Raw genomic sequence first — 70,020 nt, forward strand, 5'->3', positions numbered from 1 at the left:
AGGACTAATTTAGCCAGCTAGCCCTGGTGATCATCTAATGTTTATTGCATGGATTTCCCCCCTAAATTGATTTTTGAATTCTGAATTTATTGTTATTCACATTTTATACTGTATTTTATGCTGTTTTTTTGTTGCATCAATTAAGTGTTTTAAATTTGTTGCTAGCCGCCCTGAGCCCGGTTTTCTGAACCGGGAAGGGCGGGGTATAAATAAAAAATATTTATTTATTCTCGGTTTTGCTTTTTTATCTTTTGCAAACCACTTTGAGCTTTCTTCTTTTTTAAAAAAAGACATAAAGCAGTGTAGGTATACACTTCATGAAATAAAGAAATAAGGAAATAAGCGGTTCGGGGCATTGCATAACTGGTCCTGCGATTCAACCTGGACGCTAACTGCTGCGATTTCTGGGGGTTGCCATCTTTTTTAAAGAGCCTCCCCCAAAAGAGGACGCTGCGTCGGCCATCCAAAGCAAACAGATGCGCTTTGTCTTTGATTTCACCCCTCGGAAAAAGAGGGCGCATCCTGGGAAAAGAGGACACATGGCAACCCTCGTCCCCCTCTCTCTCCTCGGCTTCTTTCAGCTGCGCAAGGAGGAGCCAAGAGGGCGCGGCGCCGAGAGGCAGGATCCGCCTGTTTCCTCCTCCGCCGCGCGCCCTCCGCGCCCCTCCTCTCCTCGGAGCCGTGCGCGCATCGTGCGCGCGCTTGGAGGAAGCTGCCCGGATTTGCAGCTGCCTGGCGTCTCGCGAGAGAAGGAGGAGGCTGCCCGACGCCCCCCCCCCTCCGCCCGGATAAATTGCCGGCGAGGCTGGGGCGCGGCTGCGGAACCGACGGGGCGAGAGGACTGGGCTGGGCGCGCTTGACGCACACGAGGCAGCCGCTACCTCTCCTCCGACAGGTGAGTCGCCTTTGCCCTTGGCCGAGAGGAGCCTAACCTGCGCGTCTTTGCAATCGGGGGTGGGGATGATGATGATGATGATGGGGGACGCGGACGCGCCTGGAGAGGCTGCGGGAGCCCAGGGCGCAAAGGAGCAAGCGGGTCTGCGCGCACCCTCGCCTTGCAAAGGGACCTCGAGGGGTCATCCTGTCCAACCCCGGGCTCTCTCGCCCGACGCGGGTCTCGAACCCACGACCCTGAGAGCAAAGAGTCCCACACTGCGAGCGGGTGGGTAGGTGTCCCTTTGCGCTTCCTTGCTCTGCGTCTTCCTTCCTCTCCATCTTCCGTTTGGAAAGCCCCGGGAATGATGCGCAGGGGCCGTAGACAAGGCAGGGCACACCCTGTGTATGCTTACTCCGAGGTAAGCCACACACACACACACACACGCGAGTTGATTGGGGCTTACTCCCAGGTAAGTGCAGTTGGCATCCTCTTTGCCCGAGGGGGGCGGGACTACAGGGCATCTTCTTAAACCCCTTTTTTCCCCGTGAGGAAAGATCTCTCTTGAGGATGCAGGAGTGAGTGGAGAGGCTCTCTGGGACGGCAGCAAGGAAATGCAGGCGCTCCCCAAACGCCTCCGTCCCGATGCTTGGGGAGGTCTATAAATGTACTTTCACTTCTTGCTGGCGGATGCTGTGCCGTCACTGAAGTGGAGCCATAATTGGGTGGGAAACATTTCTGTCGGATAGGTCATCATCTTGGCAATGTAGGTGGGGGCAAAGGACAATCGGGAACAGAGCTGTGTGATAAATACAATGCAACGTAAGCAAACAGAACCGAGATAGAATCTGCTGCTTAAATAGGTTTGGTCCCATTGTTTGGAGGAGACCAAGCCTGTTTGTTTTCTCTCCCCCTCTGCTAAAACTGCGTTCATCTGTGTAACATGCAAGCTGCCTCAAAGCCTCTAAATTATCCCATACTTGAAGGGGCCGAGAGGCAAAATTTGCAGCTGTTTCACAGGGTTCTCTGTAGGAGAGGTTTAGTTTGGTTGCTTTTATTTACACTGCCTGAAATATTGTAGTTGGGTTACAAAAAACTGTTGTGGGTGAGTGAGCATTTTTTAATTTGAAAAAGCTCCCTGTGATTTTTGGAATTCATTGTCTGTTGTCTGTAATAACTGTTTAACCAATGCATCACCTGTACTGTACTATATCTTTAAAAAAAACCTGGGTTTTGAGTGCTTGGTGGTCCTTCAAGTATTGCACTGAGACTTAAAATGAGAAGCTTGAATGCCCCTAGCATGGTGTGCTCTTTCCCTTTTGCCACCTTTCGTATGAAAATGAATCCTGCCTGATCTTGATCAACTTAAGGGAGGCATTAAGGTTTTTTGTTTTTAAGTTGCTTTGTAATCATTTCTGCAGCAGGATAAAGTTTCACGAGAACTGAAATGGAAACACATCCTCTTTAATAGTGCATACACAAACTTTTCAAACACACCCATTCAACCCCCCCTCCTAGAACTGTAGGTTATGCCTGTGTTTCCGGCACCCTTAAATTATAGTTCAAAGGATTCCTTTCCGGGAGAGGAGAGAGAATGTGCTTTAAATGTACAATGTGTACTCTGCCAAGAACAGATTTCTGAATCCTGTTTGGTTTTGACCACAGCCTGCACCAGCCATAGCTCATAATCATGGGATGATAAGAGTCACGGTCAAAATATCTGGAGGGCACAAACTCAAGGATGGCTGAGCGAGAGGAATATTCCAGAGCAACTCTCTGTCCTTAATAGACTAATGATGTGGTTTCATAATTCAGATGGCAGTTTTGTTTGCAGAGGGAGAGTCTCACAACCAGCAGCGGAAGAAGGGGCAATTGCAACGTGTTAAGCACTTTATTGCTACAGAGGGAACAAACAGTCTCCCTTGTTCCATTTAACACAACTTTGAAAGTGGATCCACATTTGGTAACTGTGGATTCAGCTTGGCTTTTCTTCACTCATTCTTGTAACCGGAGTTTGATGCAGAGCTTTCCAAACTCTGTTGGCGGGACACTTTTTAGACATGCATCATTTTGCGACACAGTAATTCAGTTTTAGTAGCAAACCGGAGGTTAAATGAACCCCTTTTCACACACCAACACACTGCAGCGGATGCACTAACATGGCGTGGCACACACAGTCTGGAAAGCTCTGGTTTAATGTCTACTCTGAAGGCACTGTTGTTTGTTTAGTAACTTAGTAAAGAATACTAGAATACAATGCTCGGCTTCCACTTTTCAAACCCCAATTAAAATTTTTATTTTCCTAACCTAAGTTGTTGCTACTACGTTTTGGCTTGGAAAGTGAGGCAAATTTTTGGACACAAGAAAAGCCAAGTGTTCCCAAGGTTATATACAAATTGGCTTTGTCAAAGCAACCCAGAACATGTCTCTGCTCAGTTCAAGTTATGCAAGCATTACTGAATAAATTAGTGAAGTATAATTTAGAAATAACGGAAGATATCCAAAATAGTGGTGCTTTGAATACGCCCATTGAAATTGATATTTAGTACATCAAGTTACTTAAGCCTATTGATTTTACCAGGTCTGCTCATGAGTATGACTCACTGGATATTGCCCACAAATTTTATTGGCTAGTCATATTTGTCCGGAAAGAAAATTATTTCAGATTTGAAGTTTCAACCTTCCATATTGCATAAATGGAAAGCGTTTTAATAACGGAACAAGCTGAGCATATCTTAGCAGCTGCAACTTGTCAAAAGGTTATGTTTTGTTTCAAGCCTTGCATTTAACTTGTGCTTTCTATCCCCTCCCGCAGACTCTATAAAGCATTCAAGGCCCAAACATGGCGGAAGAGCGGACTGATTCACAGCAGGTATGTTTGCACGCACCAAAAATGTTCCTGACGATTTATTCCAGAAGAAATGTAGGCTAACTGTCCTGTCTTCTGCATACACAGAATGTGGTCGCCAGGGTTGCCAACCTTCCCCTGGTGAGCTCCACCTACGACATGGTCTCCTCAGCTTACGTCACCACGAAGGACAACCATCCCTACCTGAAGTCTGTATGCGAGATGGCAGAGAAGGGCGTAAAGACCATTACTGCAGTAGCCATGACTGGCGCTATGCCTATCATCCAAAAGCTGGAGCCACAAAGTAAGCCGCAGCTCTTGGAAACACTTTTCAGCTTGCAAAATTCTTCCAGAGGAAAAAAAGATCAGGTTTATTAGCAACAATTAACAGGTTCCCAAGCAGAAATGACAGTCTGGGCATACAAGTTGGTATTCGTTTGGAAATGGCTGTCGTTTCGTAGGCTGCACATTCAGATGTGTAGACAGCATAGTAAGATCCAAAGTCATCTGTGATCCCTCTAGTGGAGTTTGATGGGAACAGTCAGGATCCAGTGATCCTCAGGCATGCACCTCCAAGTGGTGGAGCTGTCAGGGCTCCATCCTGGCTCCCAGGCACCTTCAGGTGGTTGCAAGGGACCAATAGCCAGGTGCCAAATGAGCCTGGCATCAGGCGAATTTTAAACACTGCCACCGAGCATAATAATCTCACGCAGTGTTCGAAACTCCCATTTTTCTTGGTGCATTTTGCGTCAGGGAATTTCATTAGTGTGAAGAAGAAGAAGAAGAGGAGTTTGGATTTGATATCCCGCTTTATCACTACCCTAAGGAGTCTCAAAGCGGCTAACATTCTCCTTTCCCTTCCTCCCCCACAACAAACACTCTGTGAGGTGAGTGGGGCTGAGAGACTTCAAAGAAGTGTGACTAGCCCAGGGTCACCCGCAGCTGCATGTGGAGGAGCGGAGACGCGAACCCGGTTCACCAGATTACGAGACTAGCGCTCTTAACCACTTTTCTGGGCGCAGTGCAGTGGTACCTTGAGTTACAAACGCCTCAGGTTACAAACGCTTCAGGTTACAATCTCAGCTAACCTGGAAGGGTTACCTCGAGTTGAGAACTTTGCCCCAGGATGAGAACGGAAATCATGTGCCGGCATTGCAGCGGCAGCAAGAGGCCCCATTAGCAAAAGCACGCCTCTAGTTAGGAACAGTTTCAGGTTAAGAACGGACCTCTGGAACAAATTAAGTTCAGAACTAGAGGTACCGCTGTACTGTGCCTAAATTATCAGATTAAAACTGCAGAGCGGAAGGAAAGGAGGACCTCTTTCTGCCTCGCCACTTCTAGCTACTCTCTGAAGACTGGAGAAGAGACCCTCTTAAGAACATTAGGGGGTTGGCAAGGGAAGGAGTAGACCATATGAAAAATGAACATAATATTTTAGCTGCAGTTCATTCATTTTCAGCTTTGTATTCTTGTTATAAAAAAGCTCACCTAGACATTCTGTTCTTGTGCCCATATCCTAAGTTTAAGGTGCCATTTAGCTCCTAGTTTTCATATCTTAGCTTCTAACGCTGATCTCAGGATGGTTATTCAACTACTTGTGTGCTGATTAATTGCTCCAGTGGTCAGGGATGATGGAAATTGCAGCCCAGTGACATATTCAGTTGTCAGCTTGCAAAATGCTCTGCTCAGAAGCCTCGTTGCTTTTGTAGAATGCCTAAAATGTTTTCACCACGGGCAGAGTATGTTGTTTGGCTTAGTGGAAGCACACTCCCTGCAAAGAACTGTAAAGGCCTGCCTTAAATAACAGCTCATTGCGAGGCTACTAATACCTTTGCATAACGTTTATGGGCCGCCGTAGCTATAAAGAAGCTTTCTGGACGAATTGGGTGCGAAGTCAAATAAGATTGTGACTTGTAAGATGCACAATGAGTCAAAAAAATCCTCCTGGCTCCAGTTTCTCACCCTTCACCCACTTCTAAGTTCTGTCTCAACTTCCCCTTTCACCTACTTTCTCAATGTCTCACAGTTTAGAAACTTGGCACTTTGCGTTTTGCACTCCCCTGCTTGAGTGTGTCAGCTTGTTCGCGGAAACCTATTCTTGTGAAGTGGCAGAGGGCCAGAAGACCCTCTTTTATCGCTTTCTGAAGGAGCTCTGAACTTGCTAATGAGTCATTAATGATGAACTTCGTCCTTAACGTGATACGTCAGAATGCTTCCTGTTTCCCAGCAGTTCAAAGAAATAAACAGCTTCTGATGAACTTCTTAAAATTGCAAAAGCTGGCCTAACGGTCCTTTAATGTTTCCAGTTGCAGTTGCCAACAGCTACGCTTGCATAGGACTTGACAAAGTCGAGGAGAGGCTGCCAATACTTTATCAACCAACTGATAAGGTAAACTATTTAGAAAGATTTTAATGTGGCTTTTTCTCTCTCGTTGGTTCGAAGCGGAGTTCCACATGAACTGGAAAAAAAGGTGCCAACTATAGCTGGGTGCAATGGGGAGGGGGGGACTTCAGTGCAGGAAACGAAGTAGCCCCGAGGCACGCAGGATGGTACGACTTACTTGGGATACCTGCCCAGTGTTTAATCTACAAACGCAAAAGTCCCTGTTTTATGTATCTGTTGAGTTCAAAGCCCTCTCCTGCAGGGCTTTCTCATTCACCTCTTCTTTGAAGGAAAAGGTCTCGCATACCTATAGGCTGCTGACTGGACACTTAGGGTGGTATCCAGTGCTAGTCCTACACAGAGAAGACTCACTGAAATGAAGGGGCTTAAGTTAGTCATTGCCATTAATTTTAGTGGGTCTACATAGTAGGACTGACCAGTGGTGTTGCGTCCTTTGCTGGTGCCCGGGGCACTGCTCTGCTTGCCCATCCAAATCATTCGCTTGGGGCTATGCCCCCCCCGGCCCTCTCCTCACTATGACCTTGGGACTACCAATATTATTACTTATTGCTTATTGCTTATTTATTGAATTTATATACCGCCCTATACCTGGAGGTATCGGGGCGATTCACAGAACAAAACCAAAATATAAAACCACAAAATATATCATCAAAATAAAAACAATACCCCCCCGTGCAAAAAAAGCCACACCAAATATTTTAAAAGGGCATCAGGTGTCAATCAAATCAACCAAAGGCCTGGTTAAAAAGGAACATTTTCGCCTGACACTTAAAGGTGTGTCATGAAGGCACCAGCAAAGTTCCCTGGGGGAGAGCATTTCACAGACAGGGAGCCACTGCAGAGAAGGCCCCGCTCTTGTGTTGCCACCCTCCAGACCTCTCAAGGAGGAGGTGCGCGAAGGAGGTCCTCACCCATGTGGCATTCTGTTTTGTCAAGTAAGAGCCCAGTGTTACAGCTCCTTTGAAGACTCTAGGCATTGGGGACACATTCCTCCAAAGTCTGCATGGCGTACACAAAGCGATCCAGAATCTAAGCTGGTTGCATTGTCGGAACTCAGGTTTATGTTTGTTCTCCCCCCCCCTCCAAAAAAATCCCCCAGCAAGCAGGAAGCAAGCTTTTTTATTGGCTTACCAATCTTGTTTTTTTTGGTAACCATCAGGTTATGCAATGGGCAAGATTCTGTCTTGTTTTATGCTTGGTGGGGGAGTATGGAAACTCATGATGAATTTGCAAGTGTGTGCCAGCACGGCGCTCGTTCGTAATAAAACCATATTTTTAAACTCGGACTTAATGTGATGGGCAAACTGGGCCCATGTGCTTTATACTGAATGAGTTGTGTCACTCCTTGCGTCTTGCATTCAGCTAGCAGTGAAGAATCTGCAACCACTTTTTCTAGGTTGTCGCTAATGCAATGGATGTGGTTGTCGGTGCGAGGGATGTCGTCGCAACTACCGTGACTGGTGCCAAGGATACTGTTGCACAAACCATTAATGGAGTTGTTGACAAGACAAAAGGAGCCGTCCAGGACAGTGTGGAGTTGACCCGGTCAGTGGTCAGTGGCAGCATCAACACTGTTCTGGGAAGCCGGGTGCTGCGTCTGGTGACCAGTGGGGTGGACACTGCACTCAGCAGATCAGAGACCCTTGTAGACCAGTATCTCCCACTGACGGAAGAAGAACTAGGTAAGTTCTCCTAGAACAGTGGTTCTCAACCTGTGGGTCCCCAAATGTTGTTGGACTACAACTCCCATCATCCCTGAGCTCTGGCCTTGCTATCTAGGGGTGATGGGAGTTGTAGTCCAACAACATCTGGGGACCCACAGGTTGAGAAAGGCTGTCCTAGAATATGGGTAGGCAAACTAAGGCCCGGGGGTTGGATCTGGCCCAATCGTCTTCTAAATATGGCCCGCGGACAATCCAGGAATTTTTACATGAGTAGAATGTGTCCTTTTATTTAAAATGCATCTCTGGGTTATTTGTGGGGCATAGGAATTCATTCAGTTTTCCCCCAAAAATATAGTCTGGCCCCCCACAAGGTCTGAGGGACAGTAGACCACCCCCCCTGCTGAAAAAGTTTGCTGACCCCTGTCCTAGAAGGTCCAGTCCGCCAGGTTACATTCCCCGTTATGAAGATCGTGCTATTTTTCATAAATAGACATGAGGGGGGGAATACATTTGCCAAAGTTCATTGGTTATGAAGCCAATAAAATGTGATGCTGTCGTGTATTATTTTTCAAGAACAAGGAAAACATACCGTATTTTTTGCTCTATAAGACTCACTTTTTCCCTCCTAAAAAGTAAGGGGAAATGTGTGTGCGTCTTATGGAGTGAACGCAGGCTGTGCAGCTATCCCAGAAGCCAGAACAGCAAGAGGGATTGCTGCTTTCACTGCGCAGCGATCCCTCTTGCTGTTCTGGCTTCTGAGATTCATAATATTTTTTTCCTTGTTTTCCTCCTCCAAAAACTAGGTGCGTCTTGTGGTCTGGTGCGTCTTATAAAGTGAAAAATACGGTAGTTTGTGGGTAGAACTGGGCCTCTTGATGATCATTTGGCTATTCGGTTGGTTTACGACTGCAAACTTTGTAACATGGCGTAAGATCAGTCAGCCCTACACACTCAATCGCGGCGACTCTCTGGGTTTGACAGAAGGCTTCACATTCAAAGCTCTTCCCTGGGAAAGTCGCCAGCTCTCTCACCTTGAATGTTTCACCATCAGACCAAAACCACCTTGCAAAGTTGCCTTGGGAGAATTTGTCTCTCTTGGCTGTGGGCAACAGACTCTCAAGAAGCGAGCGAGAAAGATAGGAAGCGGTTGTTAGCTTTCCTAATTGCAAGCTTGACGGCGTTAACTTGCCACGGTTACAGTTGGAATGGTTTGCTCTTTGATTCTGCAGAGAAAGAAGCTACGAAAATGGAAGGATTTGAAGTTGGAGTTCAGAAGCCAAGTTACTACGTTAGACTAGGGTCTTTGTCGTCAAAGGTCCGATCCCGTGCCTACCAGCAGGCCTTAATCAAGGTTCGAGATGCAAAGCTCAGAAGCCAAGAGACAATCTCTCAACTTAACTCCACTGTCAATCTGGTGAGTTCTTGGCTCTAACTTCAGATTTTTGCAAAGGGTTTCAGTCATAGCTGTCAAGCGTCCCTTATTTGGGGGGAAAGTCCCTTATCCCAGTGCTGCGTCCTCCTGCTGTCCCTTATTGATGATGTCCCTTAAATTTACTGGGTTTCAAAGGAAGCAGCTCAGCTCCTCTTCCTCCCTGCCAGCCAGCCAGGGAGGAGGGAGGCTCCAACTGTGTTGCTTGGCTGTGTTGCTCACCCAATAAGGAGTCTAAGAATGACGGGGGGGTGAAGCTTGCATGCCTTGTGCCGATCAAATCGGCCGTGTTGCCTGGGGACTTGCCTTTGCTCAGCGCTTCCCAGCAGAGAGGTGACGGTGGTTTTCCTTGCTGCATCCCCTTTGCTGGGTTGCTGCGCTGTGGGAACCACCGCTTGAGGCTTCGTTTGGCTGCTAGCTGGGCTTTCTGCCTTTGGCTTGGAGGGGCTCAGAAGTTGAACATAACTGTGCTTGGAAAATGCCTTATTTTGGCTGCTGATCCCTTATTTTCGAGGCTGCTGGTCCCTTATTTTCAAATCTGTAAGTTGACAGCTATGGTTTCAGTCAACCTTTGGGACTCACAGTGTATGTATCGGTGGATGGCAGTCCGCTCTACCTTTTTAATAATATTTTAATCCTGTGTTCTTTACTTGTGAGTTGGCCTCGAGTTTTAAAGTTTGCAAGGCTAGCATTAAGGTAATACAGAGCTCAGCATTTTACTGGGCAACCTTCCTACATCCATGGACACAATAAGAATATTTTCTTAACATCAAATTGTTGAAACAATAGGTCCAAAAAACACTATAGTGGCTTTTGATGGGCTCTTAGGGCAGGGTAATCTGAAGGGGGAAATGTTAGGCTTTATTTAAACAAATAAAGAATTCTTCAAAATGATATGTATTGTGCCAGCAACTGCACCAAAGGAGAGGAATTGGTGAAAACAGAGGCTCTACTGGGCAAGAATACACAGTTACATTTTGGGGCCCAAGTAGATATCTTTCATTTATACGAGATCCATATAGCGCTGTGAAATTCCAACTTCCTAATTCTTTTTCAGAGGGTTTGTTGGAGGGTTTAACAATCGCCGGTGGAGTTTTAAAAGGAGATATCAAAGTCGACCTTGTACAAACATGTTTGATAACTAAAGGAATAAAAAAATTTAAAAAAATGTCCAGTAGCACCTTAGAGACCAACTAAGTTTGCTACTGGACAGTTTTTTAATCTATTTATTTCGACTGCCGTCAGACCAACATGGCTACCTACCTGAATCTTGTTTGATAAATGTTGGCAGAACAAAGATTGCTTTAGCTGCGAAAGCACTCCCAAGAATGATCTGAGTTTCCTGTATCCTGGGAGAAAGATTCGCAGAAATCAGTGGCTACTCCTGAGTAGACATGTGCAGGATTGCACCATTGAAGAGTACTTCCCAAAAGTTGAACATGCAAGTCTTTTGTATTCCAGATTGAATATGCCAGAAAGAATATGAATAGTGCCAACCAGAAACTCCAAGATGCCCAACAAAAGCTGTATAATTCCTGGGTAGAATGGAGGAAAAACACAGGCCAAAATGAGGAAGATGACTCCCGCAGTGCTGAGGTAGGTTGCTGAATGAGCATTGGGCAGATGTGTGTCAGGTTAATACCCGTATTTTTCGCTCTATAAGATGCACCAGACCACAAGACGCAGCTGGTTTTTGGAGGAGGAAAACAAGGGGAAAAAATATTCTGAATCTCAGGAGCCAGAACAGCAAGAGGGATCGCTGCGCAGTGAAAGCAGCAATCCCTCTTGCTGTTCTGGCTTCTGGGATAGCTGTGCAGCCTGCATTCGCTCCATAAGACGCACACACATTTCCCCTTACTTTTTAGGAGGGAAAAAGTGAGTCTTATAGAGCAAAAAATACGGTATTCTGCAGCCTTATAAATATGTTTGCAGGAAGAGGGCTCGCTGTTTGGTTGTTTTTGTTTTAACTATTTACTTGTGTTTTTTTATTGTATTCAATTTTATTAATATTACCAGTTAAAGTAAAAAAAGGAAAGAAAATACATAAACCATTTTAAAAGGTAGAGGAAAACAACACTATGACAGCAAAATATAATTAAGATCACAGAACTATATAACACATGTGCAAATGACTGAACTTACAGTTTCCCTCAAATATACATGGATTCATGGGTTGGTATGGTTTCGATAGGGACACGGGTGGCACTGTGGGTAAAACCTCAGCGCCTAGGGCTTGCCGATCACATGGTCGGTGGTTCGAATCCCCGCGGCGGGGTGAGCTCCCGTCTTTCGGTCCCAGCTCCTGCCCACCTAGCAGTTCGAAAGCACCCTTAAGTGCAAGTAGATAAATAGGTACCGCTTTATAGCGGGAAGGTAAACGGTGTTTCCGTGTGCTGCGCTGGCGCCGGCTCGCCAGAGCAGCTTCGTCACGCTGGCCACATGACCCGGAAGTGTTTCCGGACAGCGCTGGCCCCCGGCCTCTTAAGTGAGATGGGTGCACAACCCTAGAATCGGACATGACTGCTCGTACGGGCAGGGGTACCTTTACCTTTACCTATGGTTTCGATGAATGCACTCCAGATATTTAATCTGTCCATACATAATGTTTGTCTGAAGGCGATGCCATCTGTCCATTGATTGAAAGGCTATGTTTTTGTCCTCCTAATGTATTAGTATCATATATTTTTTTGCAGATATAAAGGGCAAGGTTGCACCCAAAACAATTTCCTTGCCCAGTTGCTGCAGCAGTCTACAGCTGGCCATGCTGAAAGTTCTTTATCAAGGTTAAGAGTATTAACCTTTTGACCCAAATAATTACAGCAGTGATAAGGCTGCTGTCCAGGACTCAAGCGAAGGCTTAAACTTAGCTCTTGCTACTACTGGGTATTAGCTGCTTGTCTTGTTTCAGCCACAGCGGAAATACAGGAAGCTTGTAAAGAAAAGGGAAAAGATGTGAATGAGTAAGGTGGCTTCTCTCAGCACACTCTTTCCCACGCCTACAAAATCTTTGTAGCAAGCATGGGGGTAAAGCTATCTGGCAAATAGGATATAACTGAAGAACCACTTGACAGATCTGTTACTGGTGGGAGGCCAGGAGAGAGAAATGCTTTTCGCTTTCCAGGTCAAGGGGTCTGATTAGGTTGCAAGTCCCAGCCAAAGTTAGGATCCCTTGGATGTGGAGAAACATTGGTCAGTGCGTATGAGCATTCATTTGGGTCTTATGGCAGTGTCTCAGCCAGTGTGAGAAACTCAGATATATAAGCTTAAGTGCCAAATGGCTCCTTAAACCAGGGCTAGTCACCAAATCAGAATGCCTAGTAGCCCTTTTGGGGGCCAGGTGGTTCGAAAGCCATATTTTTCAATTCCTGAAATTCATTCTGATTGGGCAGTGAAAATGTAACAGAATTATACAGGATGCATTGTGAAAACAGCCAAGATCCATGGTTCCCCAGGTATGCACCTCCAAATGGTGGAGACATCAGGCGCCATCTTGGCACCTGGGCATCTTCACTTGGTCGTGAGCGGCCGATAGCCAGGTGCCAAATGGGCCTGGCAAATTTTGAGCACAGGTCCCAGCTTCATTCCATACTTCAGTCGTACCTTGGACATTGAATGGAATCTGTTCCAGAAGCCTGTTCGATTTACAAAACGTTCAGAAACCGAATCGCGGGTTCTGATTGGCTGCAGGAAGGTCCTGCAGCCAATTGGAAGGCACGTCGGACATTTGGGTTCCAAAGAACGTTTGCAAACCGGAACACTCACTTCTGGGTTTGCGACGTTCGGGAGCCAAAACGTCTTGAGTACCAAGGCATTTGGGATCCACAGTATGACTGTACCCCCACATTGGAAGTTCAAGTTATTGTTGTCTAGGGTGGTGGCCCTGGCTGTAGAATACAGTCATACCTCAGGTTAAATATGCTTCAGGTTGAGCGCTTTCGGGTTGCGCTCCGCGGCGACCCCGAAGTAATGGAACGCGTTACTTCCAGGTTTCGCCACTCGCGCATGCGCAGACAGTCAAAATGACGTCACACGCATTCGCGTAAGCGGCGAATCGCGGCATGCGCAGATGCAGGTTGCGTTCACTTCAGGATGCGAATGGGGATCCGGAACAGATCTGGTTCATATCCAGAGGTATCACTGTATTGGGGTTATTTTAAGCTAACAGAATAACATGGAGCCCGTTTCCAATGTCTGTGTGTTTTGCTTTTGTTTCCAGTACATTGAATCACGCACACTAATGATTGCACGGAACCTGACCCAGCAGCTTCAAACCACCTGCGTCACCCTGGTGTCGAGTATACAGGGTTTGCCCCAGAATATCCAAGGCCAGGTTCACCATGTGGGGGAAATGGCGGGCGAGGTCTACCGGAACTTCCGCTCAGCGTCTTCCTTCCAGGAAGTGTCCGACAACCTCATCACCACCAGCAAAGGGCAGCTGAAGAAAATGAAGGAATCGCTGGACGACGTGATGGATTACCTGGTGAACAACACGCCCCTCAACTGGCTGGTAGGTCCCTTTTACCCGCAATTGGCTGGCTCTGAGAATGCTGGGCACAGAGGTGACGGGGAGAAAAAGACCAGCCAGGAGGACAAACAGCCTGAACACAACACAGAATAAATGGCGGCGTGACAAAACATACACACACACGCCGCGTAGCTTGACTGACAAGGTGGCCGAGCTGTGGTAGCTGCAGTGTAACCTGCTGGGGGGCAGGGGGGAGAAATTTAATTCCTGCTCTGCTTTCTTTGACAAAAAAAGCAAAAAAAGATTTCTGCGCTTCCGAGTTGAGTTCCCGGTGTTTGGGTTCGAAGTTGTGAAAGATGCAAAGTGCCTTAAAAGACTTCTGAGCCTCAGCAGATTGCATTGGAGAAAACACCTTGTTTAGCTACCTGTATATTATAAAGCCCCATCTTGTCTCTCAGTTAAAGTGACCTTTAAAAGGAGCTTACTGCTATTCTGTTAATATACGCAGGGGCGGGGAAAAAACAAAGCAACCCCCTTTATTGAAAATCTGTAAAGCTTCTGGCAGCATAATTACATTTTCTTATTCAGCTTTCGTTTGAAAACTGCACACTGTACCCTTGTATACTTATCATTCCTTCCATTTGCCTTAAAGCAATTTGTTCTAGGACCTAAAAAAAAGAGAAAAAGCCTTGATAAGCTTTTTCCACTCCTTGCGTGGAGTTGGACTAGACTTGCCAGAGTAACTTGTCTGTTGCGACAGCTCACCTTCGTCCTTCATTTCTAAATATGAGACGTTGTACTACTCAGTAACTCCACTTAAGCTACTATTGAGCACTGTGCGCTAAACGAGATTCATGCTGTTTGTACATGGGTGTTTTTAGCCTGTCTTTTTGTAGTGCCTTGCCTTGTAATTTCACATGTATGCTTAGTAATAAATGCTTCAGCAGCCGGAGTCTGGTGTCTCTTGGATTGTGTAAAGAGTATTGAGGATGAGAAACAAACGTTGTGACTCAATTACCGTTGAGCTGTGGGTCTGTTTAAAATGGGTTGAATGCAAATTGCTGAATCAGCACCAAGCATTACATGTAAACAGATGGGCCAGGTGTTGCTGCTGTATTTATTTCCTTCCTACGACTCCTCATCCAGCTCTCTGGATACTTGCAGTTTCTTAAGCTTCTACCATCCCAGCTTTTGCTTGTAGCTTGCTTTTCTGGGTCGGGGCTCTTGAATTGGTCGGTTGTGGCTTGAATCGGTAGGCTGTTATGATGTATACTATGCCAAAGGAGGCCAAACCACCTGTCTCTCGTAGCACAGACATTCCGCAGTCTTGATGGCCCTTCAGATTTTACAACAGGTCCTAGGAAGCTGAACCACAACAAACTGTTGAGAACATCAGCGAATGACCTGGAGATATTTCTGGTTCCTCCTGCTCTGCTTGTTCTTCCATTTGATGCTTAAACTCAAACAAAAACAAGTTTGCTCTGCTGTCCAGGTATCCTGCTGCGCTAACAGTTACATGACAAAGTACACACAGGCCAATATGTTAATTGTTTTGTCCATGCAGGGAAAACATTTAGCGCACGGGATGCCCTGAGACTTCCACCTGTGTAGAAGCAGCACCGACGAGGACTTAAGCGTTCTGCCAACGTTGCTGGGGTAGAATTAAGCAGCAGGCCCACTCGAATCACAATTCATTGCCAATAATTCCCCTAGTCTAAAAGTGCCCTTTAAAAAATTGGCTTTAAAATTGAACCATGCCAACTGTCATGTGATCTATAATGCATGCTTTGTTGTGCTGGTTTCTTTGAACACAGTTTTTGGTTGGTGTTGCCTAGTTGCATTGGCAGAAGAATGTGAACATTTTGTTGCACTGGCGGGTGGGTGGGATTCACCTAACTAGTCCTGTTAGCTGAAGCCCTGCTCAAGGACTTCTGCTTGTGCAATGGGGCTTCCCCTCCTCTCTAACCCCTATGCCCCTCTGCCCCCCCCCAGAATAGCATGCAAGGGGAGCAGAGGAGAGATTGTTTCATCTGGCAAACTGAAATGCTTGTGCAGATGGTGCCATCGGCACAGCAGAGTGTTGAATTTCTCCCCAGTTGTTTATCCTGGTCCAACTGCCCTGGCTGCCAATTGGTTTCCAAGCCCAATTCAAAGTGCTGGTTTTGACCTATAAAGCCTTAAAAGGCTCAGGACCTCAAGGACCGCCTCTCGCCATATGAACCTACCCAGACCCTGAGATCATCTTCTGAGGCACTCCTTTGTGTGCCTCCTCCTCAAGAGGTTCGGAGGGTGGCAACAGGAGAACGGGGCCTTCTCTGCAGTGGCTCCCCATCTGTGGAATGCTCTCCCCAGGGAGATTTGCCTGGTGCCTTCAGGCGCCAGACGAAAACTTCCCTCTTTAACCAGACCTTTGGCTGATTGACATACAATGCCCTTTTAAAATGTGTTGTGCAGGGAGCAGGAATAATTAGGTTGTTACTGCTTTTATTTTTATTATGTATTTTGTGTTTTTTATATTGTGATTTTTTGTCCTGAGCTGGCCTGAGACCTGCGGGTAAAGGGTGGTAAACAAATCTGAATAATAATAACCACCTTGGCTTACTAAGGACAAGCAATAATTCATGAATGGACTGGTTTTAGCCGTGCAATTAATCTGTGGTTTAAAGATCACGGATAGGCTGTGGGATCTCTCACACCCATGGATATTCTCCTTCCCTTCAGGCTGTGGAATTTTCCCTCTATACAATTCTGGTGTTGCATAAGCATTGTTCATCTGCATTAAAACCAATTGCATGTGCTAATAATAATAATAATAATAATAATAATAATAATAATAATAATAATAATAATAATAATTTTTTATTTGTTATCCCGCCCTCCCCGGCTGAGGCTGGGCTCAGGGTGGCTAACATCATAAAAACAACACAATAAGCATAAAAACAGACATCAATTAATTAAAATACATCTTAAAATTAATTCAGACACTTTAAAATCCAGGCAGGTGGCAATTAGGTAAAGGTAAAGGACCCCTGACCATTAAGTCCAGTCGCGGACGACTCTGGGGTTGCAGTGCAAATCTTGCTTTATTGGCCGAGGGAGCCGGCGTACAGTTTCTGGGTCATGTGACCAGCATGACTAAGCCGCTTCTGGCGAAACAGAGCAGCACACAGAAATGGCGTTTACCTTCCCGCCGGAGCGGTACCTATTTATCTACTTGCACTTTGACGTGCTTTCAAACTGCTAGGTTGGCAGGAGCAGGGACCGAGCAATGGGAGCTCATCAGCAAGCCCTAGGCTCTGTGGTTTAACCCACAGCGCCACCTGCATTCCCAGGTGGCAATTATCAGGGTGCAACTGAGAGTGGTTAATAATTGCCAGGACCAACTGTTTCCACTGATCATACAAGGACCCGTGAATGGGTTGGGGGCCTCCTTCAGGCTTGTTTTGTACAAAGGAAAGTAAGCTCACATGCAATTTGACTGGGGCTGATGAGTCCCACAAAAACCTGGGAGGGTCCCACATTTTCTACCCCTGCTTTAAAGAATGATATGAAGATAATTATTAGTCTTCTGTACAGGTAAATAACTTGTTACATAGCAACAGAACCAGGGTACAGTGGTACCTCGGGTTAAGTACTTAATTCGTTCCAGAGGTCTGTTCTTAACCTGAAACTGTTCTTAACCTGAAGCACCACTTTAGCTAATGGGGCTTCCTGCTGCTGCTGCGCTGCCGGAGCACGATTTCTGTTCTCATCCCGAAGCAAAGTTATTAACCTGAGGTACTATTTCTGGGTTAGCGGAGTCTGTAACCTGAAGCGTATGTAACCCGAGGTACCACTGTACTTGCATTTTGCCGTTGCTTGGTACATATGTATATGTTCCACTAGCATTCAAGACAAACATAAGTACAATCCTATTCATGGCAATAGCTCAATTGTACAGGATCTTCTTTGCAAGCAGAACATCACAAGCTCAATGCCATGCAGCTCCAGTGTTCGAAATTCGCCAGGCACTAGTGGCTATTGGCCGCTTGTAACCAAATGAAGGTGCCTGACATCTCTACCATCTGGAGGTGTATGCTTGGGGATCTGGACCGTTTTCACACACTAGCAACACATCCTGTAGAATTCTACCCCTTATATTTTATCTGCAAAATCGGGTTGAATTTCAGGAAACCAAAATGCATCATCTCTGCAGCCTGATCAGGAGCCGAGAACGACGTTACAGTGGTGCCCCGCAAGACAAATGCCTCGCAAGACGGAAAACTCGCTAGACGAAAGAGTTTTCCGTTTTGGAGGTGCTTCGCAAAACAAATTTCCTATGGGCTTGCTTCGCAAGACGACAATGTCTTGCGAGTTCCTGCTGGTTTTTTTTCCTTCCCCCCCTTTTTCTAAGCCGCTTATCAGCTGATCCGATCAGCAGATAAGCCGCTAATAGCGCTAATCCGTTAATCTGTCAATGGGCTTGCTTCGCAAGACGAAAAAAACGCTAGACGAAGAGAATCACAGAACGGATTCTTTTCGTCTTGCGAGGCACCACTGTATAGTGAATTGTTGTAGCTTCTCTTCCCTTCTCCCACCCCAATGCCCTGCTCACAGTTGTGAAGAATAGCCCTATGTTATGAATGGCCCGTGTCACCATTAAGAAAAAGAGGTCGGAATAGGCCAATACATATGTGGACTGTCCCTGAATCGTGACTTTTCTTCTTTTAAGTTCTCAAAACTCTTAACTTAGCTCAAGGTAGTCCTCTGAACTAGCCAGATGTTGAACTGAGAATCAGTCACAGTCAGCCCATCTTTTGAAAAACAAGACTTTAGCCCCATCTTGCCCCAAAATATCAACTAGACATTTGGGAGACTGCAACCTTGGTTTTAAGGAACCTTTGGGTGCCTAGCGTATATATCCTGATTTTCGAACACTCTGCAGCTCTAGGTAGGGCAATTGCCTGCCTGTGTTGACAAAATGGAACTAGATTTTTCTCCCTTGGTGTAAGATGGAGCCTCATGTTCCTACTTAGAGGTTTTGCTGTGTTCAGTGATGCTTATGCCTTGGAAAGTGCGTGTAGGATTGTAGCCTTATCTACGTAAGGTGCTCAAAACAGGTTACGGAAGAGTAGGCAACTTGACCTCGAATCCAGTCTGCTGCTGAAATCGGTACGGCACGGCTAGGACAGAAAACTCCCTGCTGCCTTATTCTGAGAGCGTCAAAGCAAATGGTAGCAGGGAGACCAGCATAGCAGCAGACATAGTCATCATAGTATTTTTGTGTCCACAGTGTTAAAATAATAGGCAGCTGATCCTGCCTATGCTTACTCTGAAGTTCCACTAATTACAGTGGCGCTTACTCCCAAGGAATCACAGAGGCATTGCCACTTTAGGCCTGAATGAGCCCATTGACTTTAATTATTTTGAAACCAATTCATTCTGAATCGAATTATTTCTGGTTTGTATGAGTCTGTTCACCCTAACTATCCTGCGGGTGTAAACCACTGAGCCTCTTGAACTTGCCGATCGGAAGGCTGGCGGTTCGAATCCTTGTGACGGGGTGAGCTCCCATTGCTCTGTCCCAGCTCCTGCCCACCTAGCAGTGCGAAAGCACACCGGTGCAAGTAAATAAATAGGTACCACTGCAGCAGGAAGGTAAACGGTGTTTCCATGCACTCTGGTTTCCGTCACGGTGTCCCATTGTGCCAGAAGCGGTTAAGTCCTGCTGGCCACATGACCTGGAAAGCTGTCTGTGGACAAACGCCGGGTCCCTCGGCCTAAAAGTGAGATGAGAGCTGCACTCCCATAGTCAAATTTGACTGGACTTAACCGTCTAGGGGTCCTTTCCCTTTCCCTAACTGTTTCAGAGATGAAATCAAGCCATGTAATCATGCTGTTGCTTTAGAAACAGAGATTTGGAGGATAACCTGGTCTAAACTATGACAGTTGGTTAAAGTAAAGCGGGCATGCGCTGAGGGAAACTGATTCACACGTACACTACAGTTTAACACTTACCGGATCTCACTTCTGGTATCAGAGTCCAAGCTTAGGAGGAAACATACGGCAGAGATGTAAGCTGTGGAAGAATGGAAAGATTTCTCTCCAGATTGTTGGTCTAGGGATAGGACTCGTGCTTTCAGTGACAAAGGCCTTGAGTGCAATTCCCAGACAAACCCACACAACAGGAAGAAGAGGGTCGAGCCCTTAATTGCTAGCCATAACTAGAGTGCATGATTTGCATGCAGAATATCCAGGTAAAAACCCTCAAATCTTAGTGCTGGCCGGGAAAGACTTCCTGTCTGAAATCCTGGAGTGGTATTCAAGTGAGTTTTACACAGAGTAGACCTGTTAAAATTAATGGGCCTGACTCTCATGATGATGATAATAATAATAATAATTCATTTATACCCCACCCATCTGACTGGGTTGCTTCCAAGACATAAAAACATAATAAAACATCAAACATTAATAGTAACAATCTGATCCAATATAAAAGTCACAATAACATTAAAATAAACAACCTATATCTTTTTTTAAAACATATTTTTTATTAACAGGCCAGTCCAATCACATTATTTCCAAATCATATTACTTCCAAATTATACAGCCAGATTTTTAAATTTTGTTGGGGGTACCCTTACATCAAGCTCCGAACGAGGATCAAAACTTCACTTCTGTTACTGCTTTTATCAAACAGTTCTATCCAGATCTGTCCAGATAGTCTCTTTATTACTTCTTCATCTTCTTGTTGTTATCATGTATTCCTTTCTTTGCAATCTCTGATAGTCAAAATAAACAACTTATATCAAAGCAACATTCAGCAATCTATCAGAACCTAATAGTAAAATTAAGCACCAGCAAATAATAAACAGTTCAACCGCAATAAATAATTGCCAACCTATAATCAATAAAAGTAACAACAGATCACAATGCATAAAACACCACAAAACATACAAAACCATGTAAAAGGATCAAACTGAGAAACAAAGAAGCACAACTTTAAAAAAACAATTTTTTAAAAATATCCCTGAACTCCTCTCTTTCCAGCTGCTGCTGCTGTTCTCAAAGTCATAGTCCAGGAAAGGCTAGGTTGGGCAAGGCAGGTGGAAACACTAGTGCCTGATGAGGAACAGAAAGTCTCTCCCCCCCCCACAGTTCTTCCTCTGGAGCAGCTCTCTTATGAAGGCTTCCAGGGTTGGAGGGTGGGGCAAAGCATGTGTTCATTAATTTCAGTGAGCGTGCTCTGAATAAATCATAGCAGAATAGCACCTCTGGAGAGCCACCATCAGTCAGTGTGGTCAGTTCAGACCTGGGTGGGTCAGTGGTCTGGCATGATATAGGACAGCTTCGTATCAGCATTCAAAATTCGCCAGGCGCATTTTGCACCTAGCTATGGGCCACTTAAAGGGACGCGGGTGGCGCTGTGGGTTAAACCACAGAGCCTAGGACTTGCTGATCAGAAGGTCGGCGGTTCGAATCCCTGCAACAGAGTGAGCTCCCATTGCTCGGTCCCAGCTCCTGCCAACCTAGCAGTTCGAAAACACATCAAAGTGCAAGTAGATAAATAGGTACCACTCCGGCGGGAAGGTAAACGGCGTTTCCGTGCACTGCTCTGGTTCGCCAGAAGCGGCTTAGTCATGCTGGCTACATGACCCGGAAGCTGTACGCCGACTCCCTCGGCCTATAGAGCGAGATGAGTGCCGCAACCCCAGAGTCATCTGTGACTGGACCTCATGGTCAGGGGTCCCTTTACCTTTACCTTTACGGGCCACTTGCGACCGAGTGAAAATGCCTGGGCTGCACGATGGTGCCTGACATCTCCCCCATCTGGAAGTTCCTGCCTGGGAATCCTTGGATTTTGAATGTTTTCTTTTTCTTTTTCTTAAAAAATATCGTCTTTATTGATTTAAAATACAACCATACTTTACAACGGAGTCAAACACGAAAATGAAAAAGAAAAGAGATAAAAAAGAAAAGCAAAAAAAGAAAGACAAAAAAAGAATTGACAATAGCAAAAAAAATAAATCAGTTAGAAAAGCCAATCATTTATACAGCGTCATATCTTAGCCAATACAGTCCTCTGAAAAAAACTTCCAATCGTTTTCATTGTACTTTTCATATTGTCTTGATTTTATCGCTCAGTTTATTTTATGACTTTTTCTATATATTCCTCTAAGGTGTTTATTCCATTTGTTTATTATACACAAGTATCATTCAATTCTGCTAGGATAATACCGTTTTTACAATATAATCTTATATACTCCTTGAATAATTTCCATTCTCTGTATGTTTTTTGATTCGGGGCACCCCTGACTTTTCCAGTCAGCTTTGCTAATTGAAAACACGTGATCATGAGTGTTTGCCAATCTATTGTTGGTGTTGTTTGAGACTTCCAACTTCTGACTATGAGTATTCTTGCAGCCGTGATTGAGTACATAAACAGTGGTCTTGTGTTTTGCTTGATTTCTATTGGCAATATTCGGATCTTGAATGTTTTCAAACACCAGCAACACATCCTGTACAATTCTATCCATTATATTTTATCTGCACAATCAGCATGAATTTCAGGAACCAGAAAGTCATATTGAAAAATAAGACTTTCAAGCCGTCTAGCCCCAAAATGGCAACTAGGCATTCTGTTTTGGCGACTGTAACTCTGATTGAAGGAGCCATTTAGCGCCTAGCTTACATAACCGAGTTTCTACCACTGCTTCCTATATTAAAATAACACAATGTGGATAAATGGTTGGTTTAAAATCTTTGGGTCTCCTTTTATTTCTCACTATGAAACCTACACCAGAGAAAGAGGCAATTCCCCACATTAATTATTTGTGAACTTTTTAAATGATAAGACAATATCATTTCATTTCACATGTGATACGCTATGTTTTTGTCAATATAGTACTGTGAAATGGGAGGAAATTTTGCTGGCCTGTTCTCCTCAGTTTGAGTCCTAGGTCCTTAACACTTTGGGAAATGTTGAAAATGTTGCCTTCAAATTTATTTGAGTTTCTTCCTCTGCAGGTTCCGGATTTTACTATCACAGACTTGTCTTCAGAATCGGATGAGATACCAGATATCTTGGCTTTGGATGAAGAAGGGCAGCAAGATTATTCACGTGCAAATGGTCCCATCACCACAGGTCAAAGAGCTGAATAAACACCGAGCACAAAAAACCAAAAACTAATACTTTTGATTGAATAAATATATGTTCATACCCATTTTTTCCCCTAACCTTATCCTCCTGCTTTTTGGAGTGGAGTTACTTAGCTCTTGGGGAGTATCGGAATTGTTTGTATCACTTTTGCTTCATTTAGAGCGATCAAAACTCTGACCTTGTCAAAAAATATTATGGAACGCACATTAGCGTAACCTATTAGCATGGAGGAGTGGACTGTTTTTGTCCTCCGTGTCAGATAAATGTATTCAACTGGTCAACAATATCAATTTTAAGTCTATATCACAGTTTGGACAGCAGTTGCTTCTGAAACCACATCTCTGCTGCTTTGACATGGAATCCTGTCTGAAAGAAGATTTGCCGATTTCAATTTCAGTTCCTCTGTAAATACTTCTGTTTCTCCATCAACATCTTTACCTGCCAGGAAGAAAAAAATGCAACCATTTCTCGTCTCTTTCTGTTTTGTTGTGATGTATCTGCATGACTCCGTACCAAATGTTTAAACAGGTGCCCTTTGAGTTCAAATGCAATGGATGAGCTCAGTGCTCCTTGCTTTTCTAAGATTATGATGCTCCAGCAAATTGCAACTCATGTTCTCAGTCAGGTGATAAACCTGTGCCTGGGTTGCGCCATTTTAGACTATGGGAGAAAGACCAAATGCTCTTCTATACAAAGCAAATCTTTGCATGTAGAAATCTTAGCACATCACAGAGAAAGTTGAACTAGGACTGTCCTTCCTGAGACCTAATTTTGTTTTTCTGTGGAAGAGCAGTCATGTGAGCTCTCCACTTGCAGCCAGAAGTGGTACAGCCCAGGGACAGTAAGAATTAGGCTTTGCAGTAGTGGAACATGTGCTCCTTTCCAATGTTTTGGACCACATCTCCCATCATCCCTTTCCATTGGCCTGGCTGGTTGAGGCCGATGGGAGTTGGAAGTCGCAGGTTTCGCCATCACTGCTTCAGAACGTCTGGAGTTTAACCAGGACAATACTCTAGAGCAGTGGTGGCCAAACTTGGCGCTTCAGCTGTTTTTGGACTACAATTCCCATCATCCCTAGCTAACAGGACCAGTGGTCAGGGATGATGGGAATTATAGTCCCAAAACAGCTAGAGGGCCAAGTTTGGCTGCCACTGCTCTAGATGCAAACTGGGAAACTTCTGACAGGGTTCAAAAAAGGAACGACGTGTAGTGAAAAATGGGGCAGAAACTACGAACGAGATGGAGAAAGCTAGCCCTGAAGCGATGTTCCTGCGCAATCCACAGTTGTTTTAGCACGGTTTGTATAGTTCCAGTTGTTTGCCGTCAAACAGATCCGCCATTTCTTGACGCAAATCGGAAGAGTCAGAGGAAGCTCAAAACAAACTAGAAATGCAGAATCAGACGTACTTAATGAAATGCTACAGTTGAAAGACTACGCTGTGTTTTGGTTCAGACAACCTTTAATATCGCTGGCAGTTTTGGGTCCCCCCCCCGTTTTTTTATCATGGGATTGTGAGGATTTCCTATGGTGCTAATTTTTATAGGTTAGGTCCACAGATCTGAATTAAAGAGATAATTTGACGCTCTCTTTAGCATGAAGTGGACAACCTGTCCCCCCACTCTTCAGTTATGCATTATAAGAGATAACATGGAAGTTTTAAGCACTAGTCACTGAAATGCCTTGGAAATAAAGTTTAAAACTGTATAATCTGATGGCTGCTGATGTTTTGCTTCTCCTTTTTATTGCTTTTTATATGACCTCCAAACCATTAGAAATTCATGATTATTTGAAGTTGTTGTAGCTGCAACTGGAAAAAACCAACCTTTTCTGAAATACAGGGTTATCACATTTTGATGGGATCATAAGAATATGATTTCTTATGCTGTCTTACGTCTGTGACTAAGTTGAGTTATATAAAAACGCACACAAGATCACCACTTATCCCACAGTCCATGAAAAATAAAATTTGCATCTACTACTTTTAGTTACGCTTAAGATACTTTTAAAAAAAACACACACCAAAGAAGTAATTGTTGCTTCTGTAAGGGCGTGACTGAGTTGGCAAATACCGTTCAAATGTCATTATTAACAAGTTAACCAAGCCTTGAAGGCCATTAACTCCTCTCAGAAAACAAAGTGATAACGCAGCATGCTTCTTTTAAGAACTAAATAACCCTTATCCTTGAAATATTTTTGGCATTAAAAAAAAAAAGCATGCATCCTAGCTCCACCACAAGACCTTTGGGTGCCTGGAAAAGTATCTAAATAAAATACATGCCCCTTCCCAAATAATGAAATAATTTACTGCTTACTGCTCTAGAATGCCGACCCTCCAACATTCCTCAGATGAAAATAGGGACGTTGCTCACTCCTACCCCCAACTGATCTTCCTCAATCTCCCATTTTGTCCCCCTCGCTCCCCACAGGGCCTTTTCAGTGATGGCTCCGACCTGGTGGAATGCTCTGTCCCAGGAGACCAGGGCCCTTCAGGATTTAACCTCCGTCCATCAGGCCTGTAAGACAGAGCTATTCCGCCTGGCCTTTTAATTTGAATTCAGCCTGATCTTTTATTTCCCTTCTCTTCCCTCCCCCTCCCCTTTCATGACGATTACCCGCTCTGAGACCCCACAGCTAATTCTCCCCTGGTCTCTTCGCTGGCCCAAATAGGACTACTGTATTTTTCACTCTATAAGATGCACCAGACCACAAGATGCACCTAGTTTTTGGAGGAGGAAAACAAGAAAAAAAATCTGAATCTCAGAAACCAGAACAGCAAGAGGGATCGCTGTGCAGTGAAAGCAGCAATCCCTCTTGCTGTTCTGGCTTCTGGGATAGCTGCGCAGCCTGCATTCGCTCCATAAGACGCACACACATTTCCCTTTACTTTTTAGGAGGGAAAAAGTGAATCTTATGGAGCAAAAAATATGGTAATTTAGCCAGCTAGCCCTGGTGATCATCTAATGTTTATTGGATGGATTTCCCCCCTAAATTGATTTTTTATTTTATTGTTAATCACGTTTTATACCGTATTTTATGCTGTTTTTTGTAGCATCAATTAAGTGTTTTAAATTTGTTGTTAGCCGCCCTGAGCCCGGTTTTCTGAACTGGGAAGGGCAGGGCATAGATAGAATATTATTATTATTATTATTATTATTATTATTATTATTATTATTATTATTATTATTATTATTTGCACCACCAGTACCCCAATGGGACACAGCACATATCCCCTCCATCCTGAGAAAGCCGGCGTAGATGAAGAAGTGGTGTAGTGGTAAAGAGCAGTGGACTCGTAATCTGGTGAACCGGGTTCGCTTCCCCGCTCCTCCACATGCAGCTGCTGGGTGACTTTGGGCTAGTCACCCTTCTCTGAAGTCTCTCAGCCTCACTCACCTCACAGAGTGTTTTTTGTGGGGAAGGAAGGGAAAGGAGAATGTTAGCTGCTTTGAGACTCCTTAGGGTAGTGATAAAGCGGGATATCAAATCCAAACTCTTTTTCTTAATCCTGATTTGATTTTATTCTTTGGTAGATCTAATAGAAAATTATTTACAGATAACAGTTCCTAAAGCAATTCAAATGTTGTCCTTCACCAGTGCCGGATGTACGTATAAGCCAGGGGTCTGCAACCTTTAAGACAAAAAGAGCCACTTGGACCCATTTCCGAAGAAAAAAAAACTGGGAGCCGCAAAACCATTGCGACATTTAAAACAAATATATCTCCAGAGCCGCGATCTGACAGCGGGTGGGAAGGTGACGTCGGGACGGTGCGTGACTAACGCACGCACAGCCCCCATGCGACGTTACAGCCAGTACAGCACCCGCCACAGCGGGGAGTGTCGGGGCACACAATGCGCCTCCTCCCCTTGCTAGTATCCGCCCCGGAGCCGCGGCAAAGGTGTAAAAGAGCCACATGCGGCTCCGGAGCCGCGGGTTGCAGACCCCTGGTATAAGCTAAACAAGCTCTAGCTTAGGGCCCCACTCTCTTGGGGCCCCCCCAAAAAATTTAAAGGTAAAAGACCTGTGGATGTACATTTCCAAAATATAAGATAAAAAACAAATAAAACAAAACCTACCTACAGCAATGGTGTTTTGTGTTGTGTAGGCTCCTATGATGTAAGTCATGGGCCCCGCCTGCTAGCGTGCTCCCTAAAATATCACTGGTTTGCTCCTTTCTATATATAGGGTGCCTACATTCTGCATGTGCAAATGGCTTGAGATACCTATGAGGTCCATAAACTACCATATAGCATATATTCAACACAAAAAACAGCGAGGATTTGTTGTGGAAAAGGACAGCTGGACATATAAAGGGTCCTATTACCTTGAGTAGCTTAGGACCTCAGCAAAACTAATTCCGGCCCTGTCCTTAACACTTTCTCAAAAGTGTTTTTATGCTGGGGCTCTTTGACATCGTAGACCGACCTCTGTCGAAATGCCACGGCATCGAGTCTACTGGCCAGGAATAAGTTGCACCGGACACCTTACCCCACCAAAGCCACCAAACCAGCATTCAGAGTAGGATGTAGCCCACTGAATGTGCTGACATGGTGCTGGGGTTGCAAAATGACACCGCGAGCCTGGTGCTGCTACACCGGAATGCAATGTGTGTTGCGCCTGTGGTCATTTAGCAGCTAGTTATGCGGGGAAAAGCAAAGAAGGGTGCCTTCACCCCAGTGTGGTTCCCCTTTCTCACATACACAGCAAAACAGGACAATTATCTATTCCCCCCAATAGCTTATGAATCAATATGACCCATCTGACCCAACAACCTACCCCTCCCCACAAAACAAGCCGCACTGCAGCCAACTGAACACAACCAGGTAAAAGGTAAAGGACCCCTGGATGGTTAAGTCCAGTCAAAGGCGACTATGGGGTTGTGGCGCTCATCTCGCTTTCAGGCCGAGGGAGCCGGCGTTTGTCTGCAGAAAGCTTTCCGGGTCATGTGGATAGCAGGACTAAGCTGCTTCTGGCACAACAGGACACTGTGATGGAAACCAGAGTGCACAGAAATGCCGTTTACTTTCCCGACGCAAGGATACCTATTTATTTACTTGCTCTGGTGTGCTTTCAAATGGCTAGATTGGCAGGAGCTGGGACAGAGCAACGGGAGCTCACCGTTGTGGGGATTCGAACAGCCGAGCTTCCGATCAGCAAGCCCAAGAGGCTCGGTGGTTTAGACCACAGTGCCACCCGTGTCCCTTGAAGGCAACCAACCAAGATCTGAACCTCTAACCTCTCACAATGTCTCACTCCACGGTGGGATGCTGATACAAACCCCTGGACTACTAACACTGTACAACTTTGTATGAAAGAACACCCCCCCCACCTCTCTCTTTCTCCTTTCCCCCAAAGTCAGGATGTCTATGACAAAAGTGTCTCTCACTACCTGTAAACGAATGCGAAAGAGACTCTATGAACTGAAAGTGGAGACAATGGAGGTACAGTACTCCTCCCTGTTTATTTGTTTGTTTTGTAGCATGAGAATATCTTAAATAAAAGCTGATTTTGAAAAAATTAGCTAGTTATGCTTCTTGGTGGTACGGCAAGCCCACTATGGGAGGGCCCTGTAAAAAAGTCTGGAAAGGACCCCCCGCCATGAGGAAGCTCACAATTTTTCCCATGGTAGTAATCATAGTTTAGAGGTCCCGGGCCCTAAGGAAGTCAGATTATCCTCCACCAGGGCCAGGGCCTTCTCAGTGATGGCTCCGACCTGGTGGAATGCTCTGTCCCAGGAGACCAGGGCCCTGCAGGATTTAACCTCCTTCCGCAGGGCCTGTAAGACAGAGCTATTCCACCTAGCTTTCAATTTGAACTTAGCCTGATCTTTTATTCCCCTTCCTTCCTTCCTTCCCTCCCCCTCCCCTTTTTATGAAGATTATCCACTCTGGGATCCCACAGCTAATTCTCCCCTGGTCTCCTCACTGACCCAAATAGGACTAATTTAGCCAGCTAGCCCTAGTGATCATTTAATGTTTATTGGATGGATTTCCCCCTAAATTGATTTTAGAACTTTGAATTTATCGTTATTCACGTTTTTATACTGTAATTTATGCTGTTTTTTTGTTGTATCACAATTAAGTGTTTTAAATTTGTTGTTGGCTGCCCTGAGCCCGGTTTTCTGAACCGGGAAGGGTGGGGTATAAATAAAAATTTATTATTTATTATTACTTGTGCTGAGCTCTGTCAGTTCGAGCGAGGAGTGCGGGCAGCAGCAGGGCAGAATGAGCAAGAGAAAACTGTAGCTGCTCTCGGTTCCTCTCTTTTGTTCTCTCTCTCTGGGTACTGTGCAAGGAGGGATGGCCCCACAGTGCTACCTAGAGAAATTGCAAGTAGCCCCCTCCGCCCCCTTCCCTCTGTCTAGGGCAGGGTAGTGTTGTTCGTGATCACAGAAGACCAAGTAGCCAGCTCTTCCTCACCATTGTGGGGAATTTGACCACATGGAAAGAAAAGAACAGGACACTTTAGAACTTGTTTTACGATGTTTAACATTCGCTGAAAACAAAGTACCTGAATCCAAAATGGAAAGCCATTACAGTGAACAAAACCCAACAACAACTTTCATTTTTGAGTCCTCTTGCTTTCATAAACCAGAAGCAAAGTTTGGCAAGGGAGCAGTTGTAGGACTGGAGAAACACAGATGCTCTTCGTCCCAAGGATGGTTCCTCACTCTAAATCAAGCCGTGGCAACACAGGAAGAATAAGGTTTCCAAAGGCAGAGTCTTGGGTTATGAAGTATCCTGAGGAATGTGCATGAGCATGCTGCAAAAGGAACATAAGTGTTTCAAAATGAGACCTTTTCAGTGGAAGCCAAGTCTCTCCACCGTCATGCAAGCATGAGTGAGTGCTTAAGAACATCAGATTTGGAAGGAATATCTGTTCTTTGCCACATTTCAGTCCTGCTAGTAGTTGCTTTGACCCAGATGTGGGGAACCCCTGACCCTCCATATTGCCAAACTACGTCCATCCTCACATCTAGCTCATTCTTCCCAAGGTTTTGCCCGCAGTGTTTAAAACAGGGCTAAAAGGTGAGATAATACAGAACGTAACATGACCAAAGCCACTTCCCAAATCAGAAGACACTCTCAGAATTTTAAACTTTGTCATCACTATGCAAATCTTAAGCTTTCGTGATGCATGTTAGCTTTTGTCCCCAACGTCTGAGATGGGTGGGGGGGTTCTTAGGAGCTATAGTCTCCGAGGCACCAAAACAAAAAGGCCCAGGGAAACTTGCAATACGGCCCGTTTGGATATGCTTTAGTCAGGACAACTCACCTGTAGAGCAGCCTTCTGCTGTGCAGCGATGTGCTGTAGTTCAGCATGATCACGAAAGTCCTTGTTAAGGGAAGATCTGGCGAGAGAGATGCTGCGAGCAATGATAAGAAATTGAGATGTCACACAAAGGCAGGGAAGGCAGCCATCAGCACAGTATCAAGGTAGAGGCTTGTCATGGCCAGGGTGGGTGTTTCAAAGTCAAGAAGTTCCATGTCGTTACTTTAAATACAAGACTTGGGATTTTGGGCAAAACTGACATGCAAAGTGAATAATTTGCACATGCCAGACAGCGTTGGAAACTCAGATATATAAGCTAGGCACCAAATGACTCCTTCAACCAAGGTTACAGTTGCCCAACAGAATGCCTAGCTGCCATTTTGGGGCAAGACAGCTCTAACGTCTTATTTTCCAAATGATGGACTGACTGTGATTGAGTCTCAGTTAAAGATCTGGCCTGTTCAGATGAAAATCTTGAGCTAGGTTAAGAGTTTTGGGAACTTAAAGAAAAGTCACTTGATCAAGGGACAGTCCACATTATATTGGCCTATTCCTGCCTCTTTTTCTTAATGGTGATACGGGCCATTCACAACAGTGGGAGAAGTGAAGACAAGCTGCAACAATTCACTACAGTGGCCCCTCCGGATACAAATTAAATTCGTTCTGGGGGTCCGTACTTAACCTGAAAAGTTCAAAAGTGGAGGTGAAACTTCTGTGCATGTGCATGGCACGCAGAGCGCTTCTGCGCATGCGGCGAAACCCGGAAGTATACACTTCCGGGGTTGCTGCGTTCGCAACCTGAAAGTTACATATCCAGAGCGGTATGTAACTCTAGGGTCCAATGTATAATGTTCTTGGCCCCTGCTCAGGCTGCACCGAAAATGCGGCAGCTAGACTGGTGACTGGGGGCGGCCGCCGAGACTACGTAACACCAGTCTTGAAAGACCTACATTGGCTCCCAGTACGTTTCCGAGCACAATTCAAAGTGTTGGTGTTGACCTTTAAAGTCCTAAACGGCCTTGGCCCAGTATACCTGAAGGAGCGTCTCCACCCCCATCGTTCTGCCCGGACGCTGAGGTCCAGCACCGAGGGCCTTCTGGCAGTTCCCTCATTGCGAGAAGCAAAGCTACAGGGAACCAGGCAGAGGGCCTTCTCGGTAGTGGCCCCCACCCTGTGGAACGCCCTCCCATCAGATGTCAAAGCGATAAACAACTACCTGACATTCAGAAGACATCTTAAGGCAGCCCTGTTCAGGGAAGTTTTTAATGTGTGACATTTTAGTGTATTTTTTGTCTCTGTGGAAGCCGCCCAGAGTGTCTGGGGAAACCCAGCCAGATGGGCGGAGTACAAATAAATTATTATTATTATTATTATTATTATTATTATTATTATTATTATTATTATGGCTCCATAAATTCATTCTGATTGTGCAGATAAAATATAATGGATAGAAATCTACAGGATGGGGTATTAGTGTGTGAAAAGAGTCCAGATCCAAGGATCCCCAGGCAGGCACCTCTAGATGGCAGAGATGTCAGGAGTCATCCTGGCACCCGGGCATTTGCACTGGGCTGCAAGTAGCCACAGTCAGGTGCAAAATGCGCCTGGCTAATTTTGAACGCTGGTGCCAGAAGGACATTTCTGCTCAGGAACATTCACTCCAGCAATGGCAGGTGAAATCAAATAGGGAGGAAACCCTAGTGTAAGTCAAAAGGAAGTCAACCGGAAGGCATGCAGTAGAAGAAAAAGGGATCCCAGCACATTTTGCTCTCTCACCGGCGCCCCCCAATAACTTGCCTAAGTGATACCTGAATAAAACAGTGCTACTAACCAGGGGTCCATAGTCTTCATGATGGGGAGTTCATATGTTTGATAGAGTGGCTGCAGAACTCTGTATGCAGGAAAAGAGTTTCCCATTGAGATTGCGCTGAGACAACGTCTCTTTGTAGCCAACAAGTTACAGTACGCGAAAATACTACTACTACTACTACTCCACCATGAGCAATAAATCAAGTTCTACGCTAAACACATGGAAGAGGATTTTGTTTTGTTTTTTCAATTCAGGGGCAGCTTTACATTTCAGCAGATTCATAGAAATCTCAAATCTTAATATGAAAACAATGATAAGGTTCAACACAGGGGAAGCGGAATTTTGGTGGAGAAGTGGGTGGAAATACAAAACATTAAAAAGTTAACTTTTTTTTTTTAAAAAAAGGTGAACTGAAATTTCCCCTCTCCAGAGGGAATGAGCAAAGATGGAAACTCTCTTGCAGCTGGCTGCTTGGAACAATTGGCACACAACTCTGATGGTTATGAACGGTTTCCATTAGAAGTATGTGTTGCTGATAGGTCTATTCACCTTCTTGGTGGACGGCGTTGCGGCTGGGTATCCGGGTCCTGGTAGCGACCCGGCTAGGGGGCGGGAGATTGCCGCCCCCTCCACGCCAGCCCCAGCTGTATCACCCCCACCTGGCCAATCTATGCTGATGGGGGGCATGGCCACAGGGTAACTGAAATCGCGGCGCAGCCAGGGTTTCTTTCTCTTGCCTCCATGCCAGAACTGCTCGGACCTGCAAGGACCCTTGTTTAATGGAGGATACTCCTGGATAAGGGTATCCTGCTAAAAGGATCTGGAGTTGTGGATTCTGTCCAAAGTGTGGGCATGGGCTAGGGCAGGGGTCAGCAGACTTTTTCAGCAGGGGGCCAGTCCACTGTCCCTCAGACCTTCTGGGGGGCCGGACTATATTTTGAAAAATAATAATGAACGAATTCCTAACACCAGACAGGCCCCACAAATAACTCAGAGATGCATTTCAAATAAAAGGATACATTCTATTCATGTAAAAGCACGCTGATTCCCAAACCATCCGTGGGCCAGATTTAGAAGGTGATTGGGCCGGATCCAGCCCCTGGGCCTTAGCTTGCCTACCCATGGGCTAGGGCAGGGTTCAGCAAACTTTTTGAGCAGGGGGTCGGTCCACTGTCCCCCAGACCTTGTGGGGGGCTGGACTATATTTTGGGGAAAAAATATGAACAAATTCCTATGCCCCACAAATAACCCAGAGATGCATTTAAAATAAAAGGACACATTCTACTCATGTAAAAACATGCTGATTCCCAGACCACCCGTGGGCCGGATTTAGAAGGCGATTGCGCCGGATCCGGCCCCTGGATCTTAGTTTGCCTACCCATGGGCTAGGGCCATGCCACTAACCCAACGGGGACCCCTCGGACTGACCTTATTTGATGTAAGTCATAGGGCTCCCCCTTCTGGTGGTTTACCCTTAGTTAGACTCCCTGCAAGGGACGCGGGTGGAGCTGTGGGTTAAACCACAGAGCCTAGGACTTGCCGATCAGAAGGTGGGCGGTTCGAATCCCCGCGATGGGGTGAGCTACTGTTGCTCGGTCCCTGCTCCTGCCAACCTAGCAGTTCAAAAGCATGTCAAAATGTAAGTAGATAAATAGGTACCGCTCTGGCAGGAAGGTAAACGGCGTTTCTGTGTGCTGCTCTGGTTTGTTAGAAGCGGCTTAGTCATGCTGGTCACATGACCCGGAAGCTGTACGCAGGCTCCCTCGGCCAGTAAAGCGAGATGAGAGCTGCAACCCCAGAGTCAGCCACGACTGGACCTAACAGTCAGGGGTCCCTTTACCTTTACCTTTAGACTCCCTGCAGGTGGGCAGGTGTCAAGATATACAGTGGTACCTCGAGTTAAGTACTTAATTTGTTCCGGAGGTCCGTACTTAACCTGAAACTGTTCTTAACCTGAAGCACCACTTTAGCTAATGGGGCCTCCTGCTGCCACTGCACGATTTCTGTTCTCATCCTGAAGCAATGTTCTTAAGCTGAAGCACTATTTCTAGGTTAGCAGAGTCTGTAACCTGAAGCGTATGTAACCTGAGGTACCACTGTAGCGTGGTTTCACCCAACGTCCAAGCCAATAAAGTTGTGGCCTCTTTTAGCCCATAATCCCAAACACTCGTGTTGGTGTGTTTATTAATCAATGGGGAACTACAGGGCACGGGGCCTTGGCATGCAAGAGAAAGCGTCCCTTGGCTTTCCTCTTTGATAAGAGAACACAACTGAAACAAAAAGGCAGGTCTCTAAACTTACTGTACCTGGCTCCAGGGTGATTTGTGGAAGACTGGTTTTGCATCAGCAGCTTCCTCTTCTCCTTATCTAGCTCTGCCAAAATCGCAACCCTGTTTTTATTCTGAAACCCTGGCAGGAGTGAGAAGAATGGAAAAGTCTGTGCACTACTTCAAGCTCTCCAAAGTGAATAATAAAGAGCACAGTGGTACCTTGGTTCTCAAACAGAATGCGTTCCGGGAGTCTGTTCGACTCCTGGAACCGTTCAAAAATGAAGGTGTGGCTTCCGATTGACTACAGGGGTATCCTGCAGCCAATCAGAAGTTGTGCCGGATGTTGGACTTCTGGAAATCGTTCGAAAACCGGAACACTCACTTCTGGGTTTTGATCATTCAGGAGCCGATTTGTTTGGGAGCCAAGGTACCACTGTATTAGAGATTGTACTGAAAGGGCTGCTGCCGTGTTGTTTTTATTGTAATTATTTGTATACAAATATAAAATAGGTTTTATATATGCATATAGCTTTAAATCTAACAATGTTCAATTGGTTTTTATTATTATTATCGCTTTCCCTATGTTTTTAGCAGTTCTTATGTTTATTTATAAGCTGCTTGTAGTCCTGTCTGGGGAGAAGGGGGGGGGCATAAAACTGTATATAAATTTTACTCCGGCTATTTTTGCTGGCCCATGTAGGACCAGCGTGGATAGTTGGCCCCAGTGAATATTTGACATTTTCTCCCCTTATGGCTTTGATCTATAGGCTAGCACTTAAAATGAGGCTGCATTTTAAGCTGTATTCTAACTTATATTTTAATCAGCTTTTTGCTTGTTTTTTGTTTTTTTAAAAAAGTTTTTACTGTATTTATATTCGGTGTTAGCTGCCCTGAGCCCGGTCTTGGCTGGGTACAAACAAATAAATAAATAAATAAATAAATAAATAAATAATAAGAGTGTAGCTTGTCTCCTGCCTGTCAAGATATCCAATGTTTGCTGGTTGTGGTTTCCTGGCTAGTCTGAGCCATTCCTTTGAAATGGTAAGCACCCACTGACACACAGAGAATGCTCCTCTGACAGGTCTGTTTTGCCTTTAACAAATACAGTCGTACTGTTGTTCTCTAATTTAATCCGTTCTGGGAATCCACCCAACTCCCAAAATGGTTCGAAAACCAAGGCATGGCTTCTGATTGGCTGCAGGAATTTCCTGCAGCCAATCGGAAGCCGCATTAGGACGTTTGGCTTCCCCAAAAAATGGCAAACTGGAACACTCACTGCGACGTTCGGAAGCTGATTTGTTCGGCCACTAAGGCGTTCGACTACCAAGGTACCACTGTATTCGATTTTAAGGATTTGCGAGTGAAAGAACTATTGGGAAAGGTTTTCCAAGATGAGAGGAGGTAAGACTTTGGGATTGTTCTGTGTACTCACATGAAGTCTCAGGGAATATTTCCTAAATTTTGAAGGGTGAAGGGTTTTTGCGGAGTGTGTGCACCTTAAAATTTTATTATAACGTAACCATGCAGATAGAGGTGAAGATTACCAGATGTAACATTTACCTTGCCCAGGAGGATTTGATGCCATCTTGCTAGTTTCCGCCTTAATTGGCTACAACGTAGTTATGGGATGAGCTACGGAAAAGAATATAAATGGACATGTGAACATAAAAGGCTCACTACTAATACAATTGTACATTAATATTCAGTTTGCAGGATGCAATAGCAACACATTTTGCAAAATGCTTGTGAAAACGCTGAGTAGCAGGTATGCTATACGCAAAGATGGTGTGAACTGGGGCCACCTACTGGGTACATGTGACTCCCTTATTGGAACAACTACATTTGGTTTGGATTGGTTTTCCAGGGACAGTCCCGGATTTACAGAAGCCATCCTGCTTTCTGTTCCTGGAATGTCCTGCAAAACTGTTGGAAGGTAAAGGGACCCCTGACCATTAGTCCAGTCGTGGCCGACTCTGGGGTTGTGGCGCTCATCTCGCTTTACTGGCTGAGGGAGCTGGCATACAGCTTCTGGGTTGTGGCCAGCATGACTAAGCCATTTCTGGCGAACCAGAGCAGCGCACGGAAACGCTGTTTACCTTCCTGCCGGAGCGGTACCTATTTATCTACTTGCACTTTGACGTGCTTTCGAACTACTAGGTTGGCAGGAGCAGGGAGCTCACCCCGTCACGGGGATTCGAACCGCCGACCTTCTGATCGGCAAGTCCTAGGCTCTGTGGTTTAACCCACAGCGCCACCCGCGTCCCCTGCAAAACTGTAGGACATCCCTATTTTCCTCAGGGAAATACTGGAGGGTATGGAGCTATTCATGTCATTGGGAAGCAGCCCAAGTTTTTAAAATGTTCAATGTTTTATTATGTTTTTATATATGTTGGAAGCCGCCCAGAGTGGCTGGGGCAGCTCAGTCCGATGGACAAGGTATAAGTAATAAAAGTATTGATTACGGAATAGGACATCCCTCTTTTCATTGGAGAAACGTTGGAGGGAATTTCGTTCCATGGTTCATTTTTCGGACTACAACTCCCGTCAGCGCCAGCAACTGATGGAAGAGGCTGTAGTGCAAGCTGTCTTGCAGGGTGCCTGGACTTGGGAATCCGCGAAGGGGATTCTTACAGTTAGCATTGTGGTTGCTGCTTTCGGCTCACCTCCAGCAGATGGGTGGAGTCCCTAAGTGAAAGCATAAAAATAAACAGCTCCAAGCACCTGGCGATGGGCACAGTCCCCATTCACCCACATCCTCCTTGCCGGTGGACTGCTCCCTGTTTCTCTCACGCCACCCCCTTTAGCTGCCCAGATGGACTCTGCCGCCCCCCCCGGCTGTCCAGGTAGACTCTCCCAAACCTCCTTTGGAACTACAGATAGACTCTGCCTCCCCCCATTGGCTGTCTAGATGGACTCTCCCAAACCTTCTTTGGCTCTAGAGATAAGACTCTGCTGCTCCCCCTCTGGCTGTCCAGATGGATTCTCCCGCCCCCCTTTGGCTGTTCACGTGGGCTCTCCCAAACCGCCTTTGGATCTACAGATAAGACTCTGCAGCTCCCCCTTTGGCTGTTCAGATGGACTGCCCCAAACCTCCTTTGGCTGTTCAGATGATCTCTCCCGCCCCCCATTGGCTGTCTAGATAGACTCTCCCAAACCTCCTCTGGCTCTAGAGATAAGACTCTGCTGCTCCTCCTTTGGCTGTCCAGATGGATTCTCCCGCCCCCCCCCCTTTGGCTGTTCACGTGGGCTCCCCCAAACCTCCTTTGGATCTACAGATAAGACTCTGCAGCTCCCCCTTTGGCTGTACAAATGGACTCTCCCGCCCCACTTTGGTTGGACGAATGCAATCTCCCGCCCCTCCCCCCATTGGCTGCCCAGATGGACTCTTCCTCTCCCCGTTTTAGGGGCTCTTTCTTCCCCGCTCACCTGCTCCCGACTTCATTGTCACGCGCGCCGCGTTAACGAGGCGGGGCCAGGAAACAAGTCCCGCCTTCGCTTCCCTGACCACCCTTGATTCAGATAAGGGTAGAGTGACACGCAGCGTCCAGCTTCCGGGATGAGCCGGAGCTTCCGCTTAGCGAAGGCTTAGCCAGCTGGGTCTCCACTGGCGGGGAGTTCCAAAGGTGCCGCCCAAGGAAGCGGGTATTCTACGGCGGCGCCTGCGAAAAGTATTAGTTCCCCAAGTGTCTCTTCAGCGGTCAGCGTCTAAAAAATCCCCCCACCTTGTTATTCTCCCCCCCCCCAATATTCTTTACTGGTTTTCATTTGCACACTCCACATACACATATTTCAAATTTACACCTGCTCCCCAGAGCCGACTTCCCTCCTTCTCTCTTCTGGCCTTTTACATCACATCTTACTTTTTCGCATTGTCTTCATCCCTTTTGTATATTATTGTTCTTTTGTATTTGTCCATCGAGTGTCTATTGCCAAATAAATCCTCCTGTATATACAGTTCTCATTGTCTGCCTATATTCAATTACAACTACCATTGGTTACATTGATCGCATTGTACATTTTACGTTTTGTTATTTTCTTTATCCAGAAATTTTCTTTGTATTTCACATTATGAGGTTTATTTCAGTTCTACTGGTTTCACTATTCCACCTTATCCTTCCTATGTATGACATAATTTCCCCCCATTCTTTTTGAAATGTTTCATCGCCCTGTTGTCGAATTTCCCCCGTTAATCTAGCTATTTCTGCATATTCCATTACCTTCTGTCGCCATTCTTCTACCGCTGGTGCTTGCTGTTGTTTCCAAACCAACCTTGTTATTCTCATGCTATATCTCATGATCCTTGTGGATGCCCTGAGCTGAGATTCCTGCCTTGCAGTGGGTGGGACTAGATGGCCCATAGGGTCCCTTCCAGCTGCAGGATCCGGCGACTCTACACCGCAGGCTGTGGCTAAAACATCCTTGCAACTGGAACAGAATATTGCGGGGGTGGGGGGACTCCACCCCTAGGAGTTGGGCTCCTGTGCATAGCTGTCAACCTCCCCTTTTTTGCGGGAAATTCCCTTATTCCAGCGCCGTTTCCCGCTGCTTCCCACTGCTATCCCGGATTGTTAGATATCCTGTAGACTGTCCCCGGGACAGGTGAGGCTGCTGATCCCTTATTTTTGAGGCTGCTGATCCCTTATTTTCAAATCTGAAAGTTGACAGCTATGCTCCTGTGCTGGCCACGTAGTCCTTGCAAGGATGAAGGATGACCACGCAAGAAGCCACAGAGCAGGATTCAGTTACATTGAAATTGGATGAGGCCCTCAGCTACTGAAAGTAATGGGGCCCTTTCTATGTCCAGCTGTCCTTTGTGCACAACAAATTGCCGCTGTTTGTGTTGAATATATGCTACATGGTGTTGTAAACAAAAATTGCCCTTTTCCCTTATGGGGTATCCAAGAGCCCATAGAGTGTCCTTACATAGATTCCCTATTGGTAGGAGAAAATAACAGAGGCCAACCAGAGAATATTGAGAAGCAAAGCAAAGCTAGTAAGCTTGATCTTTATTGATCTGTTGCAACAGGGTGCTCCCCTCACCTGCAGGAGAGAGGAGGGACCCAGAAAAATGGCATGCAAGGCCTTATAAAGACTTTTGTTTTTTTTTTATAATAGTTTTTTTTATTTGCTTTTTTCCAGGGTAAGAATACAACATCCGTAACACAACAAAAGCGGTTTTACAGAAAAGAAAAGAAATTTTAAAGAGAAAGAAGAAATTCACTTTTTCAGATCAATTTTCATAGTCAACCAGACTTCCCCACGTCCTCCATCCCCTGCTTTCTTTACAATAAAAAATAAACAGCAAATTAATACCTTATTTCAGTTGTTTTTGTGTTTTCATTTAGTTATATAGTCCATAATTTATACGTTTCAAAATCTTAAAACTTAGTTTCAATCATTTACCAATTTCAATACTGAAGCGTGTTTATTCCAAAGCACTTAGCAAACTCTCAACATTCATATAACTTATAATGTTTTTGTAAATAGTCCTTAAATTTTTTCCAGTCCTCTTCCACTGCATCTTCTCCCAGGTCTCGGATTCTGCCTGTCATTTCGGCTAGTTCCATATAGTCAATCAGCTGCGAATGCCATTCTTCCAGCGTGGGTAGTTCCTGTGCTTTCCAGTATTTAGCTATAAGAATCCTTGCTGCTGTGGTTGCATATAAGAAGAAAGTTCTATCTTTTTTTAACACTCTCTGGCTCACAATGCCCAGGAGAAAGGCCTCTGGTTTCTTACAAAAGGTGTATTTAAACACCTTTTTCAACTCGTTATAAATCATTTCCCAAAAAGCCTTCACCCTCGGGCATGTCCACCAGAGGTGAAAAAAAGTTCCTTCAGCCTCCTTGCATTTCCAACATTTATTATCAGACAAATGATAGATCTTTGCAAGTTTGACTGGGGTCATGTACCACCTGTATACCATTTTCATAATGTTTTCCTTTAAGGCACTACATGCCGTAAATTTCATACCTGTGGTCCACAACCTTTCCCAGTCTTCAGACATAATGTTGTACCCAATATCTTGTGCCCATTTTATCATTGCTGATTTAACTATCTCATCTTGGGTATTCCATTCAAGCAACAAGTTGTACATTCTTGAAAGCACTTTCGTCTTAGGTTCAAGTAGTTCTGTCTCTAATTTTGATTTCTCCACCTGGAAACCAATTTTTTTGTCCTTTTTAAAAATCTCAAGAATTTGGGCATAGTGAAACCAGTCTCGCACCTTTCCTTTCAATTTTTCAAAGCTCTGCAACCTCCAGGTATCACCATCTCTCTCAATTATATCACAATATCTCAACCAGCCACTCCCCATATTACGTAGTTTTATGGCCTTGGCCTCCGTCGGTGATAACCACCTCGGGGTCTTACTTTCAAGTAAGTCCTTGTATTTAGTCCAGACAATAAATAAGGCTTTCCTAACAATATGGCTTTTAAACAATTTATGAGACTTTGCCTTGTCGTACCACAAATATGCATGCCACCCAAACACATTGCTGTGCCCTTCTAGATCTAGGACATCAGTGTTTTCCAACAGAAACCAGTCTTTCATCCAGCAGAGAGATGCAGCTTCATAATACAATCTTAAGTCCGGCAGGGCAAACCCCCCTCTTTCCTTTGCATCTGTTAATATCTTAAATTTTATTCGGGGCTTTTTGCCCTGCCAGACAAATTTCGCAATATCTCTCTGCCACTTTCCAAAACATTCCACTCTGTCCACGATCTGAAGGGTCTGAAACAAAAACAACATTCTTGGCAATACATTCATCTTTACCGCAGCAATTCTTCCCGACAAGGTAAGTTTCAATCTTGACCAAGTTTCCAAGTCCTTTTTAATTTCTGACCAGCATTTTTCATAGTTATCCTTGAATAAATTCAAATTTCTCCCAGTCAAATTAACCCCCAGGTACTTCACTTTTGTAACCACATTTAATTCTGTTTCCTTCTGAAACCCATCTATTTCTGCAGATGTCAAGTTTTTTGCCAGAACCTTCGTTTTTTGTTTGTTCAACTTAAATCCCGCCACCCGACCAAACTCAGAAATTAGTTCAAGAGCTCTTTTTGTACTGGTTTCTGGCTCCTGTAGTGTCAAAACCAAATCGTCTGCAAAGGCCTTAAGTTTGTATTGCTTTTCTCCGACCTGTTTTCCCTCCACCAGCTGATCCCTCCTAATCCAGTTCAGCAAAACCTCCAGGACAGAAATAAATAACAAGGGTGATAGAGGGCACCCCTGTCGTGTCCCTTTTTCAATTTTAAACTCCTCCGTCACCACACTGTTTACTATCAATTTAGCCTTTTGTTCTGAGTAGATTGCTTCAATACTATTTTGAAACGCCCTTCCCACTCCCATCCCTTCCAAATTTTTCTTCATAAATTTCCAAGATATATTGTCAAAGGCCTTCTCCGCATCTATAAAAATCAAAACTGCTTTTGTATTCATATTTGTCTGAAGTAACTCCAAAACATCAATAATATTCCTAGTATTATCAGACAAATGTCTACCAGGGAGAAAGCCTGCTTGGTCCTTATGAATTACTTCATTCAAAACTTTTTTCAGTCTGTTTGCTAAAATATCAGCAAAAATTTTGTAATCCACGTTTAGGAGTGAGATGGGACGATAATTTCTGAGTTGAGTCTTTTCAGATTCCAATTTTGGTATCAGAGTGATGAATGCTTCTTTCCACGATTCTGGTGCCCCCTTCCCTTCCATGATCTGGTTGCATACCTCCATTAATGGTTGTGTCAAATATTCCATCAGAGTCTTGTAATATTTGGAGGTAAGCCCATCTGGGCCCGGGGATTTGCCTATTTGCAGATTCTGAATGGCTCTTTCAATTTCCTGTTGTGTTATTCTACAGTTCAGGGTTGTTTGTTTGTCTTGTGTTAGCTTTTGCAGGCCATGACTTTTTAAGAAATTATTTATTTCAATCTCTGCTTGTGGTCCTTGGGTGTACAGCTTTTTAAAGTATCTCTGGAAGCACTTTCTAATTTCTTCTGGTTTCTGAATACATTCTCCTTCAACCTCCAGATTGGTAACAAAGTTCAATTTTTGTCTCTTCTTCAGCTGCCATGCCAGCAGCTTCCCGCATTTATTCGCCGACTCAAAAGATCTTTGTTTCATCTGTTTAATTTTCCATTCAATTTCTTGGTTTATCAGTTTTGTATATTGTGCTTGATAAAATTTTATTTCTCTTAAGACCTCTTTTGATTTTGGATTTAATCTCAATTTTCTTTCTCCCTCTCTTATTCTTTCCAAAATCTTGTCCTTTTTACCATTCCAGAGCTTCTTTTTGATAGTGTTCTGCTGTATCAGGAACCCTCTCATAACGGCTTTACTCGCGTCCCAGATTGTCTTCTTTTCCACCGAAGTATTCAAGTTTATTTCAAAATAGTCTTTCAGCGTTTTTTGGGCCTTCTTCACAATCTCCTGGTCTCTAAACAAGTAGTCATTCATTCTCCATCTGAAGGATCCAGCTGGTGTAAGTCTCAAGTCCATTTTCAAAGCATTGTGGTCGGAGCAGGTTTTAGGACAGGTCTCTATTTTTTTTGTCTTAGGTGCCAGTCCTCTTGATATCCAGATTTGGTCGATTCTTGTCCATGATAGATGGGCCTCAGAGAAGAAAGTTCCCTCCATGCCTAGAGGGTTCTTTGTCCTCCAAATGTCAATCAGATCCATATTGTCTGTAAGTTCAAAGAAGGTCTTAGGAAGTCTGCCATCCTTGTTCAGGTTTTGGTTTTGTGACTTATCCATGTAGGTAGAGACTACCCCATTCATATCTCCCATCAAAATGATGTTGGTGTAGTCAATATGATCCAGCATTGTCTCGTGCAGTCTCTTGTAAAATTCCGATTTCCCATCATTTGGTGCGTATATTCCAACTATCAAAAATTTTTCTCCTTGTGATTGTATTTCAATCGCCAAAATTCTTCCTTGTTCATCTTTAAATACCAATTTCGGTGCCAGGTTCTCCTTTGCATAAATCACTACTCCTCTTTTTTTAACCTTGTCTGATGAAATAAACTCTTGGCCTAGTTTTTTGTTAATTAACACTCTCCTGTGGAGCCTGGTCACATGCGTTTCTTGAAGACAGATGACGTCCAATTGCTCTTTTCTTAAAATGTGAAAAATCTTCTTCCTTTTTTCGGGAGAATTCGCGCCATTTATGTTCCAGCTAAGTAACTGCAGAGACATCCTGGATCAATTTATTTGTCAGTAGGGGTGTCTCCTTTGTCTTCTTCACCTGGAGGTGGAACCGGCTTGAAACCAAACGAAGGAGGTGGCCAGGCTCCTGCTACTCCTTTCCGAAGGTCCTCCCCGTGATCGTTTAGGAACTTTTCTTGCTCCTCCGCTGTTCTAATTCTTACCTTCCTCTCTTTCAAGGTAAAAGATAGTCCTTGAGGGAATTCCCACCTATAAGGGATTTTATTGTTTCTCAGTAGGCTTGCTAGGTCTTTATACGTGGTTCTTAAATCCAAAAGCTGTTTTGGTATATCTCTGAAGATTTCTGCCGTCTTTCCCTGTATCACCAAAGAATTTTTAAAATGTAGGCCGAGTATGTTGTCTTTTTCTTGCTTTGATCTCAAAATGATCAAGCAATCTCTTGGTTTATCCTTCTTGACCACTCTTCCCAGTCTAAAAGCGGTGACTATTTTAAAGTCCTTCTCTTCTGTCAATCCCCAAAATTTGGAGATTTCTGTTGTCAAAAAGCCAATCAGGTCCTCTTTTTCTGATTCTGGAATATTTCTCAATCTGAGATTATTTTCCCTGTTTTTCAATTCTGCCAGGGACAGGTACGCTTGCTGTTCAGTTACCTGTCTACTCAGTGGCCTCACCTCCCCTCTCAGTTCCTCTATTCTCTTTTTGTTTTCGTCTGTTTTTGTATTTACTTCTTCAACTAATTTTCGGTTTTCTGTTGTGGCCTTTTCAATATTGCTTATTGCCTGTGTATTTTTAGTGACCTGGTCTGTCAATTTATTGATGGAAGCCGTCACCTGGTCGAATTTAGCAGATTGTTCATCAAATCTAGCTGCCTGTTCGTCAGCTTTCTTATTCAATGCTGCCAGTTGTTCCAATATTTCTTTAGAAACAGGATCTATCCCTCCAGCAGCCATCTCCCCTAAGGGTGGTTGTATAATTTGTCCTTCTTGCAGACCTGTCACTATTGGAACAGACGATCTGCGTAGCTGTCCAGGCAAAGTTGTTTGCACAAGTTCAGATTGTTTTGCTTTCTTTGCAGCCCTTGTTTTTGGTGCGCCACTCATTCCACAGCTGTCCCAGGATCAAGGTCAAATTGTAAATCCCATGGGAAACAATCCAGAGAGAGTAAACATCCAGAAAAAAAACCGGCAGTTCTCAGAGACTATTAAATCTATAATCCAGTAGGGGGAGCTCCCAAAAACAAATTTAGGAGAGAAGGATAAAGAGTTTCCGCCATTAAATTCCCACAAAGAAGGAGAAAGAAAAAATAAAAGTTAAATAACATCCAAAACAGGGGGATCTTCCATTGACTTTTAACTGCAGAGAATAATAGTTCTCAAACAAAGGTGCATGCAACAGTTCTCTTTTTTTCCAAATACAAAGTAGCCCGATCTATTTTTATGTTTTATATACAGTTACCGCAGTCCGATACAATTTATATCCAGGCAGATCGGGAGCCGGGTTTCGAGACTTTGTAATCCACAGGCAGGGAAGAAGAGAGACCACAGTTTTAATCCACTTACGATGCTGTTATAACTTTTTTTTTAAGATTTAAGCAGTCTAGATCGAGTTTGCAAAGTAAATTCCAACTTCTTTTAAGCTCCTTTCGATGCTTCCGCTTTAGAAAAGTCTTTGCTTGGCACTTTAAGCAGAGCCGGAAGACTGACTTCCTTTTTAGCGTCTCCCGCTTTCAGCCGAATTTCACCAAATTAGTTCCAAATAAAACTTTAGATTTCTTACTCACGAGTAAGTTGTTTCAATTCAGTTGTTGAAGGAAGAAAGGTCAGCGCTAATCAGCAGCAGCCGCGCGGCTTCGCTTCCGCGGAAAGAGCGATGGATTCACAGCACCGCTACCCCCTCCACGTTCCGATACCCCTTACGGGGTCTCTTCTACGTATCCGAGGTCGCTTCTGGTGCCCGCCGAACCCCACGGCCACGAGCTCACTCTACCCGTGGTTTGTCTGGATGGGTCGTCGCTGTGCCGCAGCGCACGACCCTTTTCCGCGGAGCCCCTCTTCAGCAGCTGAAGAGGACCGCCATTGCTGAGCGCGCCGCCTCCGGAAGTCCCTTATAAAGACTTTTGAAATTGCCACCCTGTAGATCAAGACCACCCCCAGAAACATCATACATACATCACAGAAGGGGTGTAACCTAAGACCACCCCTCAGATACATCACACCTACATCACAGAAAAGGCGGTCTAAAACAGAACATTTGAATGTTGTTTTTTCTCCTGTCCTTATTTATCTCCTGTCTGGCAGGTTACTTGATTGGATTGCCTGGGGAGCCTGGCCATTCTTTTGTAGTGATAAATACTTAGTTCCTAGGCCAGGTCACAGGCTCACACCCTATTCAAACACAGACATACCCTTAAGACAGGATTTGTGAAGGAAAAGACAATGGGGAGGCTTTTCCAGTTTGACCTTTCAGAGAAAACATTTGGTCAGTTTAGGAATCAAAATGGCTTCATGTCGGTCTTCCTGTGCTGATCTATGTACGTGCGGTTATGAACATTACCATATATCTAAGACCTCAAAATTCCTATCGCAATGGTCATTTATGGACCTCATAGGCATCTAAAGCCATTTGCACATAACAAAATACGTATTTTATCAAAGTAATTGTTGAACTGAAATCTATTAAAAAGAAGTACCGTATATTACTAGTGAAATACATTTAAGAAGAAGTATATTACTAGTGAAATAATTATTAATCTCTAACTTAAATTTTTATTCATAACTAACTTAATAATGCAAACACATTGGCATTTAGCAAGAACAAAAGTTCCTTTAGAAACACAATTTACACTCAACCTAGTCTCTTGAAACTTGCTATAACATGAAATAATAATAGGTGTAAATATATGATGCAAACTACTAATAATTATAAATAACAGAATGTAGGCACCCTATATATAGAAAGGAGCAAACCAGGGATATTTTAGGGAGCAGGCTAGCAGGCGGGCCCCAGGACTTACAAAACACTGTTGCTGTATGTAGGATTTATTTTATTTGTTTTTCATCTTATATTTTGGAATTGTACATCCAGGTTTTTTCCCCTTTAAATTTTTTTGGGGCCCCCAAGAGAGTGGGGCCCTAAGCTAGCTTATACATAAATCCAGCACCGATTGAAAGCCCGTGGGAAATTTTCCCCCTCCGTTGCTAAGGAGCAGTTTCCGCTTTCCGCCTGTGGAAGAGCCTCGCGCAGCAGGCAGACACTTAACTAGTAGTTCCCTCTACCATTTTCGTAGCTCTACGCCAGCGTGCCTCGGTTGAGAGTCGGGTACAGTATATGTCTCCGGCAAGCGGTGCATGCTGGGAACTCGCATGCCGGTCCCCCCCCCATTGGCTGGAGCCAATCAAGTTTCTCTTTGATTGGCTGGCGCGCGCCTCGCCGCCCCTCCCCGTTTTCTTTTTTGGCGGTTTGAGCCTCAATGGCGGTGGTGGGCGAGGCGGCGGCTGAGGCTGAAAAAGAAGGGCGCCTCTGAGAGGAGCTGAAGGGCTTGGCGAACGAAGGCGGAACCCTTGAGGAAGAGCAGAGCGCTGACGCGGAGGATATACCTGCACGTGAGGAAAGGAAGACACGGGTCAGCCCCGGTTCGCCTCGCGGCCATGAGCGCGCAGCAGCTCTCGCCTCCTCCCGCCTGGGAGAAAGAGCACCTCTGGCTCTACCTTCTGGCGCTGGGCTTCGACCCGGAAAAAGCCGCCGCCGGGAGGGTCTCCACGCATCTCGGCCTGGGCGTGTGAGTGGGCCTTTTTTTCTTTTTTCTTTTAAACTGACCTTTGTTTAATGCTGCGTTTCCCAAATTTGGGTTTCCGGCTGTTTTTTGGACTACAACTCCCATTGTCCTCAGCCTTCCTTGGAGGTTTCTTAAGCAGAGGTTGGGGCCCCCACTTTCTTGGCCCCCCCAAATTTCACTACAGTATTAATATACTTTTTCTTAATTGCATTTCAGTTCAACAGCGGTATTTCAGTTCCACAGTTACTTTGATAAAATACATATTTTGTGATGTACAAATGGCTTTAGGTCATAAATTACCATATAGCACATATTCTTTTATACACACACACACACACACACACACACACACACATATAAATATTATTGGCTTTTTAACATATCATTTTCAACAATTATTAAACATCCTTTTATATCTTATACAATTTTTTTGACTTCCATTAATCACATCTGAAAATTTTCCAATCTTTTCCACTTAATTTACATTTCTTACTTTCACTATTACATAAATATAACCAATACCTCTCTTCTTTCTCTTCTTTGCAATATTTCATATGTTCCTCCTTACAAAACTTCTTGTAGTCCTACTAGCGTAATTTGTTGATTACAGTTGCTCTTCAAATAATTTGTAAATTTATTTCAATCTTCTGTGAATTTCTGGTCCCACAGGTTTCAAATAATTCTTCCTGTCATTTTATCCAGTTCTGCGTAGTCCACTAATTTTGTCTGCCATTCTTCTTTCGTTGGTATTTCTTCTTGCTTCCATTTCTGGGCCAACAATATTCTTGCCGCTGTTGTTGCATATAAAAACAGTTTAATATTCTGTCTATTAATGTCCTTGACCATATAGCATATATTCAATGCAAGAAACAGCAACAATTTGTTGTTGACAAAGCACAGCTGGACATATAAATGGCCGCATTACCTTCAGGAGCTGAGGGTGTCATTAAACCTAAATCCAGCCCTGTCTGCCAAGACCGCTTTAGCTGAGATTCCTGCATTGCAGGGGGGTTGGGCTGGATGACCTTAGGGGTCCCTTCCCACTCTACAATTCTGTGACTCCGTGATGGGAATTGTACAGTAGTTTGAAAGCAGCTGGAGACCCACTGGTTTAATGGGTGTACATCTCACACAAGTTCCTAGAAGCAACAGCGCTGGTGGGGGTTAAAATGCTATGGGGGTTTATTCGAGTATATTGTTTATGGTAGTGGTTTTTTGAAAAAGATACGGTACCGTCTTAAAAATCAAGTACTCGTGTTCCTTAAGCACACCTCTGGCGGGCAAATGTTGGTAGATGAAGTATTGCCATCACTGCACCTCTCTCCCTTAAAATTAAAAAAGAATGTCCACGTTCATGCAAATTGTATTTACCGACACTAAAATGGATCATGGGAAAGAATTAATAGTGCAGGACTGTGGCCTTGTAGCACTCCTGTAAGTTTCAAATGTGCTATTATAAGAGGGGAAATGAAGCATGGTTGGATGTTAATCCCATTTCTTGCTCCAAAAAACAACAACCTGCTTCTCTATAAATCTTGTTATTTTGTGAGCTGCTATCAGTGCATTGAAGGGCCCTCTAAGGGAGGAAAGGAGGCAATCCTGGTGGGTGCTGAGGTTTGTGCATGGGGCAATTGTTTCCTTTACTGGTTTTCTGGTTTTCATATTTTTTTTATTTTTTTAGGAACATGTTTGATAAACCGAACAAAGATGCATTTAGTATCGTTGTGCACTTCCTGTTTTCCAACGTAGACCAGTCTCGTTGTAATGAGATTTTCAGGTGAGTGTCATTTCTCTTTAACTTCATTTAAAGGATGCTTTATTACTCAATGGCTTTTTCTTATAGACAAAATTATGAACGGGTCCACAACTTCTGGATGGCCTTACAAGCCAAACTAAAAATTGTGGCCACCAGAATGTAGTTGGTCTCTGCCAGGCAGCGCCTTTGCACCCTTTCCTGCAGAAAAGGGTAACAGGGTGTTTGCCAGTTTGATAGCTGTGTGGCCAAGGGCCCAGCAACTATGCAGCCCACAATTGCTAGTAGCAGCCTTCCTCTGGGGAGAAATTGTACATTGCTATCCCTTTGTGGGACTGGCGTATTGCTCCCCATTAAAAGAAAATAGTGTAATATCCAGCCCACAAGTAGTAGAGGTCTAGTCTTGCTGCAGAGGAGATAACCATAATGTTTGTTTCTACTCCTCCTCTGCCCACCAAAAGGATGCATATTGTGCACAAGGCAGGGGGAAGAATTCTTGTGGATGTGATTAATAGAATTAGAGGAATGTGTAGGTAGTACTTGTTAATTTAACATCCTTTCCTCCATTTCTTCACATCATTTTTTGAGATTTTAAGCTTACTGCTGCTGCTCTCTCTGTGTGTAGCCTTTGTTTGAGAGGAAAAACTAGCTAACAAGGGACTTGCTGCACATTTTCTGGAGATTAGTTGCAACTCCTGCAAGATCTTCTTTGTGGTGTTGAGGTCACAGGGTGCTGGAAACTGATAGCAATGAGCAATAGAACTCTTTTCCAACTGATGTCATGAATAATATCTTTGTAACAATATAGTATTCAGTGTTTGGAATACAGTGGTGCCCCGCAAGACAAATGCCTCGCAAGACGAAAAACCCGCTAGACGAAAGGGTTTTCCGTTTTTCGATGCGCTTCGCAAGACGAATTTCCCTATGGGCTTGCTTCGCAAGACGTTTTCGTCTTGCGAGTCTTGCGATTTTTTCCCCGCTTCCCCCCCTTTTTCTAAGCCGCTAAGCCGCTAATAGCCTTTTAGCCGCTAAGCCTTTAATAGCCGCTAAACCGCTAATAGGGTTGCTTCGCAAGACAAAAAAACCGCTAGACGAAGAGACTCTCGGAACGGATTATTTTCGTCTTGCGAGGCACCACTGTATACGATTACACAATTTATTACTTATAAAACATAGCAGTGCATTTAACAGTGCAATCTTTCAAATGTCTATTCAGAAGTAAGGGCTTCTATGTTAAATAATACTTGCACTCAGGAAAGTATATAAAAGCAAGAGATCAGTTCACTAAAATAAATTATTCTGAAAGGTCAGATACCTGCTGGGATAAGACTAAGTCATGTGCCAGAATTTTCTGTTCTGACAAGTGAATTAGGTGATAAAAAGCTTTCAAGCTTTACTAATTGTCATGGTTAGCTCAGTTTCAAAAGATGCAGATGGAGGAAGCCAGTTGCTTGGTAAGATGATAAGTGTTCAGTTATTTATGCAAATGCCAATCTATTGTAGCAAGCAGGAATTCTAGCTTAAACAAGGCTGTGGGCATTCAGAATGGAACTTGATCTCTTTTTATCTGCTTTTTTTGCAGTCATTAAGTTCTAACTATCCACAAAAGCAATGGATAGTGATTTATTTCCAAACGAAACATGTAGATAGGATTTTGGAGACAAAATGACTGGCTGGGTGGGAAAACAAAAAACCTGAGAAAGTGAGGGAGGAAAGGCTGTGGAATAAATCTCTAGTTAAAAACAGAATTTAAAAAACTCAAGCTATATCAATTTAAGATATATGTTTTTTCCAGATAATATATTTATTGATAAATTCAGGTAATATTATTGTGCTATCATAGTGGGACTAGACTGCACAGCTAGCTAGTAGAAACTAATGCTTGGCCGTTAAGCCAGCTATATTTTGTCAACCCCCGCTTAACTATGTGACAAAAGCTGAAGAGAAAGCAGGCCAAATAGACTTCCTAAGGCAGGGAATTTATCAGTCTAGGTGCTGCCACAGCACCCTAGGAGAGGTGCTTGTCTCCTAGCTATTTGTCATTCATCACTGATGGGACTTGGAGATCTTAAGATTAGGCAGATTTATATTGGAGACGATGCTCCTTTTGGTATTTTGGGCCCAAGTCATGTAGTGAGAGACTTGTATGTCAGCTTGTGTTTGGAAGTGAACTGGAAGCCTGTGCAGCAGTTGGAAAGTAGTCAGCGCATGTTCTCTTGGGTGAACACACACCAAAACCCTTTGTTTACATATTCCACATCAGCTGAAGCTTCCAAAAATTCTTCAGAGGTTGCCCATTTGGAACACATTGCTGTAATTGTAACATGCCTCTTCTTGTCTCCATAACTTGCCTATTACTTAGCACAGGGGTAGTCAACAAGGTGCATTCCAGAAGTTTTTGGACTCCACCTCCCATCAGCTTGGCCAGGGGTTGGGGATGATTTAGTACTATCAATGCCAGCCTGAAAATTGACTACAACTGTTGTCTATGCAAACTCTATCCTAGGTGGGATACTTAGGTCTTTGTTAATGCAAATGTGTTTAGAGAACACTGAGCCTTTTGTATTGCTATCTTTTGTGAGAAATATATCTGATTCATTGAACGTTTGTTGAAATTGACTTCTTTCCCTTCCCTGGAAAGATTTTGTTTTCCTCCAACAGATAAAAAGACAGACTCTGAATTCAGGAAACATAGTTACGAATGGCTAAGAAGAATTTCAGTAAGTATCGGTAAGAATGAAAAAGGGGTTCACATATTTGCCCCATAAATATTGGTGGTCTATGAGAATTCCTTTCAGACTTTGTGTTCTGACTCTAGGTGTTGAGAGGGAGAGTTCTCTCATGCCCTATTCTCTGCCTCCACCATTTCACCTTTTTCACGCTTTCATAATCTTGCAACAACTCAAGTAGTTCAAGTTGTCAGCAAATGATAGAAACTGTTTGAAAGGAGAGCCAGAAAGGAGTGTGGACGAAGATTCCTCCCTCCAGTACTTGCTCCTTTGGGGAGGTTTCCTTGCCAGCCCCAAAAGTAGCTGGTCAGTTTAAATTGTTGCTGTCCAGGATCAGAACATTGGTACCTCTCTTTAGTTTTTAAACAGGGCATTTAAATATGGCTTTGCAATCCTATGGTTGCAGCACGTGGGATTGAATTTGAAACACCCAGTGCCGACATAAAAGTACATTTGATGAAGTCATGCTGGGTGGGATTCAGCACAGCAGAAGCTATTCCTTCATTTGTTTGGAATATGAATAAACAGGCAGCCCTGTTCAGGGAAGTTTTTAACGTTTGATGCTTTATTGTGTTTTTGGGAGCCCCCAGATGGGCTGAATAATAATAATAGTAGCAAAATACCATAATGATATCCAACCATAATAAAAAACAAAAAGATAACAAATAAAAACAGATAAAACTATTATCAGAGAAAAAAATTGATGTTTTCCATGGGAAAACATTTGGGAAAGCGTGTAAAAATAAAAGTTGTTAGCCTGTGACAAAATGTGTCCAATTTCAGAGCCTGTCTTAACTTCTACAAAAATCCAGTTGTGATGCTACATGGGTCGCTGTAACTAAGCTGTTCCTGTCCAGGAATGGCCATTGTTAGCACAGCAATGATGTCTGGGAATCCCTTCTCGTCCCAGAACAGCTGCTGATGGGGGAGGCAGGGATGGCACTCTGGTTGTTACTTTAACTGGTTTACAAACGGCAACAACAACATGCAATCGCCAACATAGATCCTGGGGGGCCTCCACCATTCTTACTTGGCTGATCCCCAAAGTAACCATGGGGGCCGGTCGGAGTGATGGACGGGCTGCTCTCATTCCACAGGTGCTTCCTTTGAACACTGGGCCGCTTTGGGGGTCTGGACTTCACGGCCCTCTTCCTCTCCTGGCTGGGATTTCTGCATTTCAGAGGCTTGGACTAGATTACCCATTGGGGTCCCTTCCAACTCTACAAAGCACTCCTAATTACTGAGATCACTACTGTCACTTCCAGTGGCAGTGATGAATCAAGGAGTACTTCTAGACTGTATGCCTGTTCCTTCAGAAAGTACAGCCTCGTTCAGACCAGTGATGGGGTGGGCTACCTCTGTTCTGTCCAGTGCCACATTCCCTGGGGTGGGGAAGTAATCTGTGGACCTTGCATGCTGAGTGGTGGTGGAGCACCTCCCTCCCCCTCTTCTTTTCCCCCTCTCTCTCGGCAGAGGGAGGAAGGTGTATTGTGAGCTGTGGCTCAGGCACAATATTATTTATTAATTTATAAACCACTTAAATGTCATAATGGCTTCTAAGCAGCACACAGCTATAAAATCGATACATACTTAGATCTACAACAACAAATCCATTGGGGCACTCAACATCCTTAATTAAAACCTACAGTAAAACAATTAAAAATCATAACAAAGGAATACAACCAGAAGTTCGGTATTGGTACAAGCCTTAGGAAATGGTGAAGCAAAGTATGCTGATTTGTCAAAGCTACTTGGTATTGTTTTATTTGCCGATTGTATTAGTGCTACAAACAGGTAGTAGCTAAAGCTTAAATCTAAGAGAGAGAGAGAGTTGTAGGCTGCAGTTCACTTCCTCCGTTCACTTTTTTATCTTTTTAATTCCCCAGGACGAATGTGGAAACAGCTTTCCTCCAGTTGTTGCATCTTTATTCCTTTCTCCCGGTGGGTCTAAGTTCATTCATCTAATGTACTGCTTCGCAAGATATGTCATAATGCAACATGTTAAAGTAGATTCTGCAGGTAAGCAATCATTTCTTGGGAGGCTTTCTATTCCAAACTAGCTTTTTTTATATGCACACCACGTGGGAAATAAACTGTAGGACATGTAGTTGATACTGGGTTCAAGGGATCAAAAAACAGAATGAAGGGGGGCCCATGAACAAAAGGCTTGAGAAACTTGCTTCTTCCATTGTAGGTGCTGACATATCCTATCCAGAAGCAGTGAACTCAAGACCTCCCGACTTGAACATTGCAGTTGCAAAATATCATGTAGCACAAAACAGATTTTTACACAGTCTGCAAAAGGAAGACACTTTGATTCAAGAATTGCAGAAAAAAGCATTGTAAGTAGAGTTTCTATAACATGTAAGTTGTGGCAGTTTGAGTGATCCAAACAACCGTATAGCTGAGATTGTTGAGTTTTCGTTTCTGTGCTGCCTTCCAGCCAAAAGACGCCCTCACAAAGGTTAGCACACAAATACACAATTCAAATAAAAAAATAAGTATGAAACTTACAAAAATGTAAGACAAAATCTTAGCACTTCAAAAAAGACTAGAAGCCAAATAAATGCATGATCCTGCCAAGAGACAGGGCAGTCTCTACAAAGATGTCAGGGAGAATAGGAGTAAATCCCTAGGGAGCAGGCCTGTGTAGCTAAAAAAGGCTTCTTGATTCAAACAAACAAACAAACAAACAAACCAACTAAAACTTTTAGGGAGCTGCCATCTTAGAATTGCATATTACTAAAAAAGTAAACACGTGAACTATGTGAAGCACATATTGGGGGTTTGGGGCTTAAGGAAAAAATGCTGTTTGCTCTTCATCAGCTGCTTTTGGGAGAATTGTACATTTAAGAATCTTTACCTGTAGCTATTGGCTTTTACTTCTTTGTTTGCAGGCATTTTAGTAAGCGAATTAGAGATTTAAAATTTGAAAATGCAGATCTGGACAAGCAACTCCAAAAGTAAGTGTACCCTCTTAGCTTGCTTTCATTTGAAAGTTTCAGTTTAGAGTTTTTTTGCCCTGGTTGTGGTGTTAACACATATTCATTACAACATAATACCTGGCAGATATGAGAAGTGGGAGAAGGAAGCATTTTGTGTTGACTTGTATGTGATACGCTCTTGTCATGCCTAATGCTCTCAATGGCTACAGATTAGCTGTTAGCAAAAGACACCAGAATATGTGAGTCAGCTTTTCTGTAGCTCAAATTATACCATTGGCTCACACTTTTTGTGTTTTTCACTTTCTGGCTAGAATGGAGAAAGGCCTTAATCCAAGTCAGAACAACACTGCAGAGAGAGTTGAGAAGGTGAGGATATTTGATCATGTAATTCCAACTATCACCATCTGGTGCCCTGCCTCCCAGGACTGTCATTTTACGCGCATGCATATTTCTGCTTTCTCAAAGTATTTCATTTTCGCTCTCGTTTCCACCCCCGCTTTCTTTTACTTCCAAAGGTTCGCTGTTTATGGGCACAGATAACGGAAACACTTGCACGTCTACAAAAAGAAATAGAAGTTGTAGATTCAGTTGTCAAAGGTCATATTGACCAGTACGTATTAGATGGCACAAGTGTCGCTATTAATGTTCCGAGGCCTCTACTTGAAAAAGTTGAAAAGGATATGCACCAAGTAAGTTTCTTTGCATCTTTGTTTTTACGCCACTGTTTCTGTAGAATTGTTTTTTTTCTTCTTGTCTGGTGTTGTTTCGTTTAGTTGTCTGAAATTCATTGTCCCCTAGCTGTTGTGATTAGCAACTTTGTTAAGACAAAATGCAGGGAAAGATCTGCAGTATAGTGAAGATGTAATCAAACTTAAATCAAAGAGCTCTGTTCTAAGAGTTGTACTTCTTGCAAGATCATTCGACCCCTACACTGAGTTGGGCTTACGTGAGCCAGGCTCTCCTTGCAGCTGACCGATCATTGGGTTGGACGAAGTTCCATGCATATATCGGCACCCTTCATCTGTAATAAGCAGGGGTGACTAACCCACGGGTCGCATACTACCCCCAAGAGATCCCCCCCCCAATTTAAATTGTTTGCCATGCAAATTTTTAATTTAAGAGAAGTTTACTGATTGCTCCCAAGCATACACTAGCATGATGCCAAAAGTCTTTTGGTGCCCCTTTCTCGGTAGTCCCTTGAAAAATCACAATGTAAAATTGGTGATGTCTTTTTCTTTTACCCTTCAGCCACTCCCCCTTTGACTTCCAGGCCCATGGCATAAAGAAGCAATCTACAGCCCTGAATCTCAAGCCACAGGCACTCAGTTATCTCTTAAATCATGGTCTTCACTCCATTTGTCTTGCATGGCTCACTATCCCATTATATTTTGCTCAGTTTTTGAAAGAGGAATGGGGTGTTACGACGATGTATTTCTGTATTAATCAGTTCCTGCCCTTGTTTGCAACGTTTTGCAGTTTCATGTAGGGAATGTCTATGAAGAAGGAAAACTAAACGTTTTAACGGTTGTCCACTTACTCAACAAAGCTTTGGAAATACTGATGCATGAGCGCTGGCGCATTGACAAGAATGCACTAAAATTGGATCTTCAGTACATGGAAGGAAAGACCAAATACCAGAATGTTAATTTACAGGGTCTTAAGTCACTGAGGTGAGTTCAGAAGTCTGTGGCTTGCATATCCTTACATGCACAGCCGCTTTTCACATACTTGTGGCATGAATAAACTGACTTACTGGCCTGGCTTAGATGTAAGGGTCTGGTAAACCATGATTTCCTGGATCTGGAGCAAACTATGCCCCATCTTCTGTTATCGACCTTAAGTCAATACTTCTATGGTTTATTAAGTCAATTTTCTCATGATATCTGAACCAGGAAACTGCTTTAAGTAATCCCTAAAACCAGGAACATTCCTGTTTTTTTTTACGATTTGCTTAAATCAGAGTTTTCTGGTTTGGATGCCATGAGGAAAGTGTGGTTTAACAAGCGCTGGAGGTATTCAGAAACGGAATAGAAAAGAGTGGGAAGCATACAAGCACATTTGTTTCTGGACTAGTTGATGGATCTGAACTTGGAGTACAAAATTCCTTTCTCCCTGTATGTCTTGGTGTCCAGATTCTATTTTAAACAGAGGACCTGTACTCTTTACCTTCTGATTTTATTAACTTGCAGTTAGCTCATTTCAATTGCCTTTTGGTGAGTATTCTTGCTTTTCAGGTCTATACTAGTAGTCTAGTAACTGTTAACTTTTTAAGACACAAACTTACCGTATTTTTCGCTCTATAACACGCACCTGACCATAACACGCACGTAGTTTTTAGAGGAGGAAAATCCGTAGGCATGCTACCCGTAGGCATTTCCTCCATAACACGCACAGACATTTCCCCTTACTTTCTAGGAGGAAAAAAGTGAGTGTTATGGTGCAAAAAATACGGTACTTTTGTGAGTATCAAATAGCTTCAGATTTTTGTAAATGAAACTTATATATTGTGGTCTTGCAGTTTCTTTCTGCTTACTCTAATTATGGTTCACAACTAGACTTTAGCTAAGGCACAGCTGCTGTGTAATTTATAGCAGATACATTCACTTGATATAACTCATTTGTTCATGAAATCTCAGTTTGCTTGAATAAAACACTTTGTAGTAACTATGTTGGTTATTCTTCAATTCTTACAGGCAAAAATTAAAACGTGAAGATTGTGTATCAATAAAGCAGTCTATTTCTAAAAAACAGCAGGAATGGGATTTGAAGTGGGAAAATTGCCTTGGCCAGTCACCTTTTCATTTAATTAAAAATCCAGATCCTGTAAGTATCCTTTCAGGGAGAGTAAAAGGCTTGTGTTGATTTTTAAAAATGTATGTTTTCTGTAGAAAATTAATTGAAACAATTTGCCTTTAAAAATCCCGAAGGCAGTCCCCTTATTGTTATACTAATTGTTTAACTTGACCAACACACTTTTTGGTAGTGACGCTGGTAAAATCCTCAAGTATTTTGCAATGGTTAATTCTCTTGATTTGAACCTTCTTAAAGAGCCAAACTTATGACCCCTTACTATTGTAAGGTTGTAAGTATAATGTTTTTAGAATGTTGCACTATTTTAGTGTTGTTAGCCGCCCTGAGCCCAGCTTCAGCTGGGGAGGGTGGGATATAAATAAAATTTATTATTATTATTATTATTATTATTATTATTATTATTATTATTATTATTATATTTCAAATGTTTATTGAAATGGTAAAACTTAAGGGCAGCCTTTTAGATTTTGAAAAGAGCCTGTGTGGTTTTAAAATTTTGTAGGAATTTTAAGTTTTCTGGAATATTGACGATATATTACTCAGAGCTAAAAATATTGTTTAACATAACTTTTTGAATGTCTTTCTTTTTAAGGCACTTGACTTATTACCAGCCATGTCTCCCCTTTCTTTTTCTCCTGCTACCGAGGAAGCTTATAAAAGCAGTGTCTTCTGCCAGTACCCTGCATCAATTCCAGGTAAATCTGAAGAGCAGCTTTATCAATCCTGCCCTGAGATCCATAGCCTCAGAGCATGGATAAGGGCTTTCGATGGCAACAGTCGCAGACATGTCTGTCTTCCTCTTTGCATATTTATACATTTAAAATTATCATCATTAGCCATAATTTTTTAATCATCTTGCTAACATGGGCACAATATTTGAGGCATGTAGTATTAGTCATTAGGGCAGGAATCCCAAACTTGGCCCTCCAGATGTTTTGGGACTACAACTCCCATCATCCCTAGCTAACAGGACCAGCGGTCAGGGGTGATGGGAACTGTAGTCCCAAAACATCCGGAGGGCCGAGTTTGGGGATGCCTGCATTAGGGTATTCTAATCTAGTAGATATAACAAATTTGCACTTCTCGAAAAGCCATGATTCTCTTTGTAAAAATGTATTTTTAGATTCTACCAAGAAGAAGAGTTTTCAGAAAACAGAACTTGAGCTTCCTGGCAAAGCATCAAGATGTCAAGGTAGTTCAGATGGGGGAATTGCAGAGAGGTATGGCTTTAATATGTCCTTATGCATCAAAGGTGTGTGTGTGTGTGTGTGTGTGTGTGTGTGTGTGTTGAATGTGACACAAGTCTGAAAATTGGAGGAGCAGGTATTATACAGGGATGAAGTACTGCTAGACATCTCACCTCTTGTTTATAGTTCTGTGACCATCTCATGGAAATGCAATGCGAATCAGTCTTTTCCTTCTGATGCAAATCTAGATTTGAGCTCTAAGGCTATATAGCTTCACTTACCTGCTGTCTCTTACGTATCCTTAGTCCCAGGAGGCGCCCAGGTCCAATATGGGGGCAGAGGAGGAACAGCAGAGCTGAATTAATTTATGCTTGGTTTCTCTTGTAATGGGAAGCTACCCTCAAGTGAGGAGGACCCCACTTGCGCTGCTGCTTCTCCTGTCAGGTTTGGGAAGCATCTCTGAAGAATGTTGTCCGCCCCCCCCCCCTGTAAGACATGCATGCTGCTCCCTGAAGTTCTTAGGCTTGAAATATCATTTGAGCTACGCGTGCAACTGATTCTGCACAGGTCAATATTGACCCAGCTATATATGAGGCATACCTTCCAGCTCCTGTAGCCCTTCCTATAAAGGACTATAAATGGTTTATCCAAATAGGGGGAAATACCGTATTTTCCCGTGTATAAGACTTAAGTTATTTTCTTAAAATAATTGTGCTAAAAACTTGGGGTCGTCTCATACATGGATAGTGGAGAGGTGGGACGGGCGATTGGTGGCTGCTGCAAACAGGATATTGCCTGCGGCATTTTTGTGGGTGATTGGTGGGTGCTGCAAGGTCCGCTGGCTACTGGCTTCTGCGGCAATTGGTGCTTGCTTTCGGCGAGTGTGCAGACAGTTGGCTGTTGAGTTCCTGCGGGTGAGCGATTTTTGGCAAAACCGCCACCCCAAATGCTCAACACGTCTGGGCAATCCCCCCCAAAAGATCAACAACTCTGGCCAATCTCCCCCCAAAAAAGCTCAGCAACTCTGGACAATCTCCCCCCATTTTCTCTATTTATATATACTTATACATGGGAAAATACAGTACTTACCATATGTAAAACACTGATTTTGCTTGAAGTTCTCTGTGTGGATTGCTACCAGTTCGTAAACTGGTCTTCATCAATTTGTGATTGTGTGGCATGGTGTGCAGTTGCGATTTGTGTGCAAGCTATCTTTAAAAGCATTCTATGAAGCATATATTTCCAGGCACTGAATTCTTTGCGTGTGCATATATTGTTGTTCATGAGATTCACCTTTATACTTCTGGGAGGCTGATACTCAAATAGAGATAAAGCTTTGCTCTAGTTGGCACTAGCTCTCCCTATAATAAAACTGCCTTTTGATGACCGGGACGAATTGAGGGAAATCGTAACGGACAGATACGGGGCATACAGCTTTTGACTGAATGAAGTGCAGAGCATCAACAGTATGCATTTAGTAATATTTTCACCTCTCCTCACCCCCCCCAGGATGGTCGTGCCCTCTTTCAGTCTCACCACAGCGTCTGAAAATGAAACATGGGTATCTTCGGAAAAGGTAACCTAACTGTTCTTGAAAAGCTGAAGTGTCTACAAGGAGTTACAGAGCTTGGAGTAAAGTCATAATTTGGCCTGGTTCTGTCTTTCCCAGCTTGTGGATGGGAGTGATTTCTGCTTTTGGTTGGAGGAGAAGGGAGACAATATAGGCACCAAGAAGTAGTGCTACTCTGGGTGTGAGGCAGCACATAGACTATTTTGTGAGTGTTCCCTGCCTTCCACATGATATTGATCGGCTTCAAAAAACGTTATTACTTCATAGAGAGGCCATTGCCTTGAAGAAGCTAAACCTTATCCTAAGATTATTTTACTGGTTTTGACCTTTTAATGGCCTTGAGACCATATATGCCTGCCAGTAGACATGCATGAGAGAGAGGGCCTTTTCAGTGGTGCTGCTATGCCTAAGGAATTATTTATTCTATAGCCTAATAGATTTATAAATATTTCTAAGCCATTCATTGGATTTTTAAATAGTTGTCTTGATTTTCATTATTTATTTTATTTTATGTTGTGTACTGTTTTTAGTTCTTTATTAGATTTCTTACCACCCGTCCCAGGGCAGGTTACAACAATAAAATACGTGAAATTTATTAAACAAATGAAACAATTATAATGGGGAAACACAAAAGTGTCAAAACAATTAAAAACATTTCCATATATAAAATAATTCCATATAATAACAATAATTGCTAACTTGGGAGCTATCTTGTGAGGTTATCTACCCTGAAAGAGGGCCTAAAATCTTTAAAATTAAATGTTTAAAATGTGTATATGGTGCAAATGTGGCTTAGTTGCTGCGACATCATAAAATCTTTTACCTTAAAGAAGACCAGCTACACCAAGCTTTTCTGTAGTGACAGCCCAAAACCTGCTTCTCCCTTCTGAATAGGGGAATCCATATAATTTGGGAAACTGCAGCATTGTCTGTTGCAGTTAAATCTGCCATGGTGGTTATGTTGTCAAGAACGACAGTTTGCATCTAAAACCGGTCCTTGAGCATTTGTGCAAATAATTGCATCATTTCAGGGATTGGTTACTGAAACACCCAAGGCAGCAGATCACTCTAGTTATCAACTCTTAAGATATAAAGGAAGAAGTTCAAGACCTGCAAAAACAGCAAAGAAAAAACAAGCTGATACATTCAAAACGCCATCTTCCGTTAAACGAGAAGATCCTCTGAAGAAGGCACAAGAGCAACTGGCGGAACAGGTGAGAGACGTCCTTGAATGTGATTCAGCCAGAAAATTGCCACAAGGCAAGCAGCTCTGCTTAGCTCCGGCATAGCCAAACTCTGGCCCTCCAGATGTTTGGGACTACCATTCCCATCATCCCTAGCTAACAGGACCAGTGGTCAGGGATGATGGGAATTGTAGTCCCAAACACCTGGAGGGCCAGAGTTTGCCTATGCCTGGCTTAGCTGGATTCAGTATTGGAAGGTCTGAGGTGGGGGAGGGACTTCCTTCTTCCCTTTGGCCATGGATAAGCAGAACAAAGCCAAAGCAGTCTCTTAACCATTTAAAGAGATTTTAATGATCACAGCTCAAGAACATCTCGGAGGAAAGGTGTTCCCAATTAAGGTTTCCACCCACTTCCCTGCCCCCCCAGTCCCATCACTTCCATCTTGCAACCACCGTGCTTTTTGTGTAGCCACCTTATCTGCTCTACGTGACCTTGGACTGATAGGCTGGACACTTTCCAGTGAGAGAGAGAGTCTGTTAGCGCGCTCTCTCTCTCTCTCTCCCCCCCCCCCCTAGTTCTTCTTCACTTTGCTGTTCACCCTCCCAGTTCTTGCCAACTATGCCCCTCTGCAAACCACTGTTTCAAATCTATACTGCTCTACTGCTCCTGGGCAGCTTCAGGATCCTGGTCAGAGGAGGGGGAGGCTCCCACTATTCCTCATCAGAGGTGCAGACCTCAGCCTGGTCTCTTGACACCTAGGAAAGAGTTGGGAAATCTGCTTGCATCTTGAGCAGCTGCTTTAAAAACTGTTTCATTGGCAGGTGTCTAAAGAACTAGTTTTTCTGTCGAAGTTTTACTAATGCTGCTCTAAAGCTCAATGTTAATAGTCCCATAGTTTGTCAAAGCTGGATTCAGAATCCCATGAGTAGAACCCGGTCCTGTGGAAACCTGTGTTACTTTTATGTTTTTTTTGTGTGTATTTTTTTGCAGATGGCAGATGTAGTAGTATCTAATTCTCCCCAGAGCACTCGAGGAGGAGGACAGGATTTGGAGGACCCGTTTGGCACCTTAATCTCAGATCCCTTCTTAACAAAGAAACAGATTCCACGGACCCCAGAAAATCTGAGTGAGTATCTCTAATATTCCACCCTTTAATTAATTACCTGCAATGCCAGTTGGTACAAAGTTAAGGTTTTGAGGGAATGTAATTCCTTTGTCTGATGCAGGAATTTTACAAGAAGTCGCGTTCTCTCTTGAACAGGTAGAATAGACACCACAATTAAAGGCATCAGAGAAATCGTTCGATATTTTGGGCAGTCAGTGATGCTTCTGTGCTAGATGGCAACGTTTTCCTCTAGGACTCAAGTGTTGAAGGCAATGGCAGCTGATACCTTTTGACACACAGGTTCTTGCAGATACACCCTCATCCTTTCTGCCTCTGTCCATTTTTCTTTAAAGGGTCAGGAAGAAGGAAGCAGAAATTGTCCTGGTTGGCTCCCTGGACTAGGAGGCTCCCTTTTTGGTGCTGACTGACTCATTGAGAGGCCAGTAAATTGTTCCCTCTCATCACTCCAGCTGTTCTTGGGGGAAAGTGTGATGTCCTCTATGTTGGCCTGTATGAATAACCTGCCAAATTGTAATTACATGTGGGAAAGGAGGAGAACAATGGTTGGTCAGAGTTCAGTTACGAGCCAGATTAGCAGAAATGCTAATAGTTCCCAAAGGGGGTGATTCTTTCCAACTTTTAACTTTACTCTTCTGCAGCCTAATTCAGTGTTTCCCAACCTTGAGTTTACAGCTGTTTTTGGACTACAATTCCCATCACCTCTAGCTAGGAAGACCAGTTGTCAGGGATGATGGGAATTGTGGTCCAAAAGCTGCCCGAGACCAAAGGTTGGGAAACACTGGCCTAATTCATTTGTTGTACAACACACACACAGACTATGGTATTACCTTCACTCCCTGAGAATCCATTTTTTGTTTATGAAGAGTAAGTTTCTTTTCCTTATGGCAACAAAACGGGCATTTCCATTCTGTGGGCGATGCCTGGTGAAATATGCCTGGAGGAGGGAAGCCTTTTCACTGATCAGAGGTTGATGCTTCAGCCTATTGTCTTGCTGTTCACATGACTAGCAGAGCAGTTCAAGCTAAGAAAATCTGTTTGGCTCATACAGAACTTGATTTTTAAACGCAGAGCAGTCACAGTCTGGCAGTACAAATAGTTTTGCTTCCCTGAACTTTGACATTATATCCACCATTCTTCTAAGGACCTTATACTTAAGTAACTGATGACATTGCATGTGGAAGGAAGCGAGGGAATCCAAACGGTCTGGGCCCAGTATCCCGGAAGGAGCGTCTCCACCCCCATCGTTCAGCTTGGCCACTGAGGTCCAGCGCCAAGGGCCTTCTAGCGGTTCTCTCCCTGTGAAAAGTGAGGTTACAGGGAACCAGGCAGAGGGCCTTCTCGGTAGTGGCGCCCGCCCTGTGGAACGCCCTCCCATCAAATGTCAAGGAAATACAGTGGTACCTCGGGTTACAGACGCTTCAGGTTACATACGCTTCAGGTTACAGACTCCGCTAACCCAGAAGTAGTACCTCGGGGTAAGAACTTTGCTTCAGGATGAGAACAGAAATCGTGCTCCAGCGGCACGGCATCAGCAGGAGGCCCCATTAGCTAAAGTAGTGCTTCAGGTTAAGAACAGTTTCAGGTTAAGAATGGACCTCTGGAACGAATTAAGTACTTAACCCGAGGTACCACTGTAAACAACTATCTGACTTTTAGAAGACATCTGAAGGCTGTCCTGTTTAGGGAAGCTTTTAGTGTTTGATGTTTTATCACGTTTTTAATATCCTGTTGGAAGCCTCCCAGAGTGGCTGGGGAGGCCTGGCCAGATGAGTGGGGTATAAGTAATAATATATTTATATTTATATTTATATTTATATTAGCTGTCCTAGCTAGTTTTGAAGGTAACATGCTAACTGTGCAATAGAAACACATTGGATAGGAGTATGGTCTCCAGTGCAGTGCTACATTTCACTTACTCTTGATTGAATTTTAGTTGCTGAAATTAGAAGCTCCTGGAAAAAAGCTATCCAGGATGAAGAAGCCTCAAGTGTGGAAAGGAATCATACCGAAGCAATAAAAGACATGCCGGAGGAACGAGTCCCTGCGTCTCGAAACCAAGTAGATTCAAGTATGGCATGCTTTATGTCTTCATGCATGTCTGATACAGCAGAATCTCCTTTTCTGGATGCACGGTCTCCATTTTGTTTCCAGCAGGTGGTTACCGGTTGTAGCGAATTGCTGACCTGTCAAGCAGCTGCTGGGCCAATGGGTGAGATGTTTTGGAAGCAAGGGTTAACAGGCGCTGTTTCAGGCAAATGTGAAACAAAAAGTCCAGATCCCGGCCTCAAGACTGAACGTGCAAGTGAGCTGGAGAATGGTCCATGGAATGGCATTGCGGCAGAGACTTTGCCTCCTTACGTGAGCCAGAATTCTTCTATGAGTACAACTGTGTCATGGGATGGTCTTCCGATAGGAAGCTGCTCTGATAGCCAGGAAGTTATCCAACTGGGCATACTTCAAGAAACCCTTCCAGAGGAAGGGGCACTCTTAAGCCTTAATAATAGCTGTAAAGATTTTGAACTGGATGAAGTAAGAGAAGACAGCAACACTTTGCCGGACTGCGTGGCAGGAAGTGCGTGCAAACTGGATTTGCAATCTATTCGAAGGCGCTTGGAAACGTTGAAAAAATCTGCGCTCGAAAACTCGCTGCCTTCTAAAAAACAAATCCCAAGGTGCAGGTCTGAGTTTAGTCTCTCTCCGGCGAGCTTGGAAGCTTGCAATGTTCTTACCCCTTCGGGGAAACCATATGCATCAGATGCGGAACTTGCCGGGAAACCATCGCACACGACTCTACTTGAAAGAGAGATCCTTCTCTCCCCCCTGGGTTCGCTTCCTTCAACCCCACAGAGAGAGCAGTCAGGCTCACAGGATAGGGGAGACCTGTTAAATGGTTAGTACCTGTTGGATCTTGCAGATGAAAATGTGTTTTATTGCCTTGTTGGGGTGGGTTGGCATTCCTCTGTTTTCAGTGTGTGATTTTGGCCACAGTCCTCTTGTTTGCCTACAGGGGAAGCAGAGTTGATCAGTGGTTAGAGCATCTGCTTTGTACGTAGAAGGGGCAGGTTTTCTCCCTAATCATCCACAGTTAGGGGTCTCCACACCCGCTCTCTGAAACTCTGAAGAGCTGATGTCAGTCAATGTAGACTCGATAAAAAGCAGCTTCCTATGTTCCCAAGCCCCAGTGAACATGATGGGACTTCTGAAGCAGGCATAGGATTGCTGTGATGGAACACTTTCTAATACTGAGTGGGGCAGAAGCTAAGGAATGCCAGCAAACTGCTAGCACAGTTCTGTAAGGGATAAAATAGCTTGCATTTCTGCTGTGCTCAGATTTGCATTTTCTAGCGCAAGCATTCATGCCATAGTAGGTACACAAGGGAGCAAGTAGCTGTGTGAAATGGCTTATGTACATGAGACGGGAGCCAAAGAAGCATGCCACTAATTCTGCACATCCAAGGTAGTGTCTAGTTTTGGGGTTTTTTGCCCCACCATTTCCTATGTAGCAAACAGCTTTTTAAACTTTGGGGACTTCCCAGACCAGTTTGTGTTAGAGCAAGAAAGTCTGCTGTCTGTTTTTTATTTCTTTGTTTAATTCTCATTTGTTCCCACTTGCACAACAAGTTCTCTGGATATAGTTTTATTTAACAAAATCCACGTGCTGATTTTTTAAAACAATCTTGTATTCAGAGATCTTGCATGCGTCGTTTGTGCAAGGAAAATGATTTCTCATTTTCTGCTCTTACATGTGAAACATATTCTCTCAATTTTGACCATCTTATTCTTAATATTATCTAAATTCTACTAGCCAAAATGACCATAAAAATATCCTTTTACTACTTGAAGTTTTAAAGGTTTTAACCGAGGTTGCTTTGTAATAGATTTCTACCCCATACATAACAGGGTACATCCTTGGAAGACTTTATGCCTAAAGGACTATTATTTCTAGGCAAGTTTTTTAAAAAAATTGAAAAGTTTTTGAATGGCATATGTGTTTCTTTTTCAGAAAAGTAGCATGGAACTGGATGTAAAAGAATCTTCATCTGCAAAGATCTGTAAAGATGAAAACATTCCTTGGTTATATAACAAAGCACTAAATTCAGAAACTTAAACATTTCACTTTTACCTAAAGTATTATTATTTTTTTGGTAAACCTCATGCTTACATTGAGATTTTGGTGTTAAGCAGTGCAAACTCTGACTTAGTTTGTTGCATAGTCCCAATTATAGTGCTCTTCTGTTTTTACTGATTAAGAGATCCTGAAAAATTGAGGCCATTTGAGACTTTCACAAGCATGGAGTGTTAAGAAACTGAACCAACAAATATTATCTGTGTACACCTTTACATATCATATCTGCATTCTAATTAGATTTTGACAGTTCATTTTGCTCTAACCCTTTTCAGCACATATTCTTAATGAAATGCTCTTGTAAATAATTGGCTAAACCAATTGCCCATTCTTATGTCAACTTTTCCTCCTGTGTTTGAATCTACGCAGATTTAAGAATAGTCTTCATTACGCAGATGTTTTCATCTTTCTCTTCTGTGTTTTCTCTTAATATTTGCTGTTGCAAGATGCTCCCTCTAAAATAGGTTATGTGCTGTGTATTTAAGAACTAATCTAAAAAACGGAGAGCTTGCTTTGTTAGAACACATTTGCCCAGACATAGCTTGGTCATGTAGACAATGAACTGAATTCTAGTAACTAATGTATTGTCTTAAAACTTTCACTTGTCTTAAAATATTTATTAAAAATAAATCTTAAAAAGCATAATAAACCTCTCTCAATAAAATCTTCTGATTTAAGGGTTTCCCTCCTTCGGCTCTTTGGAAGAATGAAGTAAATTTATTTAAGGCTATGAAAGAGGCCCAACTTGTGTTTTATGCCTGTTCACTTATTTTAGGCTGGATTCAACTAATGGGTCCTGCCAGCGAAAGCCCAGGTAAGGCCTTCTGCTAGCCAGTGTGGTGTAGTGGTTAAGAGCGGTAGTCACGTAATCTGGGAAACGGGGTTCGTGTCTCCGCTCCTCCACATGCAGCTGCTGGGTGACCTTGGGCCAGTCACACTTCTGTGAAGTCTCTCAGCCCCACTCACCTCACAGAGTGTTTGTTGTGGGGGAGGAAGAGAAAGGAGAATGTTAGCCGCTTTGAGACTCCTGAAGGGGAGTGAAAGGCGGGATATCAAATCCAAACTCTTCTTCTTCTTCACAACAGGTCTTTCCAAACTTCTGCAGGCCCCCCATTGGTTCTGAGTGGTCCAAAATGCTTTTGCTGGTGGAATAGTCATCTTAGCGCCACATTGAATTCCTCCTAAACATCCCTCCAGCTTTATGGTGGATGGTCTGTTCATGTGACTACTGTGGCTTCTGAGCTGGGAAAGTATTTTTCCAGCAGCAATTTTCTATACTTCATGAACCATTATTATTAATTTCATTTCTATACCGCTTTATATTTTTAAGAATCTCAAAGCGGTTAGCAGCACATTAAAACATCAATAAAACAATGAAGAAAGTCAAATAGAAAACTAAAACATTATCTTAAAGATTTCAAAATAAAATATTACAAAGGAGGTCAACTACAGAATACATATTTAACACAAAGTTAACAAAATCTTAAGCATTTAAAAACACATTCCTAAGTGAAATAAAATGCACATTTAAAACAGCATAATTAACAAGAGAATATAACTGCACTTGGGAGCCTCTCTGATCACAGAAGGGGCTTTTGCCCCTAGCATTTAGTAAATTTCCCTGTTGCATGCTGTATTGCAGCATTTGGGTTATGCAGGTCAGGGGAAGTGGACCTGCCAGAATTTTCTCATTTGGAAAAGCCAAATAGTGTCATAGTTAAGTCTTCAAGGTGGAATCTACACACATAGAAAACGCTGTGAAAATGCTTTTTTAAAAAATGACGTTTTGGAAAAATACTTTTAATTTTGCTTAGCTCATTGTCGCCATCTAGTGTCACATTTGTATAGTGCACTTTACAACACATTTAAAATGTTTTATTTGCAGCTGTGTAGCTGAGTCCCAAGTCAGATTTGCTACTTTTTCATATAGCATGTAAATGTAGAAAAGCCCCTATAAAAGAAACTGCCAGCAAGGGAAGATGTCTTCTTTCATACGTTTCAGCTGCACAGCTTGCTCCCTTGCCTCAAAATATTTTGTTGGGACTTGGTACCTGATAGGATGACACCAAGGATGCTGGCCAAGTAATCCTGATTCAATGTGGAGTGCCATTTAATTTCTGTCTCTGTACTAGATTTAAGGATATTTTGTAAGCCACTGTGATACTCTTGGGTCTATAAAGCAGGATATACATATTCTCCCTAATACAAAAAGTCTTGTGGCCTGTCTCAGTAACATTTTTATTACAGGAAGTGTTCTAATATCAAACATGTGTACGGATCTGTTTTCAATATTAGTGGGCAGCGTGTGGGTTTTGCTCCACTCCATGTTCACAGGTAGTTTTGACAATGTTGCAGGAAATATGCCCCAAATGCCCACAGGAACAGAAACAAGAAAACAATAGCCATTTAATATTCATGTGTTACTGTGCCTTTGGCATTGATTGATACATTAAGGTTTTTAAAGGACTGATTCGAAACGCCACATGGAAGGGTAACAGTTCTCAAATAAAAGTATTGTCAAGTAATGTTTGCAGCTGTATTAACTACATTTGTTTTCCTTTTATAAATATTGAAATGGGGGTCCTTTAGCTTGCATCTCTAAAGCAGCCCTGCTCCAGTTGCTCACAACTGGAGTAGTTTAGTGATTCCCAGATTTAAAATTGAGCTGGCTATAAATTGAGCTATGAATTCCTCCTCTGTTTTGTGGTGGGGGCTGTGCTAAGTCCTGCTTTTGGCAGTTTTGCTGCTGCAAGATCCAGGTCTACCTTGGTGACTTCACAAAGGATCTCCAAGTGACCACCCCAAGAGGATATTATGAGTCCCCTGTCCTTTGCAGAGCAGGCCTGGATTAGTAGAGGCTTGAACAGCAGCAAGTTTAGGGGGAAAGAGAATTTGTGCTGCTCTAGGAAAGCTGACTAGCTGAGATGTGCAGAATACTTTCTTCCTTTGTGACCTGCTGCAGTGAGATGAGGAAGAGCTAGCCTACAGGTTGCACCCCAGAAGAAACAGGACTGCAGCAGCCATGGCTTCTCCAGCGGTTTCACGTCTCTCCCAACCATGCATTTGCGAGATTTGCGACTGTGGGTATGTATATGCTGTGTGCTGGCTTGCCCAATCATAGATAAAGATACACACCTCCATCCCCATTCACGGTTAAGTCGCTTTCGCAGAGCTGTTATGGACAGACAGAATCTCTCCTTGCTGTGTTGTGGTCCATGGTCCCGTTGCCAAGGATGTATATGAGTTGATTTTCAGAGCAGCCACGTGACTTTTCCCCCTCCATTTACAGTCGTACCTTGGAAGTCGGAACAACTCAGTTCCCGGATGTTTTGGCTCCCGTCCGCCGCAAAGCTGGAAGTGAGTGTTCCGGTTTGCAAACTATTTTTGGAAGCAAATGTCCGACGGGGCTTCTGGCTTCTGGTTGGCTGCAGGAGCTTTCTGCAGCCAATCAGAAGCTGCACTTTGATTTCCGAACGTTT

General features: G+C 43.7%; 4 protein-coding genes and 1 long non-coding RNA gene across 10 annotated transcripts in view; 3 read left to right on the top strand and 2 right to left on the bottom strand.

The window, feature by feature from the left end:
• The first annotated feature begins 753 nt into the window (after positions 1-753).
• On the top strand, positions 754-24,531 carry PLIN2 (perilipin 2). The gene is made up of 9 exons (XM_081176692.1): positions 754-895; positions 3,690-3,746; positions 3,831-4,026; positions 6,029-6,111; positions 7,523-7,808; positions 9,020-9,204; positions 10,681-10,815; positions 13,436-13,726; positions 22,691-24,531. The coding sequence occupies exons 2-9, from the start codon at positions 3,717-3,719 to the stop codon at positions 22,823-22,825; spliced, it is 1,341 nt and encodes a 446-aa protein (XP_081032818.1). The 5' UTR covers positions 754-895; positions 3,690-3,716; the 3' UTR covers positions 22,826-24,531.
• A 4,762-nt stretch (positions 24,532-29,293) lies between these two features.
• On the bottom strand, positions 29,294-37,720 carry LOC308576973 (SOSS complex subunit C-like). Of its 5 annotated transcripts, none has more exons than XM_081177102.1 (7): positions 37,601-37,720; positions 36,838-36,859; positions 35,735-35,806; positions 34,211-34,313; positions 31,926-31,985; positions 30,098-30,188; positions 29,294-29,584 (listed from the first exon to the last, which is right to left on the bottom strand). In XM_081177102.1, exons 3-7 carry the CDS (start codon positions 35,757-35,759, stop codon positions 29,489-29,491), a joined length of 375 nt encoding a protein of 124 aa, XP_081033228.1. In that variant the 5' UTR covers positions 35,760-35,806; positions 36,838-36,859; positions 37,601-37,720; the 3' UTR covers positions 29,294-29,488. The 5 variants fall into 5 exon arrangements, with proteins under 5 accessions (XP_081033228.1, XP_081033227.1, XP_081033231.1 ...); XM_081177101.1 differs by having other exon boundaries at positions 36,806-36,859; positions 37,601-37,702; XM_081177105.1 differs by having other exon boundaries at positions 34,211-34,341; positions 36,806-36,859; positions 37,601-37,621.
• A 9,054-nt stretch (positions 37,721-46,774) lies between these two features.
• Positions 46,775-69,066, top strand: HAUS6 (HAUS augmin like complex subunit 6). 2 transcript variants are annotated; one of them, XM_081176277.1, is made up of 18 exons: positions 46,775-47,113; positions 48,792-48,887; positions 51,505-51,583; positions 53,479-53,611; positions 53,787-53,934; positions 54,490-54,555; positions 54,849-54,903; positions 55,053-55,226; positions 56,014-56,207; positions 57,231-57,360; positions 57,941-58,043; positions 58,472-58,568; positions 60,045-60,111; positions 61,137-61,319; positions 62,280-62,415; positions 64,349-65,305; positions 66,419-67,380; positions 67,627-69,066. In XM_081176277.1, the coding sequence occupies exons 1-17, from the start codon at positions 46,983-46,985 to the stop codon at positions 66,424-66,426; spliced, it is 2,757 nt and encodes a 918-aa protein (XP_081032403.1). In that variant the 5' UTR covers positions 46,775-46,982; the 3' UTR covers positions 66,427-67,380; positions 67,627-69,066. The 2 variants fall into 2 exon arrangements, with proteins under 2 accessions (XP_081032403.1, XP_081032404.1); XM_081176278.1 differs by having other exon boundaries at positions 46,974-47,113; positions 51,525-51,583.
• On the bottom strand, positions 62,411-69,808 carry LOC308577113. The gene is made up of 2 exons (XR_014003452.1): positions 69,677-69,808; positions 62,411-62,915 (listed from the first exon to the last, which is right to left on the bottom strand). It is a non-coding gene; the product is annotated as an uncharacterized lncRNA (long non-coding RNA).
• SAXO1 (stabilizer of axonemal microtubules 1) overlaps positions 69,400-70,020 on the top strand; it is a 36,543-nt gene continuing 35,922 nt past the window's right edge. Inside the window, exon 1 of the mRNA XM_081176652.1 lies at positions 69,400-69,625. Within this exon, the coding sequence (XP_081032778.1) occupies positions 69,564-69,625 (62 nt within the window). The 5' untranslated portion in view covers positions 69,400-69,563. The remainder of the gene's footprint in view (positions 69,626-70,020) is intronic.

The sequence above is a fragment of the Podarcis bocagei genome, assembly GCF_964188305.1.
Source record: "Podarcis bocagei genome assembly, chromosome: 17".
Lineage (NCBI taxonomy): Eukaryota > Metazoa > Chordata > Lepidosauria > Squamata > Lacertidae > Podarcis > Podarcis bocagei.

Excerpts from the sequence above, each read along its gene's own strand:
- PLIN2 (XM_081176692.1), top strand. The coding sequence starts at position 3,717 with ATGGCGGAAGAGCGGACTGATTCACAGCAG. Across the intron at positions 4,027-6,028 it reads CCAAAAGCTGGAGCCACAAA|TTGCAGTTGCCAACAGCTAC; the intron begins GTAAGCCGCAGC and ends TAATGTTTCCAG. Across the intron at positions 10,816-13,435 it reads ATGACTCCCGCAGTGCTGAG|TACATTGAATCACGCACACT; the intron begins GTAGGTTGCTGA and ends TTTTGTTTCCAG.
- LOC308576973 (XM_081177102.1), bottom strand. The coding sequence starts at position 35,759 with ATGGCATCAAATCCTCCTGGGCAAG. Across the intron at positions 31,986-34,210 it reads ACAAATCACCCTGGAGCCAG|AGTTCTGCAGCCACTCTATC; the intron begins GTACAGTAAGTT and ends TCCTGCATACAG. Across the intron at positions 29,585-30,097 it reads AGCAGAAGGCTGCTCTACAG|CATGCTCATGCACATTCCTC; the intron begins GTGAGTTGTCCT and ends TTCCTTTTGCAG.
- HAUS6 (XM_081176277.1), top strand. The coding sequence starts at position 46,983 with ATGAGCGCGCAGCAGCTCTCGCCTCCTCCCGCCTGGGAGAAAGAGCAC. Across the intron at positions 54,556-54,848 it reads CTGGACAAGCAACTCCAAAA|AATGGAGAAAGGCCTTAATC; the intron begins GTAAGTGTACCC and ends CTTTCTGGCTAG. Across the intron at positions 58,569-60,044 it reads GATGGGGGAATTGCAGAGAG|GATGGTCGTGCCCTCTTTCA; the intron begins GTATGGCTTTAA and ends CACCCCCCCCAG.